This window comes from Nelumbo nucifera, chromosome 1 (genome assembly GCF_055504915.1).
Source record: "Nelumbo nucifera cultivar China Antique chromosome 1, China Antique-T2T, whole genome shotgun sequence".
Taxonomy (NCBI): domain Eukaryota; kingdom Viridiplantae; phylum Streptophyta; class Magnoliopsida; order Proteales; family Nelumbonaceae; genus Nelumbo; species Nelumbo nucifera.
Window position 1 is genome coordinate 151814223 of NC_142649.1, and position 58864 is coordinate 151873086.

The 58864-nt window shown below is 38.6% G+C and overlaps 2 protein-coding genes across 8 annotated transcripts; both read right to left on the reverse strand.

Moving 5' to 3' along the window:
- Positions 1 to 3908: 3908 nt before the first annotated feature.
- LOC104587893 (SAWADEE protein) lies at positions 3909 to 31103 on the reverse strand. 6 transcript variants are annotated; one of them, XR_016080415.1, is made up of 8 exons: positions 30341 to 31103; positions 28354 to 28632; positions 28120 to 28168; positions 27728 to 28046; positions 8120 to 8192; positions 7258 to 7336; positions 6198 to 6286; positions 3909 to 4380 (listed from the first exon to the last, which is right to left on the reverse strand). XR_016080415.1 is itself a non-coding variant. In XM_088894737.1 (7 exons), the coding sequence occupies exons 1-7, from the start codon at positions 30692 to 30694 to the stop codon at positions 6366 to 6368; spliced, it is 1170 nt and encodes a 389-aa protein (XP_088750863.1). In that variant the 5' UTR covers positions 30695 to 31102; the 3' UTR covers positions 5070 to 6365. The 6 variants fall into 6 exon arrangements, 4 of the variants coding, with proteins under 4 accessions (XP_010243960.1, XP_088750863.1, XP_010243966.1 ...); XR_016080416.1 differs by having other exon boundaries at positions 6198 to 6294; XM_088894737.1 differs by lacking the exon at positions 3909 to 4380 and having other exon boundaries at positions 5070 to 6382; positions 30341 to 31102.
- An 838-nt stretch (positions 31104 to 31941) lies between these two features.
- On the reverse strand, positions 31942 to 46409 carry LOC104587894 (indole-3-glycerol phosphate synthase, chloroplastic-like). 2 transcript variants are annotated; one of them, XM_010245665.2, is made up of 10 exons: positions 46053 to 46409; positions 40938 to 41198; positions 40667 to 40843; positions 40374 to 40448; positions 40172 to 40216; positions 39920 to 40084; positions 39336 to 39414; positions 38172 to 38254; positions 37940 to 38008; positions 31942 to 32180 (listed from the first exon to the last, which is right to left on the reverse strand). In XM_010245665.2, the coding sequence occupies exons 1-10, from the start codon at positions 46203 to 46205 to the stop codon at positions 32097 to 32099; spliced, it is 1191 nt and encodes a 396-aa protein (XP_010243967.1). In that variant the 5' UTR covers positions 46206 to 46409; the 3' UTR covers positions 31942 to 32096. The 2 variants fall into 2 exon arrangements, with proteins under 2 accessions (XP_010243967.1, XP_088750864.1); XM_088894738.1 differs by having other exon boundaries at positions 40938 to 41945; positions 46053 to 46239.
- Between the last annotated feature and the right edge of the window lie 12455 nt (positions 46410 to 58864).

A 58864-nucleotide genomic window follows, 5' to 3' on the forward strand; every position in this document is an offset into this window, starting at 1 on the left:
AGATTGATCATTGAAAATATGATTTTCTAAATAGGGAATGTGATTCCTAGTTGAAAGGGAGAGAAAATTTTTTGAAATTCGCCTCTTTATTCCATAAGTTTTGGGCGTCCATACGATGGATCTCTCATCCCTTCATGCGAAGGTCCGATACTGGTGAGGGAGAGGTATAGCGTCGGCCCCCAGCCCTTGGAGGAGAACTGTAGTGACTAGAACGCCTGTCGTCGTCCCGGTTGCTCTCTGCATGGTGGTAGTGTTCGTGGTCCGATGATTGTCATGAGACCCATTTGGATCATCTCCCCTTCAACTAGGGAGGCAACATGTCTTTGACAGGGGCTTGTTCACCCGTCAGCTACTACTGTTGGACGTTGAGGGGTCGGCCGAGGGGGCACTAGACAAGTAGAGCATGAGTGGAGCATCCACTATGTTGCCCTTTGCTCCCAACGGGGTGGCCATCTTGTGGGTAGGGGTGCAACTTGGGTGGGCACATCCTGAGCCCGAACTGGCCCTACTCGGAATTTTTGCATGGGTTGGGCTTGGGCCCAAGAAGTCGGGCTTTTTTATTTTTTGGGTTGGGCTCGGGCCCAAGAAGTTGGGCTTTTTTATTTTTTGGGTTGGGCTCGAGCCTAACCCTTAGGTAGCCCAAACTCAGCCCAATTATATACATTACACACGCGCGCACACACACACACACACACACATATATATATATATATACATACATATTTGTATATATAACCTTTGTATATATATTTGCATAAATACATTTATATATGTATAGTTTTAGAGTGGGTTCATTGACCAACCCGAGTCCGGCTCAGGCCAAAGCCCAACACGAGTGCATCAAATTACAAGGCGGGTTGGGCTCTGGTTGGGAAAATTGGGCTTTACCTCAGGCTTGGGCCTTAAGCCCAAATTTTAGGGCCGGGCCAAGGTTGACCATAAACCCGACCTAACCCGCCTGACTTGCACGCCTACTTGTGGGTGGCCTCTTGTCGGGCGCCCTACCTCGTCCAGTCTTTGAGTTATATTGTCCAATCTATCGAGGACCATTTTGAATTGGTCCATGGTGACCAAGTTCTGAGTGTTTTGATTATTGTCTTGTTTATCAACCATTTTTTGGAAGCTTAGTTGTTCGAGTTCAGTGTTCTCTTAGGAGAAGTCTTGAGAGTTCCCATAGATGGCACCAATTGTTGCTACCAAGGATGGGGCCAAGGGCAACAAGGTAAATCTGCTTCCTTAGTCGAGGCCGATGTGTCCAACCTGAGAATAAGAGAGTACGTCAGAGGCCCCGGGTATTATCCTAGGGGCGGAGACTCCGATGGTCAAGTTAGTCAAGCACTTCAAAGGGGTTGAACCAGGCTTGAGACGAGGTCACTCAAGAGTATGAGAGCTAGAGAGCAATAAGGAGAAAAGATGGCTTTACTGGAGCTGGGCACCCCTATTTATACTTGACCTTGCCTTGGAGTGGTTGGAGGTTGTTGGGATTGGATGACTAGGATTTTGTCTGGCCGATGCCATGTGGCACAATCCTTAGCCTTGCCATATGCGCCTATATCATATATCAATACCGATTTGTTCTTTACCTTTATTCACACTAACTTCAAAGCGTTTTAAGTGTGTATTGAAGAAAGATGTTCTCAATGCATGGCTTATTGTTGGTGTGAGGTATGCCCGTGAGGAATAAATTGATTTGGTTTCATATACATGAATGGAGGTATCATGCACCTGAAATATTGATGTATTCACTTTATGATTGGTTATATAGCTGATTATACACAACATCACAAGCAACAATTTCAGGTAAGATCCATAATGTACTTGGCCTATATAATAAAAAATGCATGGCCTATATATATATAGGCCATGGTCGGATATCATTGTAAAATTCTCTTTTTATAATAAAAAATATATGGCCTATATATATATATATATCAAGGTTTAAAGTATAGGAAACGCAATGTGTATCGAAGAGACAACTTTAAGAAACATATTGAGATATGCTTAAGATACGCATGGATAAGGACGGAAAATTAAGATACACATGGATACATTGAGAAAATCATATAAATCTTAAAAAACCTTTGTTAATTACAATAAATATGAGTTTTATATCACTATAAATAAGCTATTTAAACATAAAAATCCATATTTCAGTGATTTATACAAAGTGTGAAATATTGAAACTTGACTGGAAATTATTGAAAAATGATGAAATAATTAAAATGTTTGTGTATGCATACATACCCTAGTATTTAAAGAATTGATATAATTTGTATTAATATTTACCATTTTTAGAAAATAGGACCGATTGGAACATGACTAGATTGGGTTAGCAATTTGCCAAATTGCCGACCCGACTAATCAAACTCAAAAACTAGGGAATCAATCCTGGTTTTTACTTTAGGTAACTTTTCAATATAGGTGCCTTATAAAAAATTGAAATTAAAATAAAAAATATATATTATAAAAGAATACAATTATATAATTTGAATATATTAGAATCCAATATATAATTTATAATATTGTATATAGGTATAATAATATATATTATATAATATATAATGTATATTATAATATATATAATATATTATGTCATCACAATTTGACCTTGATTGAACCTCTAACCTATAAACCTCTCCCTTTTTGGGGTTGATGTCTGGCCCGATTCTCTAAATATTGATATTTATTATATATTTTAATGATGGATTTTAGCTTTTATTGGTAGTCATCTAGTGGTGGACTTGTAATTGTTACAACCAAATGACTAGGGTTCAAATCCCTTTGTCCTTTATTTGTGATTTGTAATAGGCAAGTCAGTGGCATGTTAAATTCAAATTCGAATTTGAATATTGCCTTAAATGCACTATTCAATTTGCCTTTAATAGTGTGTTATTAAATGTGATAATTAATTAAGAGTCATTAAATTTGAATTTGAAAAGTTACTAATATTAAGAGAGAAAGAGGGAAAATAAATTTGAATTAAGATCATTAAACTCGAATTTGAATTTTGAGTTGTATCGGTCGATACATACAGTGTATTAAACTGTATCGAGATTGTATCGATTGATACAGGCTCGTATCAGACCGATACTAATGAAAATACACGAAACATATAGATTTTGTATGTTTCGTGTATCGGATATATATAGCTACTCCTTTCCCATTACATCTAGGCCCTTGAATTTTGTTTTGGGACAAAGAGCCTCTGAATTTTTAGATTTTAACTTTGCTCCCTAACTAAGGGTGCTCACGGTTTGGTTAACCAAACCGTGGTCCTAATTTTGAAACCAAACTGGTATGACCAATTTCTAAAAAATTGGTAACCATAACCAAATCGAAGCCCATTGATTAACCAATTGACCTATTCGTTTAACTGTTAGTTCGGTTCGTCGGTTTTTTAGTTTTTTTATATTTACAATATATTATAAAAAATATATAAATATATAATTAAAACTATAAATATATAAAATATCATATTTTAAATAATAAATAATATATTATATATTATAAGTATATATATTTATATATTACATATTTATTAATTTATAATATATAAAAAAATAAAAAATATATTATATATAAATATACATAAAATATATAGAAATATATATATACCGATCGATTCGGTTAACCACCGAAATTTCTATATTGGTAAACCAAAACTGAATTGGTACCTTCGGTTTTACAAAAGTACCAAAACGGCTGGTTCAATTAACCAGATTTTTTGTTTGGTTTCATTTAGTTTTTCAGTTTAGTTCATTTTTCGGTTTTTCTATCTCACCCCTATCCCTAACCCACTAATGGTGTTGATGGTGAAAGTAAAATTGTCAAATTGCCCATTCAAGAATCTAGTACTGACACCAACAAATATCAAAATGATTAAAGCAACCATATTAAAGCACAAATCAAGGCAATAAAGAACCTATAATTCCCAAGGTGTTTTCAATATAAACTTAAGAAAGTTGAGAGAGGCAAATAAGAGTTGAGATTTTAGAAGCAAACGAAAAAACTAAGTGAAAAGGGCAAATGGCCTCATGAAGTTATATAAGGGTGGCTTGGGGTTTTAGAAATGTTTACAGAATGTTCCATGAAGTTGACAGACAGAATGCCATTGATGAAGGCAATGCTGGAATCCATAGGTTCAGGTTGTTACTGTTGCAAAACTGCAAAACAGAGTGCTGGTGGCTAAGAAAACTTAAAATTCTCTCTCTCTCTCTCTCATTACATATGTTGGCGTGCCACATTTTCTTTTTTGGATGCCCCTTGTTGAATCAACTCAATGCAATCATATGACCCCTTAAATTTTCATGAATCTAGAAATGCCATCCCATTACAAATTTATTTTTCACATTTGGCTGTCAGTGAATACAATATTGAGTCCTACAAAATAAAGAAACATTTTGGTGACTGGGTCATGGGTCGAATAGTTGAATAGTTGAATAATCGAATTAAATTAATGTTGGATTCATAAAATTAAAAATGTGGAGAAAATAAAAGATAAAAGAAATTACAAATAAGCTTACAACAATAAATATTGAAGGGCATGATACATATCAACACATGCAAATGAGGTGAATCTAACTTCTAAAATTGATACAATATGTTCATAATATTTTAAACCTTAGGCTGTGTTTGGAAACGATGCAAATGGAGTATAAATCCTAGTCAAGAGTAAATTTGCACTCTGGTTCACTTTCGCCATTGTTTGACAACATCACATTTATGCATTGACAAATGAAAGAAAACACATTTTTCAATGCATATTTGCATTGATAATAAGATGTAAAAGTGCATCGATAAAAAAAAAAAAAATTTGCATTCAACTGGGCTTTTGATAAAAAAAAGCATATGCTTTATTAAAATTTGTGTTTGCATCCATTACGGCTAAAAGTATATTTGGCTAGAAAGTAAATTTGTCAATGCAACATTAACATAATTTTACAATTTATATGGACCATTTTACTATATATTTGCATTATTTCCAAATGCAACCTTATAATCAAATCAATATTTTTTAATAATCATGAAAAAAGACAAACATTTTAACCGTCCATCCTAGCTTTGGTGGGTCTACTATCCTGTCTAGTCCGAATCCAAATAACATAGGATGATGAATAAGATCTCTTTTGGTGTTTTACTTTTTGGGTAATGGATGCATTAGTTACACATAGTAGGCACACCAATATTTAGTTGGTATACTGTATCTAAGGATATTATCGATTATTAGAATTTAAATTATGAGTTTGACTATGATGTCAGAAAGACATGATACTAAAAAATTTTTTTACCAATCATTTAGGTGAATTTTTCATCAAAATTCACGGGGGTTTAAGCATTTCCAGTATCATATAAAAGGTTCTTTTACCATTTGGTTAGGGGAGTTTTCTCATCACATATTTATATTTGTGTGTGAATGGTGATTTTATCTTGGGAGAGGTTAAACCTATTAGGGTAGAACCTATCACCTTACAAATCATGATCATTCGTATCAACATATCAGAACAAAACTTTGACAATCTCGTTCTCTATGCGTGACTTTGTTTCTCGTCCAGTTACCAAAATTTCAGTCCGTTTTGGTTACAAGATCTCAGACGGATTACTCCTGGACGGCCTAGACAGAATCCAGGTCCACATCCGAATTGTATTGAACTATTGGATCCACTATGTGGTTCACTTCAGACCGCCCATGCACCGTCTCAATTTTGGTCAGGCCATTTGAGCAGGATTTATCTAACGATCACCTCATATCCAATGGAGGGCAACCATACCTACCTGTTTTGTTTGGGACCCACCATCTACGTCATAAATTTAAAATTGGCTTTAATTTAACACATTTAGATTTAATTTATAATTAACAACCCATTTTGTCTAAAAAAAATTGGGACACACATCAATGTAACCTATTGAAAGCCCTTTGCGTTGGGAATTTTATGAGTTGGAAAGCAAAATCAAATTTGATTTGCTAATAAAAGCAATGGGGTGAGATTTTAATCTGAATTAAATTACTTTGTCCGTTTTTACGAGTAAGATGCTAGCCACCCGATTATTTACCACCCTGTACTTGAAAGCATGGGGCAAATAAGGTTGCATTTAGTACAATTGTCATTTTAGGCTCAAAACATTTACAGAATTCGATGGCATTTCATGTCAAAACGCCAAGCCAAAAAAAAACTTGTTTGATTGGTACTTATGCTTACCAGGTGTCGAACAAGTATTGTGTGTTGGCATTGAGTTCGGATCTGCTATTGACAGAGCGCGCCTCACACCGACTTCACAGCCCGTGCATCTGAAAGACTGAAACATCAACTAAGACCCAGGTCGGTGAACCGTTTCTTCACATAGGTGGCTGCCCCCAGTAGCATTCCCTAGTTTATATTTATTTCTAGTAGAAACATATTTGTTATTAATTCAAAACAATATCAAACAAACAGAAAATTGACAAGTAGAAATACCCACAGTACCAATCGTGACCTCAAGTAACACATCTACTGAATTGGTACTACTGTCGTTGCATCACCCCCTTGCGAATCCAATGAAACACAAACCCGCCAGTGTGAAAATAAAATCAAAACATCATGCAAGGTGGACACCATCTGGACATAAACCCAAATTTTCTAACCTTTGGCCAAAAACAAAAGAGGGTTTCTGTTAATAGGTTGAAACCTTGAACAAACGCAAGCATTGCTAGGATGGCATCATGGTAAACATGAGCAAGGTCTCAAACTCCATCTCCTACTCATATCTGGGTGAATCCTGATAAAACACCTTGGAGTTGATGCATCTAAAGGTGCAATGCAGGCTGGGTTAGGTTCGGTTAAGGGCAACCTTAGTCGAACCCAAGGTGTTGAACTTCCTATCATAACCCTAATCTAACCTAACCCAGAGATATCATTAGTTTGGTTTCAGACTGGCCCAGTATATTCACTTCTTTTTGCTTTTAAAAGATGTTCTCACAGACTAACCAAATTAAAGGTGCTTTAAAGAGCACTAAAGTTGCAACCAAAATCATAGCCTTATAACTTCAAACTATTGCTGTGTATACAATGCATACTTGTATGTACACCGCAAGTCTATCACAAGCATCCTGAATGGGGTATTGGCCTCGATGCAATCTTTGCCTAACTTTAGCATTTTATCCTTTGGTTAACAAAACTGTAAGTTATGATTGCAAGATCTTCCTTTCTTCCAATTCTAGAGTTTTGTGAAGTCCACGTAGATGATTTGTAAACACCATAAAATTATCCCTTAACTGCATACCTATTTTGTATTCTTTGGTACCATATGGTACAACCTTTATATTGCTGGCAATGTTTCCAGTAGTATTCCATGATTTGTTCTGCATAAAATTACCCAATACGTAATAAACAAATAAAATGAAGGATTAATAGTACTTATCAAAAGATAATACCATACCTCACCAACATTGTAGAAAAATAACAAGTTCAAGAAAGCAAAACATCATCAATGTAAACATAAAAGTATACTCAGACTGTACCCTATGGAGTTGAACCACCAGAATACCCCCCAAACCAAGGTGAAGGTGGGATTTGATCCCAAATCTTCACCACAACCAGCTTACACACATTACCCACAAGCTAGCTAGTACCATCAAACTTGCTAGATGATTGATCACAGAGCAAAACATTTTATGGCCAGAGCATGCATCTTTTTCAGGGTATAAGCTAGTGGCTCTGGTGGCAAAACTAGTAGCAGATTGGGTTTGGGTGCTTCCAGATTTTGATCAAGTCAGTAGATCAGTTAGGGGGAGAACTTCTGGAATGTGATTGAAATTCAGCCTTTGTAATCTGTTTCAGTTTTTGTTTCAGTCTTTGCTTTTTAGATCAGAGTTGTTTTGTTTTGTAAAACTAGGTGCCATCTTGTCACCTATCGGATTGTATCTATCTTTTTCTGTTTAATTAATTTTCTTTTTACTTTTCAAAAAAAAAAATCAGCAACAGTGTTGTGGATGCTAAGAAACATATTTTGGTGGACAAAGAGCTTTTCCATCCATAACACTATAGAGGAAATCTAGGATAATGTGGCACCATGACTGTACTACAACCTTGTAATAGCTAAAGAATATTGCAACATATATTTGTCACAATGCTTGAAAACTAACCTCGGTTTTTGGCATTGAGGCCCCAAATGTTGATCTTGAATTTCCATGCCTGCCTTCAGTAACAATCCATGGCCTGCAAAGGGAGAAAAAAAATTGTTTGTTTAAAAATAGTCACACATAATGACATTAAGAAAAAGACTGAAAAAAAAATTGGCAAATAAAATTAGTTTCCCTTGCTTACAGTTCATTCCCCCATATAGAAGATGAGTGTCAAAGGGCAATGAAGTCATGATTCATGAATGCAGGATTGAAAGTCACTGAACAATGGAGGGGGGTTATTTCTTTGTGAACTTTTTTCTATCTTGCAATATTCTCTACAGCTTACAATCCTCTGTCATGCCTTATCTTTCTTCTATGTTTTCTTTTTTCTTTTTTCAGATCCAGTTATGTCAACTGGATTCTATTTTATAGAGATCCAATGAAGAACTTAAAATCTATTAATATTTGGCATTTATCCTCAAAATTGCCAAAGTAAAAGTGCACCCTTTCCAGTTTGGGAGAAGCCATAGAGAATATATAGGACAACAACTTTGTTTATATACATAGAATCAAAACCAGATATTGTGTTCTCCTTTCTTTTATCTTCATCCAAATCTTCTGGTTTCACTGAAAAAGTTGCTTTCATTGTACATGGCCAAACCATTCACCAAATTGTTGTTGCACTTGTAGTAGCACACGCTATTGCAACCAACCATTGTTATTGACTAACTAAACTTTCTTGGTCCCATTAACTAGTTATAAAAAGTAAAAGAAGACTATTACCTAATGTTGTTCCTAGCTATTTGGGGCCTTGGGAGGAGTGGACCATTGGCATTTTTTTGCACAAAGTGGCCACTCTCAGACTCAAATCCATGTTCACACACTTGACAGCAGGAGAGTTCACCATCAGACCAATTAATGCCTCCAAACTGGTGGTAAAAAGTACAAACCCTTTTTTAAACACATACAGACACACAAACCCCTGATTGGGAGCTTTTTATTGTGAACAGAACTCAGAGCAAAGAAGAACAGATTCAGGGGTGTCTTGAATAGTCAACCCCCACCCCAAAGAGCCCCTTTTATATTAAAAGATATGTACAGTTACAAGAATGCCCTTATAGGGCTGAAAGATAAAAAAAGAACAAATAAAACAATAAGTGTTGTACAACAGAGACTATATTGATAATATACATCAAGATATATCTCCACACTCCCCCTCAAAATGATGCATAGACATCAGCATCAGTTTGCCCTTAGTCATGGCCTTGGTGAAGAAGTCAGCAATCTGCATGTCAAAGGCTACATGAGGAAGGGATATAGAGCCAGCAATGAAAAGATCTCTAATAAAGTGATAGTCCACCTCGATATGTTTAGTCCTCTCATAGAACACAAGACTAGATGCAATCTTGATAGCACTTGTGTTGTCTACATATATAGGGGTAAGAGTAAGAAGTTGAGTACCAAGATCCATGAAGAGAGACTTTAACCAAATTATCTCACTACAAGCAGAAGACATGGCTCTATACTCAGCTTCAGTAGAAGACTTAGAGACAATTTGTTGTTTCTTACACTTCCAGGAGATGAGAGAATCACCCATGAAGACGGACCACCTAGTAGTGGATCAACAAATGTCAAGACAACCAGCCCAGTCTGCATCAGCATAAACTCTCAATTGTATGGGTGATGAGGAGGAGAAAAACAGTCCTTGAGAAATTGTGTCTCTAACATAACAGATGATGCGACGAACTGCAGTCATATGAGGTTGACGAGGGGTAGAAACAAACTAACTGATAACCTAAACAACATGTGAAGTATCAAGCCAAGTCATAGTGAGATAGATCAGAGATCCAACAAGATGACGATACAAAGTAGCATCAAGAAGAACTAGGCCTTCAGATTTAGACAATTTGACGTTCAACTTCAGAGGGGTATCAACGTGTTCCCATCAATAATTCCAGTTAATTTGGTGTAGAGAACACTGATGTGGGCCCCACAGCTATGGTCCCACTGTGTTCGTAGGGTAGAATGTGTTCTAGTCATCCTAGGGTTAGCTGGTGGTCAGTCGGTTATTTCAGTTGTTATTTATTTCAGTTTTATTTTGTTCTATTTGTTATGTAAATACTAAGGGCAGATCTGTCCTTTCCATGTAATGAGCATAACCTATAAATACTAAATAGAAGTGGCGGCGGCAGAACATTTTTTTCAGATTCTGTCCCTCCTTTCAACCCTTTGTGTTCTACAGTTCTCTCTTCTCTTCCTCTTCTCTTCCTCTTCTCTTCTCTACATTTTCCTTCTCTTTCGAACCTGAAATCTATTAGGGTTCAAGGCTGATAGCAGTCTTGAACGTCTACATTTGGCAAGATCAGAGGCATATTTCTACTGACAAATGAAATACCCCCAACTGCTATGATAGACTTCCAAACCCAAGAAATAAGTAAGAGGGCCCAAGTCCTTCATGTGAAAGGAGTAATGAAGTAAGGATTTCAACTCACAAATGTCGTCATGATCATCCCCAGTTAAAAGCATGTCATCAACATACAACAGTAGAATAATAATATCCAAGGGCCTTGTCCTAACAAAGAGAGAATAATCAGAGGAACTTTGGCTATACCCAGTCGTAATAACAACATCTAGAAAACGCTCAAACCAAACCCAAGGTGCTTGCTTCGGACCATACAGGGATTTCTTTAGGCGACAGACACGTGAAGAATCACTACAATATCTAAGAGGCTTCATGTAGACTGTCTCCTTCAGTTGACCATGAAGAAAAGCATTCTTCACGTCCAATTGGTAAATAGCCTAGGAATGGACAGCAAACAAGGCTAGAAGAACGCGAACTGTGGTGATCTTAGCAATTGGGGCAAATGTTTCTTCATAATTAATCCCATATTCTTGATTGTATCCTTGGGCAACTAACCGGGCCTTATATCAATCAAGGGAACCATCTGATTTTAGTTTGATCGTGTAGACCCAACGACTCCCAATAATGGAGCATCTGGAGAAGCAGCCACAAGATCTCAAGTATCATTCTCATGGAGGGCTTGAATCTCGACATCCATGGCTTCTTTCCAATGATGACTCCTAATGGCTTGCTAATAAGAACGAGGAATATCTGATGAAAAAAGTACAATAGAAAAAGAGCTATGGCTTGAAAGAAAACTATAATGGTCAGGAGGCCAAGAAATACGAGTAGAGCGACGAAGTGGAATATGAGAACTACCATGTGAAACAAGAGGATCTCGGGGCAAAATGTCACTTACAGAAGGTGTAGGAGGAGGATGCTTTGGACCAGGTGGAAGAGGGGGTAGTAGGCACAGGATTTGAGACGTGGCTGCTTACGAGTGAAGACGAGAAAATCTTTCTCAACAGAGGATGTATGAGTGTTATCTGAATCAAAGTCTTGCAAAATAGAGATAGAAGGAGCAAACAATCTAGCAATTCCAGAAAAGAAGGAAATATGTTCAAGAAACACAACATTCAATGAAATCCGAATACGATGAATAGCAAGGTCATAACACAAGAATCCTTTGTGGTCAGGACTATATCCCACAAAGGCACACACAACAAACTGAGTAATTAATTTGGAATGTTCATGAACAGGAAGATGTAAAAAACAAAGACAATCAAAAACATGAAAGTTGGAGAAGTCTGGGGAACAACCAAAAAGTTTTTAAAAGGGAGAAGTGTTGCCAAGAACAAAAGAAGGAAGATAGTTGATCAAATACACAGCTATACTGACTGCTTCTACCCAAAACAAAGTCAAAGCATGAAATTCCTATAGTAATGTCTACACAACACAAAGGATATGTCCATTCTTACGTTCAACTACACCATTTTGTTGAGGAGTGTCTGGAAAACTGCGCTGAGATTGGATTCCATAACTCCCAAGTAGGCCAAAAAGGCTCCATCTCTATATTCTCCCCCTGAATCTGAATGGAGGATGCTCACATTACACTTGAAGCGAGCTCACACCATAGTATGGAATAATTTAAATGTCACAAAGACCTATGATTTGTGCCATAGAAAATAAATCCAAGTGTATCCAGTACAGTCATCTATAAACAATACAAAGTATTTGTATCCCAATCGTGAAGTAATAGAAGCAGACCAAACATCATTATGTATAATCTCCAAAGGTGTAGTGGCATGCTCAGAAGTGTGAAGAAAAGGTAAAATATGACTTTTACTCAAGCAACAGACCATGGTTTTTAAAATCGACTCGGTGACCAAACCGGTAAGGGGTTCGGTTACCGGGTCAAACGGTCCGCTGTTCTGATAAAAAAAAATAAAAAAATTGAAGAACGGTCAAAACCGTTCGAACGGTTTGAATGGCTAACCGGTCGGTTCAGCAGTTTGCTGACCAAAATCAATGGTTTTGGGAAAAAAGCTGTTTTGAGGAAAAACGGAACCAGTTAGGTCCGGTTTTGAAAACCGATTCCCGGTTTTTCTGATCCGACCATCCGGTCCGGTCCGGTTTTGAAAACCATTCAACAGACAGTACAAGAAACATCAAAAGTATGAACATGAGGAATTTTATTCTTAATTAAACTAGAATCAAACAAAAACTTCAATTTTTGAGAATATGGATGACCTAATCGTTTGTGCTATAAATCCCAAACATTATTTCTATGACTCAACAAAGAACTAGACATAGAGGAACTAAGATAAGCTAAGGATGCTGTCGGTTGGGATTTTTTGAACTCCAGCACAAATAGACGACCCAACCTATGCCCCTTCCCTTTCACCTTCCTAGTGTACTGGTCCTGTATCAAGCAACCATCATGAGAAAAGGTGAGAACATTTCCTTCATCAACAAGTCGGCTAGCAGAAATCAGATTAGTAGTAAGGTTGGGCACTAAGAGGGTTTTTGAAAGAGGGAAGGACATAATTGGTGACAGTTTAAGGGATAAGTCATTACTACCAATAATGTCCAACTTTTCACCATTGGCAATAACAATGTGTTTATGGTGAGTTTCAATAAATTGATTTGGTTGATTGAGATAGGCTCTTGTCATATGATTGGTGGTACCTAAATTTATAATCCAAGCATGTGAAGGAGAAGAATAATATCCAGAGAACTTGCCAGACAAGTCAATAGCAAAAAAGCATAGGAAATGGCAGAGGATACCAATTGCCAAATCTTTTCCTCATCCATAGGTCCAATAGAATCACTTTTCACGAAAGAATCGCCCTTAGTGGACACAATGTCAATTGTCTGTCCATCTGTTACCTAATAAGCCCGAGGTTGTCTTTTTCTAAGAACCCTTAGTTGGTCAGACTGGACAATTTGGAATGATGTGACCATGTTGCTTGCAATAGGTGCATACATTCTTCTTCTTACATTGAGAGGCAATATGTCCAAAACCCTTACACTCATAACACTGGTTTTGGAGAAGTCCTTGGAGATTGACTTCTTACCTCCATGAGCTACAAAGGTTGTTTCAGCCCCAATTTCAGTCATATTTCCAGCAAATCCAACTGTAGTGAGAAGCCTAGCCGCTTCTCTCAGTAACTCCCACAAAACATAATCCAAATCTAGAAGTGTTCCTCTACTAAGAATATTGGACCCGATTATCTCATATTCAGGTCTAAGCCTCATCATAAACTGATTCACTTTCCTCTTCTCAAAGTGTTTCTGGAGATATCTCACACATTTTGCTATGTCCAAGGGGCCAATATGGACAAGTTCATATTCGGTCCATAAATCAAAAAGCCTGCATAGTATTCTTGTATCCTTCTATCTCCTTAACAGTAACCAAATATCTCTGATTCTATTTGATAATGTCTAGACATATTAGACTATTGATAAACTTTCTTCAAATATAAATACATTTCATAGGCTGTTTTCATTCTCCTCATAGGTACAACAATATGAGAATCAATTGAGCTAAGAATCCGGGAAACAATCTTGTTGCTATCTAGTTTCCACTATTGCAAGGCTTTGGCCTCGGTCTCAATTGGTCTAGTGATAGTCCCATTTAGGTGTCCTTCCAAACCTTTTCCTTCAACATAAAAATCAAAGTAAAACTTTCACATTCCATAGTTCTGTCCATTCAATTTCATAGGAATAATATTCACTGTCTAAAGCCATTACAACAGAAAACAATAAATCACACACACAAAAAGCCAAAAACAGGTTCGGCAATAGTCCAAACAACAGTCCAAAAAAAGGGGTTGACAGTCCAAAAAAGGTAAGTTTCAGGACTGTCAAACCAAAGAAGGGACCAAAAAACCCTTCAGAAAGAGGATGAAAAGGAGATCCAAGAGAATGGAAGAAGAGGGGTCTAGAGCAACACTAGATCTAGAGTTAAAGGCTGATTGGATTAGCCGAAAGAGAGAAAAGTGGGAACCAACCTATCAAGTGTCTTTTTCAAAAAAATGAGGGTTTTTGTGCTGATCAAAACAGCGTCCAAGAAGATCCAAATCAGAATCTGAACAGTACCAATGGAAGCCTTGAAAAGCACTCTTCAATCTTGTACAGAAACCAGAACTCCGAAGCCGATACAGATGACCCGCTCTGATACCAAGTGAACGGAACTGAGATCAAAGAAGAGCAGATTTAGGGGTGTCTTGAATAGTCGACCCCCACCCCTATGAAGATATACCTTGATATACATTATTGGAATAGTCCTTGTTGTACAGTATCGTACTCTTATTATTTTATTTGTTCTTTTTATCTTTCAGCCTTGTAAGGGAATTCTTGTAACTGTACAACTCTTTTATCTCATTAATATAAAAGAGACTCTTTGGGGTGGGGGTCGAATATTCTTGACACCCTTAATTCTATTTTCTCTTTGCTCTCAATTCGGTTCACATGGTATCAGAGTAGGTTGCCCTTTGATCTTCTTTCTCTTTGATCCACCTTGTTTTCTTGATCCATTGAGAGCTTGCAATTTAGCCGATTGGTCATGGACTGTTTTGATCTTTCCAAGAACCATTTTTCTGCAAGAAAGAGAGATTTCATTGGATCTCTCTCGTTTGACATCCGTTTGCAGCAAGATTTAAAAAAGGAGTCGTCGCCTAGCCCTTCTCAACATTCTCTAAAAGTTTCACAGAGTTCCGTAAAGTTTTGAGAGAGATCTACACTTCTCTTCTAGGCAGTTGCGCCCAGACTTTCCTTTTCTGGACTGTGTTCAGTTTTCTTCTTCTATTGGATCTTGCACAATCTCTAGTGAAAGTAAGGGGCTTCTTTCTCAGTTTTTGACTCTCTTGGATTAGATTATAGCTTACATCACTCGTTTTGATCAGTTTTTTACTTCAATCTAGTTCCTTTAAACTTCAGTCGAACCCTATTTTGTGTTATTTTATTGCTGTAATGCCTTCAAACTGAGGGGATATCATTCCTGTGAAGATGAATGGACAAAACTATGGGATGTGGAAGTTCCATTTTGACTTTTATGTTGAAGGGAAAGGTTTAGAAGCATATCTGAAAGGAATGGTCACTAAACCAATTGAGTCCAAGGCCAAGGCTTTACAACAATGGAAGTTGGATAACAGTAAGCTTATTTCTTGGATTCTGAGTTCTATTGATTATCATATATCTGTACCTATGAGGAGAATGAAAACATATGAGATGTACCTGTATCTGGAAAAAGTTTATCAATAGTCCAACGTATCTAAATATGAGATTGTTCAGGTTTTCTTGAACATAAATATTTTCTTACAGCCAAAGAGATAGGAGGATACAGAAATATTATTCAGGTTTTCTTGATTTATGGGCTGAATATGAGATTGTTCACATTGAACCCTTGGATCTAGCAGAGTGTGTGAAATATCTCCAAAAGCACTTTGAGAAGAAAAAGGTGACTTAGTTCTTGATGAGACTTAAACCTGAATATGAGATAATCAGGTCCAATATACTGAGTAGGGGAACACTTCCAGATATGGATTCTGTTTTAGGGGAACTTCTGAGGGAAGAAACTAGACTTCTCACTGCAGCTAGGTTTGATGGGAAGATGACTAAAGTTAGGGCTGAAATAGCCTTTGTTGCTCATGGAGGTAAGAAGCCAACCTCCAAGGATTTCTCCAAAACTTAGTGCTATGAGTGCAAGGGTTTTGGACACATTGCATCTCACTGTAAGAAGAAGAATGTGTGCACCTATTGCAAGCAACATGGTCACATCATTCCAGATTGTCTAGTCCGACCAACAAAGGGTTCTCAGAAAAAGACTCAGCCCCAGGCCTATTAGGTAACAGAAGGACAAGCAACTAACATTGTATCCACCAAGGGTGATTCTTCAAGGAAAGGTGATTCAACAGGTGTAATGGATGAAGAAAAGGTTCGGCAATTGGTATCTTCTGCTATTTCCTTTGCTTTCTCTACTATTTTCTTGTCTGGTAAGTTCTCTGCATATTGTTCTTCTCCTTCACATGCTTGGATTATAGATTCAGGTGTCATCAATCATATGACAAGAGCCTACCTCAATCACCCAAATCCTTCCACTAAAACTCACCATAAACATATTATTACTGCTAATGGTGAACAGTTAGACATCATTGGTAGCAATGATTTGTCCCTTAAACTGTCACCAACTAGATCCTTCCCTCTCTCCAAAACCCTCTTAGTACCCAACCTTACACAAATCTGACTTTTGTTGGCCAACTTGTTGATGAAGAAAATGTTTTCACCGTTTCTCATGATGGTTGCATGATACAGGACCACTACACTAGGAAGTTGAAAGGGAAGGGGCATAGGCTAGGCCGTCTGTTTGCACTGGAGTTCAAGAAATCTCAATTAAGAGCATCATTAGCTTTACTTGGTTCTTCTTTGTCTGATTCTCTGTTAAGTTATAGAAATAATATTTGGGATTTATGGCATAAACGGTTTGGTCATCCATATTCCCAAAAATTAAAGTTTTTCTTTGACTCTGGTTTGATTAAGAATAAAATTCCTCCCGTTCATACTTTTGATGTTTCTCGCACTACATGCTATTTGAGTAAAAGTCATGTTTTACCATTCCTTTGTACATCTAAACATGCCACTAAACCTTTTGAGATAATACATAGTGATGTTTGGTCTGCTTCTATTACTTCACAATTGGGATACAGACATTTTATATTGTTTATAGATGATTGAACTAGATATACTTGGATTTATTTTCTACGGCACAAATCAGAAGTCTTTGGCACATATAAATTATTTCATACTATGGTGCAAAGTTGATTCAAGTGCAATGTGACTATCCTCTGCTCAGATTCAAGGGGAGAATATACAGATGGAGACTTTCAGGCCTACTTGAAGAGTTATGGAATTCAGTCTCAGCACAGCTACCCAAACACTCCACAATCAGAAAACGGAAGAACGGACATATTCTCAATGTTGTGCGGACATTGCTACAAGAATCTCATGCTCCAACTTCGTTTTGGGTAGAAGCAACTAGTACAGTCGTGTATTTGATCAATTTTCTTCCCTCCTCTATTCTAGGCAATACTTCTCCCTTTCAAAAACTTTTTAGTCATCCCCCAGATTTCTCTAGTCTTCATGTTTTTGGTTGTCTTTGTTTTGTACATCTTCTTATTTGTGAACGATCTAAACTAACTGCTTAGTCTGCTATGTGTGCCTTTGTAGGATATAGTCTTGACCACAAAGGATTTTTGTGTTATGATCCTGCTATTCATCATATTCAAATTTCTCGGAGTGTTGTGTTTCTTAAACATATCTCTTTCCTTGTTGGGATTGCTAAATTGTTTGCTCCTTCCATCTCTGTTTTGTAGGACTTTGATTCAGACAAGACTACTACTTCCTCCACACAGAGAGATTTTCTCATCTTCACCCGCAAGTGGCTATGTGTCCCGGTCCAAAGCACCCCTCCCCGGTAGCCCCTATAAGTGATACTTTGACCCAAGATCCTCCTATTTCAAATAGTAGTTCGGTTATTCCACTTTGTCATTCTTCTCGTATTTCTCGACCCCCTGACCGTTATTGTTTTCCTTCAAACCATAGTTCCTTTTCTGTTGTACTTTCTTCCACAGATATCCCTAGATGTTATCAGCAAGCCATTAGAGTTCTCAGTGGAAAGAAGCTATGGATGCTGAAATTCAAGCCCTTCATGAGAATGATACTTGGGATCTTGTGCCAGCTCCTCCAAATGCTTCTATTGTTAAAAGTCGTTGGGTCTATACGATCAAAATGAAGTCAGATGGTTCCCTTGATCGATATAAGGTCCGGTTAGTTTCCTAAGGATACAGTTAGGAATATGGGATTGATTATGAAGAAATATTTGCCCCGGTTGCTAAGATCACCATAGTTCGGACTCTTATGGCCATATCTGTTGTTCATTCCTGGATTGTTTACCAACTAGATGTGAAAGAATGTTTTTCTTCATGGTGAACTGAAGGAGACTGTCTACATGAAACCTCTGCCTGGATATTGCAGTGATCCTTCATGTGTCTATCGCCTAAAGAAGTTTCTATATGGTCTGAAGCAAGCACCTAGGGCTTGTTTTGAGCGCTTCTGGAATGTTGTTGTTGCAGCCGGGTATAATTAGAATTCCTCTAACTACTTTCTCTTTGTTAAGAGAAGACCCCAATGTATCACTATCCTCTTATTGTATGTTGATGACATACTTCTAACTAGGGATGATCATGATGGGATTTGTGAGCTGAAGTCCTTACTTCATAACTCATTTTACATGAAGGACCTAGGTCCTCTTACTTCTTGGGTTTGGAGGTCGTCGGTCAATTTGTCTCTACCCCGTGGCAACCTCATATGATTGTTATTCGCCACATCATCCGTTATGTTCGAGACACAACCTCTCAAGGGATTGTTTTTCTCTTCCTCACCATCCATACAGTTGAGGGTTTGTATTGAGTGTACCAATACTTTGAACCTTGTTTCAAGGGCAGCTATATGAACAACAAGAGAAGCTTATGAAAAGCTAGAAACTGAATGTAGACCATGTAACTCATTTTAATCAAGTTATCCAAAACTGGGAAATTTGGGCAAGGATAAATAGCAAGTAGGATGCCAAAGAGCCAGAAGGGGGGAGATTAAAACAAGAACCATATTCTCTGACTCAATTGTAATATTTGAATTAGAACCCCTGAAATTCACAATTCTAAACATGAATCTTATTGTAAATTTTAGGATTTTGACAAATATATTTTCAGTTTTGCAATTCAATTGTAAAAGCTTTATAAATCCTTATAGAAAAAGCAAAGTTTTCCAATATCAATCATTGATGTAAGGTAGTGATGTTATCCCTTAATTTCTAGACCAATGCCTAGAGCAAATAAGTGGTGCTGCAATGGTCGTATCAGTAAGTTATTTCCTTTATTTTCTATTAATGTCTTTCCTCTCTCTTTTGACTTCTCTTTGAATTCTACAAAGTTCAGTTATATTGAGTCTTTATCCACTTAGGTTGAACCCTAGAAGGATTGATTTGAGAAGCATCTTGCAATCCTATTTTCAGACCTTCAACCAATGAATGTACACATGGTTTAAATGTCCCTAATTTCCCTAATATTTCCATGACATATTTCCATTTCCATGTGTTGCAACACAAAATTTTACCGGATTCAACATATTCCATGATGAACACTACCAACATCATGTGGAGTACAAGAAAGTTTCCACGACAAATTTCCATTTCAACTTGTAACGACATGAAACTTTACTGGAATCAACATATTCCCCAGTGAACACTACCAACACTATGTGGATACAAGACAAGAGATAGTATTATAACATAAGTTGGTGACAATATGTGGAGTAACAGTGTTATTGCATGTCTAACTTACATGATTACCACTTTGAACTAGCTCAATATTCATTCCAAACATGAAGTTAAATCTTAATTTTTGTTTCTGTAATAGATTACTAGCGGGGAAGCTCCTATGAATTTAAAAATGCCATTTGGAGATACAATTTTTTATGCCTATTTGGAGAGATACCATGGTTTTTAAAAAACGACTTGGAAACGGAACCGTTCTGGCCACTGGTTTCTGGGCCGTCGGTTCCACCGTCCGGTTTGAACGAATTTTGACAAAAAAAAAATTAAAAAGACGAACAAAAACCATTGAACGGGTCGACAGTACGACCGCCCAGGCCAACGGGTCATTGACTAATTCAATGGGTTTTGGCCAGGGACCGGGTTTAGGGTAAAACGGAACCGGAACCAAACATTAATTAGTATAGGCTATCTCGAACCAAACCCGACCCGTTGACAACATTAAATATTGGGCTCAAGAGGAGAGACTAATTTGTTAGTAAATTATTTCTAAATAAATAAATAATTTAGTAAAATAAATAAATAAATGTTTATTGAAATCTATCTCTTAATGTCACATCTCTTTTATTCTACCGATTATTTTTATTAAAATGAATAATTTATTTAATTTTATTAAATAAATAAATGTTTAGATAATAATAAAACAAATAAAAGTTGAGATAGAGAATAGGAGAGAGAGAGAGAGAGTTGACAATGAAGAGGAATGGCATTTTATTTATAAGATGTCATAACCGTAAATAATTGTATGTGGCACTACTGTAATTTTCGAATGCCATTAGTCAATTATATAAGGAGATTTGTCTTATATGTGGCATTGCTATAATTTTTGAATATTATAGAGGCAATTATATAGCGAGGTTTGTCTTATATGTGGCATTCTTGTAATTTTTAAGACAAAAAGAAGTGGGAGAAAAAAAGAGAATAAAGAAAAGAAGGGAGAGAGAGACACATCAATAATTTAGAAAACAAAAACAAATAAGTGTCAACCTCACAATGTTGTCGTACACCCTCCCAACGCTTTAATTATATGGATAGATTTGGTTGATCTATTATAACCATTTACATTTCCTATGAGTTTAAATTTTGCTTAACTCATTGTATCATGAAGCTCTAAATCTTAAGGTTTACAAAGCAACTTCAAAACATATTATTTTGTCTATAACCTTAGTTTCTTAACTTTGTTTAATTGGAACAAGATAGTAATTTAAAAAGGTATACATATGCTTCTTTTATCATTTCATAAAATATCATTCTCTATTTTGCATATTTTATAATGTTTCCACCAAGTCTATAATTTTTATAATATTTTTTTGATAATTAAATTGATTGTATATTAAAGATCCAAAAGAGTAAACAATACAAGCATCCCACAAAGAGGCATGAGATGCTACCTCTCACTCATACATCAGCATACAAAAATCACAACTGAGCCCAATACAAGATGTCCCTGTTTACCCCTTGTTTAGTCGTTCTCCCAACCCATCTGCTATAGCATTAGTCGTTCTCCTAACCCAAAGTTTTTATTAAGATAAAATAAAATGAATTTTATTAAATCAAAAACACAATTACAAGAAAAGTGATAAGCAATCACCCGAGAGGAAGCAAAATCTAAAGAAACAAAGCAAATAAATCCCAATCCCCCAAAAAGAAAACCACCCCAAACAAAGAAGCCAAAACCCAGACTCTACAAACCAATATCGACACCCTCCAGAAACCCATCCCCACTGCCCTCCCACTCAAAAACTCTACTTACCAGCTTTTTGAGAACAATCTTCTAGTCGTCTTTTCTCTTATCTTCTGTGTTTTCTGACGAGTTTGATAGGCCCAATACAATATAAGCCTCCTTTTATTCGTGCAAAGACTTTTGAAACTGGAACTTGCTGCTGACTTTTTCTGTTCTTTTGAGCTCTGAATCTTCTAACTATATTAAGTTTTTAACAGCCTCTTCCAGACTTCCATCTGGCTTTTGACCCCTATCCGAAACCAACATCCTCTCAGATAAATCTTCATGCTTCTTGAAAGCATCCCCACCATCTCTTTCCATCCCGCCATCTCCAACAATCACTTCTTTTTCAGAATTGTCGGAATTGCCATCACGCACTGGAACGACACTACTCTCTTTTACCCTGTTTTTCGCCTATACCAATCTGAATGCTTCCTTGGCAAATTCCTACCCTCCTAAGAAAAAAAGCCCAGTATTTTGCTGACTTCCACTTCCTTGTCTATCACTTTCTCTAAATCACAATTCTCTACCTCATGAACCTCATCCACCAAAAATTCCTCTTCATCAGCCTAACCTAAATTTACTTCTCTACTTCCTTCTAAAGAGAAAGTTCTATACTTCTTTCTTTTGTATATTCTAACCACATCTCCAATCTTATCTCCATCCTCCTCCCTTCCCTTTTCTTCAATCCCTAATTCTTGCTCCCCCTTTTCTTCTCAATTAAGTCATTTTCCACTTCTCCTGCTCCCTTCCCCACTAATTCTTCCACAGCTCTCATTTCCTTTACTCGTATAGACCCAATCATTTCATCTCCTTGATTGATTTCCCCATCATCTTCTACTCTATTTTCATCCCTCTTCAGTAAAACCTCAATCGTCTTTTTGCCATTCTCTTTTTCAATGTCTTTTTCTCTCCCCAGTCATCCTTTTCAACTCTTTCCTGAACTCCTCCCTCAACATCAGTTACGTCCAATATGTCTTTGTCATCTCCCCTTCCTCTTGATGCATATGATTGTCTTCACAGTCCACCTGAATCCACCTGAATCTCCCCCTTCTCTTCCACTCTTCTTTTTCCATCCCCATCATCCTCCTATACCAACATTGCAACCTTATTTTTAGGGAAGAACACTGCTGTTCTCCAAACAAATCCTTCGGCATCACAATCAACCTCTTCTGTCATCACTTTTTCTATCACCTCTTTAAACTGCTCACCCTCCAACGTACTCTTGGGCCAAACCTCCACCGTATCTGGGCCCACTCTTCAACTCCAAGCTAAGTTTACCCCTTCTGGTCTCACTATTAAATTTCTGCTTTAAGTCCACCTGTTTCCAGCCCAGCTCATCACACTTTTTTAAGTCCGCACTCCCCATAAGATTACGTGTTAATCCACTAAAACCCAGCCCAGCCCGCTGTCGTTGTTTATCTTTCTATCGAAATACCTGTTTGTCTTTCCTCTTCTCCCTTTTCATTCTCCCTCTTCTCAAAATCAGCATTACAGTAGGCCTTTTTTGAAAAAGCACCAGAGTAAGTCTCGAGCTTGAAGTGCATAGCATCTCTTCGTTCTCTCCCTTCCCCCTCAAAGCTTCCAGTCTATTTGTGCCACATGTACTCCACCAAACCCTACCTGCCTCATCTTCAACCTCTCGCCTTCCATACTACAGGGACGCTTCAACTTCTGATGCCACCCAGAGTTTCCACCATCTCCCTTCGGTGAATAAGTCGATGGTGCAGGGAATCCTCTTAGGTTTAGTGCCTGCAACTGTAATCTTCACTGCGTGAAGGTCAGAAGTGCAAACATCTTCCATTACTCCACCACATGCACCTACTAGCTTATCGAAGACTTGATCCATCAACAAATTAAAAGGCAAACCAAAAATCTTCAAGATAACACTCCCTCCAGGTATTGAAATTTCATTGCAAGAAGGTGTCCAGTTCGTCACTGTCACCAAACCTTCTGAAGTTTCAACAGTCATGAGCTTTGCCTTCGAATTTCCAATATTCAGAACTGCTTTACTGTCATTGAAACAGTCGAATCCACATTTGGAATTCTAATCATACATTTTTAATAATGCTCTTCCAATCTCTAACCTTCTTTGCTGTCACCATCATCATTTTTCTCCAATCATCCTTAACTCCTCCCATGGCCAACTTTGGGACGCCATCTGCTCCTTCAATCGTCACCTCCCGAATCCCCTTACGTTCCTCTGACTCCTGAAACTTCTTCTCTACCCCCAAACCTTCTAACTTTTCCTCTTTCATCCAGCACCTTTCCTCGTTTTCCTACATCACCTCAGCAACTGCAAATCATCCCTGTCTATTTCTTCCTACTGGCAAACAGATAGTTTGTCTCCTGCCATATTCCATCTTTTCATCTATCCTCATAAAAACATCCTTTGTTATTGACTTTTTTTCTCAAACGTTGCCCCCTCGACAAATCCTTTAACCCAACCTGCAACAGCCTCGTACATGAAAACCGTGGCCCTCCCTCTTCGAACATCAAAACTTCTCCCTCCTTAGACTCCTCAACCAGAAAACCGCAAATCTTTTCCTCCAAATAATCTTTTAGTGGGGCTGATGTATTGGGTCTGGTGGATTTTCGAGATTTTGGAAAAGATTCCACCCCTTGCTAAACTGCTATAAAATGATTCGACAGCAAACTTGCCTGACTTCTCCAAGGCTCACATTCTCCTGTCCTCCCTTCCCCAAAGTATTTTCAGGTTCATGTTCCTAGTTAGCCATTTAAACATCTTCATCTCATCCCTATAACACCAAATTATCGACTCTGGATCTTTCGGCCAACCGGTCACCAATTTTGAATCCCCTTCAATCTCCAAATTTATCAAGCCCAGTTCGCTTGCAATCTGTACCCCTTTCATAACAGCAAGCACTTCTGCCCTAATAGAGTCCCCCATTCCCACAGGACCGGAGAATAAAGCCATAATGTTTCCTTCCTTGTTTCTCAACACCCCTCCTATGCCCAAGGGGCCTGGGTTGCCTTGGCTACTCCCATCACAATTAAGTTTCACGAAGTATTCAGGTGGAGGTTTCATAGAACTTTTTCTTTTGCTTTTTGTAATTTTTACAATATTTCCATACAATATTTCTGACATGTTTCTTATATTTGGGTGACTGACATTTTAAGACATAAATATACACAACTTGGCACCCATAAAACCACATAAGATACATCCTATGGTTTTTCTTTATTCCAATAGCGTTTCTTTGAAATTGCATGATCAACCTAAAATTGGATACATGCTAAAATTCAGAGGATGAAAATTTAGCTAGGCTATAAAGGCCTTAATGAGCATGGCATGAAGGACATGAAATTGTTTGTCTCAAAAGCCTATGTCCATGGAGAGAAGGGAATATCAATCCACTACCAGGAAATGGAGATGAGACAACTTTCAGACATAGCTGGACCTTGCTCACACTCTTCAAAACTCCAATGTAAATTCTAATACATATAATTGCTTATATAAACCTCTGATAACAACTTAAAATTGCATGTGAGCTCCTTGTAATCCCAAATTACACTATACCCTTAGATATATTACGTAAACACCCTTGTATCCTCCAAAAGCAGCAAAATTGTATCTTCATTCAATTATATACTTTTCTCCACTAGTTACTTTGTTTCTTATTACTTCATTGTTTATCATTTTCCTATTTAAAATTCATAAATGTTGAAGGAAGTCTTTATCCACTGTCCTATAGCAGCTTCCATCTGGTCCCGCTTCCTCAAGTCAGCTGGTGTTTTGTGGGTGACTGTCCGGGAGTTGTTGTTAGCTTGTTCAGTTTCTGGAATAAGTCCTAGAGGCAAGAATATATGGAAGAATACTAGTGCAGTTGTAATAAGATCAATTGAGCTGAAAAAAAATAGTGTTTACTAACAAGTGTAGGCAGGTTTATGAGCTTATTAGGTTTTTCATCAGGCAAGCTGGGATCCTGGATCTCAGTCTTAAAGGGGTTCTCCCAACAGAATGTATTTGTATTCTTTAACTCTAAAAGTGTGTGGAATGTAAAGTGTGGTTTCTGCTTCTTTGGGAGTGGGAGCTGAGTCTTAGCTCCATTGCTTCAAGAAAATTGTTGTAATGTCCCTGCTTGTTGATTAAAAAGTTTAGTCCTTGCATGTTACAGATCTAAACTTCTAGCCCTTCATTGTGCAAATCCATAAAAGTCTCTCCTTCCCCATCTTACATCAGTTAACTGATCTACTGTGTACATCAGAGTTGAAACAGAATACAGCATTGCACCCATTTACAGTAAATGTTTGATGACAACACATCACTTCAAGTTACCACTTATCATGCTAGGCAACACAACAAAGAAGAAAGTACAGAGTCTTCAAATGAATTCTTCATTTACTAAACAACGATTTTCCAATCAAATATTGGTCTATATGTGCACACAAATAGAAGTGACCATTACTTGGTGTAATGGTAAAATCTTAGCATGTCAAGTGTGAGAACGTGGGTTCAAGTCTGATAGCAGCTAGTTTGTGTGATAAAATGCCAAACGCTAGGACCAGATCCAGTCCACCCCTCCCAAAACCCCAGATAGCTGGGACCAACATTGGGTACTGGCCTTTCTTTTTATGTGTAGACAAATAGAGTTAGATATTAGGAGATGGGACATAGTAGGACGCTACAGGAGGCATTTGAATTTAGGGAAGTAGTGAAGTAATGTGAACATCAGTTCAACCTAAATTAGGCTCGTAACTAAAATATAAAAAAAGTAGAGAATATAAATCTACCTGTCTAACATATAATATAATATAATACAATATAATATAATATAATATATATATATATTAAAGAAAAGCCCTCAGATGAGAGTGCTTCTCTCTTTCAAACACGCAGCTTGCTACTCACTAAGAAAAGGGGTAAATAAACTTTAATTCAAAAACATTAATACATATATATATATATATATATGTGTGTGTGTGTGTGTGTAGAGTAGGGTGGGTCCCACTTAGAGGTGTAAATCGGGCCGTGCAGCCCATGGCCCGGCACGATGAGTTGTGTCGTGCCGCACGTGGCCTGTAGCATGACCCATATATATATAATTTTATTTCCAATTTTATTATGCATTGCATTTTATTATTACATATGTAAACAATTGTATACATCAAAGTTCATATAAAATAAAATTTTAAAACTTTTTTTAAATTTTGTCTATTTTGTTAATTTACTTTAAATTTTTATTATCTTTTCAATTTAAAAAAAAAAATACCTCTCATGGCTTAGTCTAGTCCACGGCCCAGCACAGCCCAATTTACACCTCTAGTCCCACTCTAGTTCTCAAATCATGTTATTCACGCTAGTTAGATCACATCCTTTAAACAAAAAATAAATCATACATTTAGTTTCTTAACTCAAATAAAATTCCAGCATAAATGTTTTCAGGTTGTCACATTGGAATGGTGGGTCCTAGACATAATTGGTTACTCAATTAGAAATCAAATCTAATATTTCAAGTCCTAAATCAAATAGAAAAAAAAGAGCCTGAATGTTTCAAGATTGATCTCTAATATTTTGGGGCTCAAATAAATAAAATACAAGCATTTAAGTTTCTCTTTATTGAGTGGTCATTCACTGATAAACAAAATAAAGAAAAATGTAAGACTTGGATTATAACTACTTACATTCAAATCATAACTAAAACATTATGAAAACAAAATTCAAACAACTCTAAGACTTTAACATTAAACTCCTATGATGATCAAAACCAACAATAAACAAATAATCTTTCTAATTTTTTGTTTGACATGAAAGAGATCCTGAACAAACTAATCATATTAAAAAGCCAATTTTAATACTCAAAGAAGGTACCCAGATTGAGTAGGTTTCACTCTATAATGAAATGCCTTTCTTAAAGCAACAAAAGCAAGGCGAATGGAATTTACATTAAAAAAGAAAAAAGGGTGAGCAAGAGTAGGTTGAAAAACTGCTAAAATCTCTTCTTGACAAGAAATTCGATGATTGTCACACATGATGATCCCAAATCAACAATAAGTATGAAATGAATTATGAAAGTACAAAACAAGGAATGGATAGAAATCTAGAAATGGTAGACAAAAAGAAATGATGAAAAGGATAACGAAAGAGAAGTTTCTCTTACTAAATGATCTAAATTTGTAATTCAATAGAAAAAATGCTAAAGATAGAATAGACACCTTCCTCTTGAAGACATGACCATTTGAGCAGGATCACAAAGAAAATCATATATCTTTCCAAGCTTCTCTTGGTTATCCACAATAATGATCCCCCTTGTGTACAACTCTGATGACAAGCTTGGGAAAATGAATGCTTGAGCCAAGATAGAAGTTTGTCTATATATGAAATCCACAACAGTTGATGATAGTAAATCCTTTTCCAAATTTTCAATCAATATGGAATAATAACCATTAGTTTTTGCAATATCATTTGTAAGGGAACTTTTTCCACCCAAGTCCATATCTTCTATGATCCTTTCCTGGTAATTGCTGATCCTCCCTGCCTTAACAAAAAGCTAGAAATTACCACATGTACTAGAATTTCAATAATGGTATTTAGAGAAGAAAGAAACCTTTAAATGTCTGTGTTTCACAACCAGATAACTTGGAATTCCCAGCCTCCTGCAAAGCATACAAGCATCAAATATCATTACTACAACCATAGGATACTCAACACAAAGCAGCCTTATTCCAGAACCACCTGGACTGCAGAATATGTGATTTTATTCTGCATTTTTCTCACAAATGACAATAGTGAAGTAGCTATATGCCTATATCTTTCTTTCTACATATTGTGATCAACTTACCTGAGAATAATTATATGGTGGTTTACCACCAGATCTGCTTGACTTGCTTTTAATAGTTGAGAAATGAACTTCACTATGTGCACCCTCTTCAAGTTTCTCTTTTGAAATCTTCACAAAAGAGTCCAGTGTTGGATGCAATGTATCTCCATTTGGAATTAGACAGATATCTTCAATACCAATCGATTTCTTTTGCCCAGAATTTGGACCGTGTAGCCAAAGAACCACAAATGTGCACAAGCACTCCTCTTCCCCTTTGGAGTAATTATGTGCTTTGGATATCTGTGACAACAAACTCTTAGAACAGCTTCAAGTAAAGAAACAAAAATGACAATAGCTTGAGAAAGTATTACATGTAAGCATATGAAATGTAAAAGAATCTGTACTGGGAAATTCAGTTTTAGGTAATAAATTATTGCATCACTGGATCTGACTTTCAAGTAGAAAAGGACCAAAACATGACTTTCATATAGAAAATTATTGCACCTGTACTCAGGTAATATAGGCTCAGCATTGTAACTTACATGGCTTGCAATATGGTTTGTTTTGTTCATAATCCGCTACAGTTCTTTTGAATAATAGAAATCACACTTTTCATCTTATGAGCCAAGGAGAAGCATCTGGTCTAAGTACTAAACTTATAAGTACTCAAGAACCAATTATGTACTCAAGTGCAGCTTTAGGCATTTCCACTAAGTTTGATTTCCAAGATTTAAAATCAAAGTTAAAGGGGTATTGATGGGAGAGTCAAAAACTGAAATGTATCGAGTTGGACTGCATTAGCTAAATAAGCATGGATTGAGAAACATGGAATATCTCACAGTTAGCATCACATGCGCACATAAAACTGTTACGCATACCTATTTACAATGGAAAAAATAAGTGAAAAAAAAAACTATTTTTCCACACAAAACTTTCAATTCTTTGGGGAGGGAGGGAGAGAGAGAGAGAGAGAGAGCTCGTAATACATACTTTACTTTATGTAAGACAGCATGTAAACCAACCATTCACCCCCTACCAAACAACAAACAAAAGAAAAAGACAGAAAAAGAGTAAATGTAAAGTCTCCAACTAGCGTCTAAACTCCTATTCTCTAACTACTTGTAACAAAAAGTTAACACCCTATTACATAGAATGTCTCATTCCCTAAAAAGTTATGAAATTATAAATAAATAGATATATAGCTAAATAAATAAATAGTTGGATACAAGTCTTGGTTAATGAAGTTCATATGTAGGGTCAGCCATTGCCCATTGGTAGTGATCTTACTACATACAGGAGAGCTTTTGGACTTATTATGCCCCTAATGAGTTCAAAGATGGCTTAGATGAACGGCCGGGTTTAAGCGAAGTACTTAATTTGTAATCTCTGTTTTTTCGTGGCCATTAGCATTTGCCTTATTTCTCTGTAACTAAAAGAAATGTCCGGATCCAAGACATGTCTGGATTCATAGACGTTCTCCCTCTGTAGTAAAAAGAAAAAAAAAACGGAGAGACAATTTAATGTTTGTCATTTTGATCATCACACCACCATTGACAATGAAATAACATATGGAATATGGATTGTGTTTCATACTTTCCTGGCGAAGTAGAGGTAAGATTAATGAATCGTTTCTCACAGAATTGGAGTCGCCAAGACATAGTACGGATTATGAGGAGCATTAGGACTATTGATGATAATGCATGCCGCCTTATAAAACATGAAAAGAGATGCAATATGTCTAAAGAAAAAATAATAAAACAAGCACAAATGCATTTACACTCAGACCAAATAAGTAGAACCAGAGCCCTCATGATCATGAAGACATGAATGTTATAAAAACTACAAAAAACTCTAAAACTTAAGCAAAGAAAAGGTAAAGATTCATTCTAGCAGGAGGAATTCAATAAGAAAATGCAATCAAAAGTGAAATCCAAGATATCCAATCCATGTAAGAGAAACATCAATTTCGTGTTTCCTTGGGAGCTGGGAGGGAGAGTAGTCTTCACACCTTTTCCTCGATAACGGCATCGTAGAAGCGCATCTCATTGTCACCATAAGGATGTGAAGCGCAAACACACATCTCTTCGATCACTTTAGTGCATTCATGATCCTGCAACTGAAGCGAAGTTGGTCGAAACCTACCCTTGAAGCTTTCAACTTCTTCGAGACTCTTGAAGTCCCACGCGTTGAACCAGTCGTCAAACTCCTCGGGAAAATCGAGATACTTGACGACGAGGGTGTTGTTATAGAGTACGAGTCGAACACCGTACCAGGCGTCATCCGACGCCTTGAAATCTAACAATGGAAACGGAACGTCAGCCTGAGTGTTGCCGGATTTTGGCTTCGACTTCTTTGGTGCCATTACTTAGACCGAAAGAAACTCCAATCAAGAAGTAGTTTTCACTTTTTCTGCCTTTTAAAAAGTATGCAATATGCAATTGCAGTAGTTGTTGCATAGAGCCACCATAGATTGTTGAATGCTTTTTTGCCGCCACAAAGTACATTGATAATAGATTTTTGGCGTTTAAAGCGACATTGATTGACGGTTGGGAATTGGGATATATGCAGTGGGGCGCAGATGTGATCTCCCATTGCTGACGCTAACACTCGAAACCGTCGGAGTAGGAGTAGCCCTGCGCTAAACAAACCATCAATCACGGCGACGTAGGATTTGGCTACAGTAATGCATCGAAGGCCATTTTTATTATTTCATCACCATTCCATTCTAGCCTCACGCTACAACGAACGGCAGTAGCTGGTTTTTACGATACTCCTCGACGCTAAATACTGAAATATACCTTTTTAATATTGACATCAATTTTGAGTGTATCCAAAAACTGGATGCAAATTTTGTTCTCATTTAGAATGAAGGCAATAGCATGTCTTGAGTTGAGATCTATTTTAAGACATGTAAATTAAGTTAAATGAAATCTGACCAGACAATAGCAAAAAAATTGAACTACAATATAATGCACTAAACTGACATTTGCACGTGGTATCTATCCTTTCACCTCGCCCTCACGCCTTCACCGACTCATGGCATTCACTGTTCTCGTTTTTCGTTTTTTTCCCAAGTCCCAAGGCATGAGCTATTTGATAATGATTTATTTTCATATAAATGGCTTTCTTAATTTTTGTCAGCTAAGCTAAGAATCAGGATACGTCAAAAAAAAGAATGAAGATATGTCCAAACTCCAAACACAAAACCTAAGAAGAGTTGCTTTCAGAATTCAGCCTGTGTGTGTGTGTGTGAAGTAGGAGTGATAATGGGCCAGGCCTCGGTCGGGCTTAACCCACTATAACTCTGGGCCTCTGAACCAGTAATATAGGCCCAGACCTGTTAGACCTTTACCCTTTGGCTTTTCTTTGTGTGTGAAACACACACACAAGCGCGCTTCTAAAAGAGGTGAAATCGACTTGTGTCCATAGCCATCGGGCTCATTGGATGTATCATGGAAACCCACCTTAACGTCAATACATCAAGGGTTGGGAATTGGGATTCACGGCTTTAGCCCCAGGGTGGTAGGTATTTTCATATTTCTACCTTGTAACAGCTGGAGCAGAAGGAACCCATTGTTACATCTAAAAAGTAGAAACTAAAAAGTACAATTGAGCTCTCCACATAATGGTGGCTAAATTACTTTTGTTTATTCAATAGATATTACAGTTTATTCTTCCAGTTTATACTTCCACAAAAGTCAAAACCAAAGCCAAGAGAAGGCGAAGAATAAGAAAATCAAAATGGTGGAGGCGGCTGAAGGTACTCATGAAGATATATCTTTGCCAAATAGTCCAGTTATTCCTACACCTGGATCTTTTTGTTTTACAATGGACTCCCCAACCAATACCTACAAAGACAATATTGAAAATTCAATTAGAACTACTAAAATGCATCTCTTTGTCTCCAATATAGAAACCCAGCCACAAGTATTTATATCAATACAAGCATGAACCTGCATCGGAAATTGTAACATTTGTATACAGGTAGTGAGACATCAGAGTGTCGATAGATCAAATCAAACATTTGAATGGTTTCTTTACTAGGAAAAAAAGAGGAGACATTTACACGATCCACCGTGAAGGCAGAGCCATATTTGCCCCACTGTAGTTGGTCTAGTTAGCTAGTAATCTGGATATGTTTCCTCTCTCAAGAGAAAATTAGGTCCACATAATTATCTTTTGAATAGGCATGAATGATCAAATTAAACAAAGCAGCTCATTACTCATTAGGACCCCATACCTAAAGCTAGCATCATACAACCCATTTGATTTTAGGATCTGGACCAATTATTCATTTAATGGAAACTATTGTTTGTATTCTCCAAAACCCAAAACATGGTTCTTATGGGTGTCTTCACAAGATACATGCCAATTACAAGAAGGTCCTTATGTTATTCCACCTCTTGCTTGTTTTGGTCAAAACTCAAAAGACAATTCTTAATCACAGTTCACCGATTTTCACGATAATAGCTTATTCTGCAGCAGAATTATCTGCATTTGATAGGTTTTAGATATATTTACTTACTTTTGAAGGGCATTAAATGTATTTCAAAATTACAGTGGCAAAAAGAAAATCTCCTATTTTTATTAGAAGGCAAAGTAACATGCAAAATGTGGGGCATCTTGAAAAAAAGCCACATCAATGTTTTGGATCCTCAGTAAGGGTCACGACTAGTACTCAGTAGTTATGAAAACTGGACCATGCTTGATGATTCAATAGTTGCATCATCACACAGGTCCTTGAAGGCTGAAACAGTGGGTCAGTCCTCAAATTTTCCTTAGAAACTACCTGAAAACTGTAGAAGTAGTTATTGACAATTCAGTGATTTTTACTTGGGATAACTACACTGCACTCCACGTCAGAACTCTGAACTCCACTGCAGACCTACAACAATTCAAAATTTCAAACACCTCCCCCTATAACACCAATACCCGCCCATGCATTAGCATCCTGGCACCTACCCCAACTGTACGGTGGAGCTAAGATTTGTTGGGATGGACTGCACAGTAAAAACCCCTTTTTACTTCAATTTTCTATGCCATTTTCTTCTTTCAATCTCTTCTTTAATCGCAGTTTTATATACTAACAGTCAAACCACTGAAGTCTGAGCTGCCAGTCTCAATAGTTTGATGTCCAGATCAGATTTTCACAAAATTTTAGCAGAAAAACAGGGATTGCCATTTAGAGCTATGAACATAGTTTTCAAGGCACCGAGGCTAGGCGATAGGGGGCACTTAGTTGCCTAGTCACCTAGAAGAGCACCTAGGTGATGAGATTTTCTTTTTTTTTTTTTTTTTGAACAAAACCCATGAATCCTAGGGTAATTCCCTATGTTCAATTGCAAGTGAAAACCATCTTTCACTATTAATTGTCTATAATCTTCATAAAAAAAGGATGTATAAGCTTCGCTTAAAACAAAAGAAAAATCAACATATTTATGAAAAAAAATGGAAAGAAAAGAAATTTTAGAAAATAAGGGGCTGAACCTCTATTTTTTTCCTAAGGCTCAGTTTGGAGGGAGTACAAATACAAATATGTAGAGTGTAAAACCTTATATTTTCTATGCATTTGTACTGTACATATTTGTATTTGTACTCTTTCCAAACTGAGCCTAAGAGAAGAAAAAGAAAGGATGAAAGAAGAAGAAGAAGAAGAATCAATATGTGTTGATTGAACAAAATTTTGAGCTCTTCTGTGCTTATTAGTTCAGGTTTTGAAGTCTTTGAGGGTTCAAGACAGTATACATCTTGATTGAACCCTAACAAATAAGAAAAATAATAAAAAGAAACTAACATTTTAACTCAAAATGAATAATTTAGTTTAATAACTAGCGGGGACCTGTGCGATGCACGGGATTTGTTAAGCAAAAGTTAAACGATATTTAAATAAATAATAATTATTTATATTTTATATACTACTTTTAATAATTTTTTTACAATACAAAAATAACAATAATTAATTTCAGCTAGGGTTGTTCATCAAATTGATGAAACCGACCAACTCGACCCGAGTTGGTCAATTTTATAGTATTTCCGGTTGGCTTTGGTTCAGCAATTTCCCAACCTGGCCTGGTTGTTTAACCAAAATTGAACAACCTGATCATAGATATATATTAATATTTTATATTTTTAATATAATTTTTCTATATGGGAAAGTGGGAAATTTTCCATATTTCTTAGTCTAAAATATTTTATATCATAAATTTAATTTTTTAATAATATCACTATAATTTTTAAATTTAAATTTATTTTTTTGTTTAAAATCTTTTGAACCGACCAACCAAACCAAAAACCAACCCAAACCGATACAGCCCAAGTTGGCCGATTTTCACTAATGGTCAGTCGGTTTTAGGTGACCAACTCCCCAACCTGACCAGGTCGATTTGGTTGGCCAAACAGCCTACAACCAAGCCAAACCAACCCGTGAACACTCCTAATTTCAGCTAAATTAATAGTCTAATCTCTAACAAATAACAATAGTATAATCTACAATAATTATTGAAAATTTATAGCAAAAATACAATAAATACTTAAAACTATATTAGATTAGTCAATAAATAGTTTAGTCTTAAATAATAGTTTAATATCTAATATAGTTTAATATCCAAAAACTATATTAGATTAGTCATTGAAATATTTAAATAATATTTTTTTTTAATTTTAAATCTTTATTGTTTGAATACCATTTACATTGAATAATCCGAAAAATCATAATTTATATATTTTTTTTGATAGGAAACGGTAACTTTCATTAGAAAATTAAAAAGATTACAGGCTTACCACCCACAAAAAGGATGGAAAAAGAAAATTAAAAACTTACAAAGAGGCCCAACTCCTTGCTTAGTACATAATTTCGTGATGAAATTTGTAAAAATGTAAAATTATTAATAATATGAATATTATTAAATCTATTATAATTATTTTTTGTGTTTTTTAATAAATATTTTAAAGTTATTGTAAATTTTGTTAGAATATTTAAATAATTTTAAATTTTCTTTAGATAAATATAGATAAAAGGTGGGGGAGAAGATAAATAGGAATTAGAGATAATTTAGAAGATAAATAGGAATTAGAGATAATTCAAGAGATAAATAGGAATTAGAAATAATTTAGGAGAAAGTGGAGGAGGTAGTTTAGGAGAAATTTTAGGAGAGGATATTATTTATGTTGTTGAGAATGTATGGGAGGGAGGGAGGGAGGGAGGGAGGGAAAGAGAGAGAGAGAGAGAGAGAGAGAGATTTTAGGTAATTTTTTATGGGGAAGGAGAGCATCTCATTGGTTGTTTCAAAAATGACATGGAATAAAAAAATAAAAAATTCAAAAAAGGAGAAATTTTCTAGATTGTTGTGTTTTAGTGTGTGTGTGTGTGTGTGTGTGTGTGTGTGTGTGTGTGTGCGTATCTTGGCGATTTAAGTGATGCAATCATAACAGTATCTCAAAAAATTAAGAACATAAAAGTATCCAACTGCACCATATAAAAATATCTTGGCGATTTAAGCAAGGCAATCATCCATGAGCACCTTATTAACTAAGCATCACTCTACATGTTTGGCTACCTTGGTATTACCTGATAGTTAAGTAATATATGACTATATCCCAAGAGTAGTTTCTACTTTATATGGTAGTGGGTTGTTCTTGTATCATTTGGTGTGGCAATAGCAAACATGCTTTTGCTTGATTAGTTGTTTTTCATTTGATTGATAGCAAGCATGTTTGTGTTTTATTGGATGATCACAAGAAATTGTTGTGACTATGAACTTATGAAAACAAATCACCAAGTCCAGTGACTAGGTGATTTGGTTTATCCTTTAACTTATAGCATGCCTAGGTTTTTTATAAAGGCCACAAGAAAATGAGATATTGAGATGATTATGTGAACTCATCACTCCATTTGATTAGTCTCCGTTTTATCATATGATAAGGAGTAATTCATGTATTAGTGTATCACTTGGAGTAGCAACAAGAAGCATGCAATTGGGTAATTTCGTCTTTCTTTTGATTGATAAAATGTCTATGTTTTATTGGAGGGTTGCAAAAAAAAGTGTTGTAACCCTGTGGACTAATCGAAACCAAATCACCTAGGCATGCACTCACAAGTTGATTTGGTTCTAAATTTGATTATTAGCATGTTTGTGACTTATTGGAGGGTCATGAGAAAGTGTTGTAACCACGTGAATTCATCAAAATCAAATCACCCAAGCATGCACTCATTGGATGATTTGGTTTTTCTTTTGATTGATTAGCATGTTAGTGTTTTATTGAAAGGCCACAAGTATTGTGATTATGTGAACACATCACAATACAGGTTAGGATACCTTTTCTTGATTGTCATAGTAAGGTAATAGACCTTAGAGGTAGTCTCTATTTTTTCATATGTTTAGTGGGTTATTTTGGTATCATTTAGGGTAGGAAAAAGGCATGCATTCATTGGGTGATTTGATTTTTAATTTAATTATTAGCACGTTTGTGTTTTATTGTAGGGTTGCAAGAAAGTGTTGTGACCATGTGAACTCATTGAAACCAAATCACCGACATGCACCCATTCAGTGATTTCGTTTTTCATTTGATTGATAGCATGCTTGCGTTTCATTGGAGGGTTGCATGAAAGTGTTGCGGTCATGTGAACTCATCATTCAACATGTTAGGTATTTCTAAATTGTCATAGTAAGGTAGTAGACCCTAGAGGTAATCTCTATTTTTTTCATATTTAAGTGGGTTGTTACTTAGTGTATGTCATTTGGGGTAGTAGGATGCACTCACTGGATAATTTAGTTTTTTGTTTGATTAATAGCGTGTTTGTGTTTTATTAGAGGATCATAAGTGTTGTGACAATGTGTACACATAGAACCAAATCACCCAAGCAAACAATCCCTAGTGATTTGATTTTTCATTTGGCATTTTGGCTGATAGTATGTTGTGTTTTATTGGAGGGTTAAAAGAAAGTGTTATGGCCATGTAAACTCATTGCTCCACATTAGTTTAATAATGTCTTTTATTATTATAATCTCAAAAAAGTTAAGAGTATAAAAGTATTCAAGAGCCTCGTGTAAAAAATATCTTGGTGATTAAGCGAGGCAACCCACCATGAGCACCTTATCACTTGGGCATTGCCATGAGTAGAGGTGTCAATGGACCAGGTTTGGATTGGACCCATCTGAATCAAAACCAATTTGAATGGGTTGGACAGTCTAATAAGACATTGAATTGGGCTAGTTCAGATTTAATGGTCCAAAGTATTTATTGGATTGGATTGGACCTGGTCCATCTGTAATAGATTTATATTGGACTGGGTCGGGTTGAACCAATATCTGGTCCATTGACCAGGTTTGTGTTGGACACAATTTGAATTAAAATCAATTTGAACAGGTTGGATCTTGGGTGATCCAATAAGACATTGAATTGGACCAGACCAGTCCAAAGTATTTATTGGATTGGACTTGGTCCATCAGTAATGAACTCATGTTGGACCAGATTGGGTTGGACCAATATCCAGTCCATTGACAGCCCTAGCCTTGACAATGACAACTATGACTCTGAAATACACAGGACTCGCAAAATATGGAATCAAAGATTCCCTATGCATAAATATACAGCTTCATGGTCTTACCGCTTTAACCCCAGCTTCTTGTACATAAGCTATGTCATCTGGAGTAAACAGCCCAGATTCCCCAACCACCTGAAGAGTCAAGAATAACAGACATCAAATCCCATGAGAACACAAAACATAACACCACCTACAACCTTAACCCATCCAAAATGGGGGAAAACTTACGGAAAATAAGGGAGATAAATTTACTATGGCTTAAGATAATGATAATACTGGTGAAAGGATTACTTACAATTATGTCTTTTTGCCGGATCATTTTTCCACGCTCTCCCTCAAGAAGTTTCTTTGTGTTGCTAATATCAACCTCAAATGTTTCTGTGGATTAGCCAAATGAAAAGTTAAATTGTCAAAAAAGTCAAATTCGCTTTTTTTTTTGGTGATGGCATTGGGGGCTTCATCGAGATACACAAAGGGAGGGGGGGGGTAACCCTTTAACTTTTCCCCATACCCATAACACCCCAACCCTGAAGGCGGGAAGGGAACCCAAAGTATATGTTATGTAGCTGATGATTTGCAAGTACATGGTATTTGTTCCCTCATGATACCTAAAAGAGCAGTGGAATGTGTGGCAAATCCAGCTATATGTATTTCCAAAATAAGGTGAAACAAGGAGTTAAGAAAGTATGATAATGAAAATTAAGTTTTACACAACTAAAAGGCTTAAATTGTTTGGACAGAACCATCATAAAAGAAGGTGACTAGACAAAATTCCACAAGACACTTTAGCTAAGCAAGGAGTTACTAGGGAGGCTTTGTTTTGGGCCTATTTGTAAGTTTTTGTTTTTCTTTTTCCATCCATTTTGTGGGTGGTAAACCTGTAATCTTTTCATTTCTCTAATGAAAGTTGCCGTTTCCTATCAAAAAAAAAAATCCACAAGACAATAAATCATAGATATCATTGTTAAAGAAAACAAGTTGGATTGGAAAAGGAAAAATCATACAGTCAAGCACAAGGTTTGGGTAAGTAGAATTCTCCAAGGAAATATCTTGGGTATATAGAATCAGGACACATAGGTCGATCTTTGGGCCCCATAAGGTCATAACTTCTCACCGATCTCATGTTTTAAGAATCAGGACCACCATTAAACAGGTCCCAAATAAAAGATTGGGCATTATTTGTAAGGCCTTCTTTTTAACTTGAAAGAAACTTTTCTTCTCCATCCAATTAAAAGCAGTAGAACCAGAGATTGTTATAACCTTCTGTGCATAATTATTTTTGGTCTAGCTCATTTACTAGGGAGGACCAATCTGATAGTGGGCTCAATGCTAAAAAAAAATAGGAGACTTGGCAAGTTATAGGAGCCTCAGACCTATCTATGGATTCTGTGTTCCTGGACCCAAGATTTAGCCACTTCATAGAGTCACAAAGAGAGAGAGAGAGAGAGAGAGAGATTACCAAGGTCACGGTTGTTGATGCCAATGAGTTCCACTCCATCAATTCCTAAAACACGATCCATTTCCCTTTCATTGTGCACCTTAATAGGGTAATGAAAAGGAAAAGACAAAGAAAACCATGCAAACAATTTCAATTAATCAGTGCAACAGCAATACCTTTTTCTTCTTTAATAAAGGAATGCAAATAGAAAATAACAGACATAGACCTGAATGCAGATAGATGAACCAAAGAAAATAAGGTAATGTCTCTCAATGAAGTTAAATAGATAGAAGCCCAGCAAGAAATTCATTTATATCTGTCAACCTTCTCTTTTTAAATAAAAAACGGGCAAGTAATTACTTAAAAGCATAAAAAATAAGCAAAAATTTCAGTCTAGTTGGACTAAAGAGTAGCTGTCTAAGTTCGGCCTCAATTCACTAGAACTTGATATTAGTAACAAACTAACTATGTTAAATAAACAGAATATTGAATCTTTCTTTCCTTTTTTTTTTGGGAGAAATGGTGTGCATGAAAAGAAGAATCATAAGCAAAACAATGCAGTTGCTCAAATAATAAAGTATGTAGCAGGAAAGCAATCAACAGACCTCCACCAACGCAGCCAAGCCAAGTATTTTGCATATCTTAGTCATGTAGCGTATGTCAAGATCAGGCAATACAGCAGCAATCAAAAGAACTGCATCTGCCCCTTTTGACCGAGCATAATAAATTTGCCAGGCATCAATGATAAATTCTTTGCAGAGAAGAGGACACTGCATTACTTTCTGAAGTGAGAAGCTTGTATTCAAAAGATAATGTGTTCATAAGAAAGCATAGAAGACATATTTTTCAGAGCAGACCTTTACTCCAGCATTCCGTATTGCCTCTAAATTTTCAAAGCTTCCCTTTGTTTAGTTAAAAAAAAAAAGAAAAACAAACGAGAGAGTCAATTAGTAGAAAAAACTTTCCTTAATTGATGCTAGTAGTAAAAATTTACTACATCTTTCCATCCCATAAATTTATGACATCAGGCAATAACTAAGCAAGAGAGATCAAATTTACCTTAAAGTACTTCTCATCTGTCAAAACACTAAGACATGCAGCTCCTCCTTTCTCATAAGCTTCAGCTATTTGAACCTGTTTCAGTTCATGAATGCAAAAAATTAAGGAAAAGTAGAAACATAAATCAGGACAAGTTTGTAGAAACTGCAAGACAGAGAAATATGTCTGGGAATCTAACTCAGCAAAACAGAAAAAACAGACTTGTTGACATGTCCCTAAGAATCTATGAAGTGTCAGAATCCAATTTGTGCCTGACACAGACATTGTCAGAGTCACATACACAAAAAATTTACCGGATCAAAATCCTCTCTCAATATGCCTCTGCTTGGAGAAGCCTTCTTTACTTCAGCTATCAGAGCTGGTAAACCAGTTCGCATATAAGATGCCTTCAAAGCACCAACAAAATCTCTAACGGGAGGAGCATTCTCAAGAGATTTCTTCAGAAGAGACAATGACTTTCTTTCTTTTAACTGAAAAAAAAAAAAGGTTTCAAGAATATTAGCAGTCAATCCATCACATTATAATGGAAAAAGAAAAGACGTACAAAATGGAGCATAAACATACTTGTGATACTTCCATGTCCTTGTTCCATACTATTTCCTCTAGAATGTTACGAGGAGTATTGCCCTCATTCTGTAACCTGAACTCAAAGGGACCCACATAATGCAAAGGGGGTCCAGTGGATGGCCGTCTTCTAATTCTGATACCATGACTAGCAGCTATTTCATCTTGAAATCTTCCTACTTCCCATTCCTTGATCTCGAGTGCATTACCTTTGGAATCATCCATTGGAGGAAGTGTAGAATATCCATCCTTGGAATTTGACTATTAACACCGATGAAATATAAAATATAATTTTAGAGCCACTTATATGATTTATCAAGAATTAATTTATTGATTTGGGCATAATCCCTTTCTTACAAACAAGGATTATCCCTACTAACTCATAATTACAATCAAAGTATTATTTTCTTTCTGTTTACAAGGAATTCCTTTTTCTAATTTCTATAAGAAATTGAATGGATCCAAACAAGCACCTTTTAACTTTTTCGTGTATTTGTAACCCAATTTACTATCTAATCTGAACATAAAATGTTTAAAAGTTGGTAGACTCTAAGTTGAACATTGGATTAATTTGTTTTTATCAGTTTTCTTACTTAATTTGAATTTGCACATATTTTGAAAATTTTCAGCAATATTTTTTGAAAATCATGTCTACAAGGTTTCATTCTTTTTTTAAGAAAAGCTAAGGTAATATTGTATTAATTGATCAAAAGAGGAAACAACCCCTATACAGTGAGATGTACAAATATAGGTATTCAAAAACAGCAAAAAAGAAGTGTTTTAAGAACAAAAAGTCATATAGCGTAAGAAGTGGCAGTGTTTGTCCAAGAAAAGACATTTGCAGAGATGTTCCGGCAGACTCCTCCAGCTGAGAAGCTTTTCCATTGAAGACCCTGTCGTATCTCTCCATCCAGATGCACCAGAGAGTGGCTGCAGGAAGTAGATAACAAGATGCCTTATATTGGGGAGACAGATTCTGCACCTACCAGCTTTGAAGCGCCTACAAAACTGAGCTTGGAAAGACCCAGATTACATTGAAGCTTTTGGGAAGCTGTCTTGGCAACAGAGAACTCAAAGTTACAGAAAACACAGATGGAAGAAGGAACATTTATGCCTTTTCTGAGAAGTTTTTCCTTATTAAGGGATTTCCCAAGGGCTGCAATCCAAGAATGAAAAGCAATCTTGGAGGGGATTCTGCTATCCCAAATGATTTTGTGGGGAAAGTCGGGGGATGTGGAGAACTGATGATGAATCATGGATTTTACTGTAATGCTACCAAAGCTACAATGTTTAATTCTTTCAACTTAACATTATTAAAAACAGGAACCATAAATTTTCACAGCTCTAGTTTTTATCTGACTTGTATATTGAGCTTTCACTAAAGAAGAGTTTAGAGGGGTTTCCAATGATTCCATCATCATATGTTGGCAAACAATGGCTAACCACGCTATTAATGTGTCCCCAGTGTTAAAGAAATGGAAGTCCGCACTTCAAGAATATCCAAGTTTTATTTAAATGGATATTCCTTGGGTAATTAAGGGCCATCAGGTATTATAGGGAATTTAGAGATGGTACTAGTTTTGATCTGACTTGTATATTGAGCTTTCACTAAAGAAGAGTTTAGAGGGGTTTCCAATGATTCCATCATCATATGTTGGCAAACAATGGCTAACCATGCTATTAATGTGTCCCCAGTGTTAAAGAAATGGAAGTCCGCACTTCAAGAATATCCAAGTTTTATTTAAATGGCTATTCCTTGGGTAATTCAGGGCCATCAGGTATTATAGGGAATTTAGAGATGGTACTAGTGATGCTCCCATGTTATTTTCAGGGCAAAAGGACGTGGGGACTCAACTTGAGAAGAAAGGGGCAAAGAGCTTTAGTACATGGTTCCAAGGCTCTACTAGGGCCATTTTCTTTTGGGCAGCATTTAAGAACGGATTACTTTCCAGGTTACAGCACTCTATTTTGGGTGCCTGTTCAAACATCTTGTATTACCCTTTCATAATTTAATGAAAGTTACCATTTCTGATTAAAAAAAGGTAGGTAATGACTCAGTTTTGCACAGAATTAAGGGGCAGAGGGACCTCTCAAACAGGATGGATACTAGTATGGTTCAAATGTCCATCAGTCCATGGATTCAAAGAATCTCCTAAAAGAGGGAGCATTTTTGACAACCGGGTTAAACCACTTGTTCAGGTGGATACTAAAAACAGATAATAGCTTTGCAGATAGCCTAGCCAGAAAAGGAGTGAATATTAATAACAAAATATTTACCTGGATGCTCCTAACTTGGGGTAACATTATATGATACTGTTTTGTAGTGCTGTCTGGTCGGTTCTATGATAGTGGTCACCTTTCCTTTTTTTTATCAATATGGTCACCTTTCCTTTTCCTTGTAAAGGGAAAGGGAGCAAGGAGTTGTACTACTTTGTCTTTCTTTCAAATCAATAGAACTCAAAGATTTTGTTAAAAAAATATCAAGGAATATAAATAAGAAGAATAAGAAAAATTAATACCAATTATACCATTCAGTACAACATTCATTGTTAAACTATGGGCTCTTAAATCACTACCTCAATCCATGTCCTCAGTCTGCCCCTAGCTCTTCTGGCCCCTTCAACTTGTAATAAATCATTTCTTACCAGTATTGTAGATTCTTCTCTGCATGTGACCAAACCACCTTAGTCAATTTTCCCTCATTTCATCACCTACTGGAGCTACTCCTAAGTTGCTTAAAATAAGTTCATTTCTAATCCTACCCTTTCTAGTTTTCCCACTCATCCATCTAGTTATTTGCATTTCTGCTAAACCTGTTTTTGACACATTTCTTTACTGCCCAACACTCCACTCCATAAAACATTGCTGACCTTATGACCACTTTATAAAATTTTCCTTTTAGCCTAACTGGATTTCTCCTATCATATAAGACCTTTTTTATCAGCAACTCTCAAATGATTTCATTAAATAGAAAAATTATGGATCTCCTCTCATATAAGACTCCAGATGTGCCTTTCCATTTTGCCCATCTTTCTCTAATTCTATGGGTTACATCCTCCCCAACATCTTCCTTGTGGATTACCAAACCAATGTTATAGAAGAGGTCACATTGAAATATCTCTTAGTCTCCAATTTTAAGTGTACCCTGATTTCCACTCCTACTATTATTAAATTTACAGAGAAATTTTTTGTTTTACTCCTTATTTTAAACCTGTGATTTCTAAGGTATTTATCCGTAAATCTAATTTTGCATTTAATCCTTCTTTAGTTCCATCAATTAATTGCCATCAGCAAACAACATGCATCATGAGACCTCCTCTTAAATATGTTAAGCCAATTCATCCATGACTACAGCAATTGAATAAGGGATAAGTTCCAAGCCTTGGTGAAATTAGTATATGCATATGCATACATGTATACGTACAGAATTTACTGAGCTTCCCTAAATGACAGAAATCTTTAACAAACCCTCTTGGGCATCTATTAGATTATATAAATAAAAAAGTTGGAGAGATATTATCAGTTGGGCAAAACCCCAATACAAAGGTCACCATAAGGCCAGCATGGACTGCATAATTGAACAGATGGTCTATGATGTGGACGCTTTTATTGGGAAGACATATCACCGCCGGAAGCAACAGTAAAGGGAGCAAGATTTGCTGATTCTCGTCTTATCTAATTCTAGCTAGATACAGTCTTATCTTATCTTATCAGTTCGGTAGGATAGATAAAGGGAGTCTTATCTTATCTTATCAGTTCAGTCTTATCTTATCTTATTAGTTCAGTAGGATAGATTAGTAGGGAGTCTTCCTAATTAGCAAGGAGTCTTCCTAAAAGTATGACTCTTATCTCTTGTAATATCCTATTTAAGGAGCTGATATTATTCAATAAAGGCATCGAAAATTTCAGTCAAGAAAGGAGTGAGGAGAGTTGGTGATCTCTTGAACAAATCACCATTAAGGCGCCAAAATAGGTTCCTCAAGAAAAGGGAGGAACAAGGGAAAACAGGAGGTTTTCCCCGTGGACCGACCCGTGATGAGATCCTATTCGCGGGCCCATAACAGTCTATCCAATGGGCTTCAATCTGGTGAACAGTATTAATCAACCATGGGACCCTTCCGTGGCAGAAAAATAGGTATAGAGAGGCAAACAATATAACTGCTTAAATGATGGGCGTATGAGAACCACACTCTTTTGCTATGTAGGCTGAACTTTAGCGGTTTAGCCATATAAATAAATTTTAAACCATTTGGTTAGTTGGATTAAGTGGTTTATAGGGTTGAGCACCTCCAAATAATATCAGCTTTATTGATCAAAAAAAAAAAAAAAAACATCACCTTTATTTTAAAATGGAGGGCCATTCTTGACTTAAGAGTCCCCCTCTCACAATATAGCAATGTTGTGTGTTATTCATATACAGTGTTTTTCTAACAGCGTTATTTATATGCTCTATCCATCTAACAGAATACTGCAATCTTCAAGGATAAATTTAGGTTAGCTTTTGTACAGCGCGTAGAAGGGAGTCTACTCATTAGTAATAATCAGTAAGACCCAGAAAATTTGGTAATTTATTATTCTAATTGCTTCTATCTAAGTTTTATATATCTACTCTGGTTCTTCGTAAACAGACGATCATAAAACAGATTACTTGTACTAATTATATTTTCAGGGTTTTTTTTTGTTTACTGTTATATAATAATTTGAAGTACAATTAAGTCATTTTATGAAATTTAAAATTTAGGTGCATGTCCGCGAACACCCATTTTGTTGCCCCTGCTGATCACAGAAACATTCTTTAGTTATACAAAGAGCAATATCTGCAACGGCTGATTAAATCTCTATATGTAAGAACTTCATAGTTTCCATCAGAGTTTCATCCAAAAGGTCTTTTTATTTTCTGATCAATCAAAAGAACGTCTAAATAACTTAGTATAAAAAGCCAATCCATGCACCTCAGAAATAAGAAAATAAAAAATAAAACCCATAAAATAAATTTAAGTTCGAACAAGAATCAACAGTTTTAATTCAAGACTTGCCAGCCGAAACCATGACTATACATCAAAAAGGATCAAAACCCAGTTGGACTTCGGGGGAGTTTGAAAGGGCATTGCGCACCTGCTGTGCTCGAATGGTTACTGAGGACCTAAGAGCTAAGCGTCCATTGTCCATTAGAATCGACCTCTCAGTTGTGAAATTCCGTCGGGGTTTAACAGTAGGAACCCGCGGAGACGAAACCCTATGTGATGCTGCGATGACCGTTCCTTCCATTTAGAACTGAAAACAAAACCTCAGACGATCTTGTAAGGAGATAAGCCCAAGGTAAGAGAAATAATAAGACGCCAGGGGAGTAATTCTCTGTAGTTGGTTCGTCCCTTTTATACTCAATTGCGCGCTTAGACGTGCAAATAATCTTGGGAAGATCGCAGCGGGCTGATAGGGGGGAGATGTCGGAAGTGAGTATGTGTTTGGTAACGTTTATGTTTCTTCAATAAACGTTTCTATTTTATTTGCTGGTAAAATCGAAAAATGCAATAATTGCAACCGTTTATGACAACTGGGCACCACTTCAATGTAACGGTGAATAAATGTCTCCCGTTTGTGGAAATTTCAAAAAATAACTTTTACAAACCGCTGATATGCATATAAACCAAAATTTACTTTTAAATTTTCGATCTACGCAGAATAACAAGAGAGAGAAAATGCTGAGATGGCGCATATGTAACACCATTAATAAAAGTTTACTGAATAAACTTAAATGGTACCAAACATCATGAGCTTCTCTTCTATCTTGTTTTTTGGGAAAATTATATGTAGATACCCTATACTTTGGGGTGGTGACAATTGAGTTCCTATTCAATTGAGATTGCCACAATTTAGCATCTTAAACTTTCAGAAATATGCATTTAAGTCCAATTCAAATCTTGCAATATAAGATAAGAATAAAATTATTAAAATGCTCAATGTTTAAATTTACTTTATCATCTTCTTTTATCTTCAAACACTTACAATGTTCATGTTCTCAGGTACATCCCACCGTGCATTAGGAACATTTCCCCTAAATAATAACACATAAATACGGGAAATGTTCCCAATACATGGTAGGATGTATTTGTATGAAATCAGTGTGAGACACTATGTATTAGGAGCAATCCAGTCTCATGCACTTATACCCTTATATGTTGTACGAGTACAAAAACCAACATTAAGCATTTCTCAGTGTTCATCCATTCTCGTCATCTTTTTTACATGCAGACTTTAGTTGTTTTGTTATTACGTGGATTGGTGTGGTTTTTTTACCGTAACAAATTGTGTCCTAAAAGTTCAAAAAAAAAAAGAAAATAAAACAGTAAAAAAGACTTAAAAGAGGAGAATTTCGACATGGGCATTTTAGAAATTTTAACACAATCCCGAAAGTTCAAATGGTTAAATGTCATTACCCCAAAGTTTAAACTTTTCCATTATTTTGTCATCTTCAAAAACCCCCTTTAGGTTTCTAATAACATTTAAATATACCCATTCCATTATGATATAGATGTTAAAAGTACAATTATGCCCTTATTATTATTTTTTATAAAAAAATGAAAGTGCTACACAAGCAGAAGATTAAGTGCAACAAAAGCAGAAAACAGTGAAAGCGCCTTATTGGCAATCCAATCTGTCACTTGATTTAATTCCCTAAACGCATGCCTGCAGTTTACTCCACTGATCGGATTCTCCTTCAAATGCAAGCAATCCGTGTAATTCCATGGCGAGGTGGTTTGGCCTTTGAGAGAGGAGAACTACGCCCTTATTATGAATGTGCAGGGAGGAGGTTTAACTGTTTAAGATTAACCCCAAGTTTTGCCCATGTTGTCCACTTGCTGAAACGGAGAATTAAATCCATTTTAAATAAAGTGCCTTTTGGGGGTAATTTATTAATTTTTATATTCTAATAAAAATCTTCATGAGCCAAAGATAAAAGTCAAAAAAATGGATTTTAGAAATTTCAAAGAATTACATTATTTACTAGGAGGCTTAAATGAAATGGGTGAGGAGTGAGCTTGTACATTTAAAATATGAAGGGAGGTTTTTGCAAAGGTGAAAGTGCAATTAAGTTTAAGTACTCGCCATAAAACAAAGATGTCTAGAAATTCGAGGTTGATGTTGAGCAAACGTGGCCCATGTGTAAAATGTTAGTGTGTTTGGAATCTATGTTTTGTACTTAATTTGTTTGAAAAACCAAGAAAAATAATAATGAATCCGTTTATTAACACTTAGGTGCCATTAAGCATCACATCAGCAAAATAGTAAATAAACTCCAACCTGTTGGGAGAAGTGTTAAAATGAAATTTCTCTTCTATCAGGGCAGAGTCTATGTGCACACTGTTCGCGTATCATGAGGATGTGCCACGCATTCTTTCTCTATACATGTGCTTGAAACATGCAAAATAGATTAAATGCCCGTTAGCTTCTATTTGTTCCATTCCACTTCATGCTCCTCTCTCGTCAGACACACTGAACCGAACCAGGCCTGTTTACTTTCACTCTCTCCCCCTCCAATTGGCAACGACCAACAGCCATCATTGGCAACGGGAGAAAAACCCAAGTAGAACAATGATTTTTGTATCTTGTATCTTGTATCTTGTATCTTGCACCTTGAGTTAATCTCGAGTATTCATTGATCTAACGCTACCCGCACTCTTAGCTCTTTTATACATTCCTCACGTGTTCTAACTTGAGCATCGGAGTATTCCCACCGGGCAAGTCCCCCAGGAATTCTTCACCGTCTTCTTCTTACGTACAATCCGTCACCAGCTAGGAGCCAGTCAGTTGCCAGCTAGGAGTGCCTGGATCATGCAACATCATTTGACGTCGTCTGTGGGAATACGCTTCAAAAAGCCTTCCTCTAATTTCTACAATTCTCTCTGAAAACTCAGCACTCATGGCTTCCTCTAGTAATGCCGGACACGGTACCGACCAGAACACTCCAGGGGAACAACCCCAGCTCCCAACTGTCTGCATTGGACAATTCACCGTCCCCCTTTCTGTGGACGGAATTCCCAGCTTGAACGTGCCTCACACAGTGGCACCTATGAATGTTGCACTTCCTTTCGTGGTCAGAGCAACCTTTATTGAACCTTTCGTTGTTCCCCCAGTGAGCAACCAAAACCAGCTTGAAGACCTAGTGCAGTGCATGCGAGCCATGTAGGCTCAAATGCAACAGTTCCAACAGTTTCAACTCTACCAACAGCAAGTGTTGCATCAAGTTTCTCAGTACCAGTACCAACAGCAGTTCCCTTCACTGCCTCAAGCCCAGCAACTGCTTCCCTCTCGGCATCCGACCTCAAAGCAGGCCAAGCCCTCCTGCCGGAGTGAATGTCCTCGCCGGGGAGAGACCTCTCAAACCTAGAATCCTTCCAAAAGCCAAGCCTCGTCTCGCGGCAGGAAGGAGAGACCAGTCACCCCCGCCTCGTAGCCCGCGGGCAGGTCGGGGGCCTCCCAGCCGGTCAGGCCCACATCACCTCAACACTCTCAGTTCGAGCTCCCGCTCGCAGAAAACCAGTTCGAGGTCCTAGCCGCCGATTACAAGCAGGGCCCTTTGATTCACAGTTCTCATCAATAGTTCGAGCCCATCGAGCTCGGTAACACTGAATCCAGTAGCACCAACGCCGAGCTGACGAAGCAGCAACGGAGGCGCTGACGAGCTCGCCGAACCGCCACTCGCGTCCTGCCCGAGCTCAAGGGTAAGGAGGAGGTAAGCTCAAATGAAGTGAAAGCTACTCCTCTCCTGTCAGTCCCTTCCCCTCTGTCATCAGAACTTCTTGTGGTCCCTATGCTGAAAGATTTCAAGCTCCCTCCCCTAGATAAGTATGACGGGTCCTTCAATCCGAACGACCATGTGGACGCCTTCCAGTCCTAGATGCACCTGGCAAGGGCCAGTGAATCCTGTATGTGCGTGGCTTTCTCCACCACCTTTAAAGGGGTGGCCCGCACATGATACCGAAACCTTGCGCCCGGATCGATAAGAAGCTGGGCACATGATACCGAAACTTTGTCACCAACAAGAGGTGCCCAATAACTCAAGAGAGCCTCCTTGGCATAGTCCAGAAGGAAGGGGAGTCCATCCGGAGTTATATCAAGCAGTTCAATGACACTTGTTTGTAAATACCCAATCTGGACCCCGTAGTTCGTCTCACCGCGGCCAAGCGAGGCATTACTCATAAAGAATTCAAGTGGCATGTGGTAGTTAACCAGCCCAAGACTGTGATCGAGTTCCTCAAGCTCGCGGATCAGTTTATAAGGACCGAGGAGGAAATCAACCAGAAGAGCGCAAGCGTGCCCGAAAAGAGAAAGAGGGAAGGCGAGTCCTCAATTCAAGGGGACGGTAAAAAGAAAAAATACCCAGCTCGGGGGCAAGGCCAAGATAGCCCTTCCGAGCTCCAACAGCAGAAAGAACGGACTATACGCCCCTGAACGCGAAGCGGGCCGAGATCCTTATGGCGATCGAGGATGCCCCCGTATGTGAAGTGGCCACCTCGGTTGAAAGTCGATCCTAGTGTAAGGAATAAAAATGTATATTGTAGTTTCCATAAAGATCACGGTCATAGCACCAAAAATTGTAAAAACCTCTGCGACGAGATAGAAGAGCTCATCCGTCACGGATACTTGAAAAATTTTGTACACAATAATAATAATAAAGCAGGTCGGCAGGGAGAGCAGAGTACAGATGCTCCCGAATCCAGCAGGCAAGCGGAACAACTGCAGAAGCAGCCCCCTAAAGAGAGACCAGTTCGGGGGACCATCCACATGATTGTCGGAGGTTCGATTGTAGCGGACTGCACCTCAGCCACAGCTCGAACATCTACTCGCGAGGCCGCCAGGGAAGAACAGAACCCCCCGAAGCGGCCAAGGGTGGAAGACCCGATCTTCTTCACGGAGGATGACGCGCGCGGAATCCACTACCCCCATGATGACGCACTCGTCATTAAGGTAAAGATCAATGACTTTGAGGTTAGGCGTGTCCTCATTTACTCGGGCAGCTCAGCAGATATTCTCTTCAAAGCAGCCTTCGACCAACTTCAGCTCCAAGAGAGCGACCTGAAGCCCGCGAACACTCCCTTGGTAGGCTTCAGCGGAGAGGAAGTTAGGCCCCTGGGAAGGATTACAGTACCTGTGGAAGTCGGCACTTGGCCTAGCATAGTGAGGCTCAACCACGACTTCTTACTAGTCGCAACCCCCTCCCCGTACAATGCCATAGTAGGTCGGCCGATCACCCATGCCCTATGAGCTGTGGTCTCCACTTACTACTTGGCCATGAAGTTCCCCATGGACTTCGGAATCGGGATAGCGCGAGGTGACCAGCTTGAGTCTCACAAATGCTACGTCGCCACCCTCAAAGGGAAAGCCAAGGTGGCCGATGACCTCGAGCTGGAGCGACCTACGAAGCAGTGCGAGGAGCGGATTGTGCGCATGGAAGAGACCGTCTCCATCCCGGCATCAACGGAGGACCCGATCCGGACACTTCAGATCGGCGCTTCCATTGAGGAGCCTCTACGATCTAAACTGTTAGGCCCTTTAGACAGAAGAAACGCAACCTAGCCCCAGAGCGATGGAGGGCAGTCGATGAGGAGGTTGGGAAGCTCCTCGCAGCCGATTTTATCAGGGAAGTCCACTACCCGAGCTGGGTGGTCAACCCCGTTCTGGTAAAAAAGGCTAACAGTAAATGGCGCATGTGCGTCGAGTACACTTACCTGAACCGAGCTTGCCCAAAGGACTGCTTCCCACTCCCCAAAATTGACCGTCTAGTGGACGCGACCTCAGGGCAAGAGTTGCTGAGTTTTCTAGACGCCTATTCGAGCTACAACCAGATCAGGATGGACCCAACCGATGAAGAAAAGACCGCCTTCATAACCGAGCTTGACCTGTACTGCTACAAGGCCATGCCCTTTGGGCTAAAAAATGCTGGGGCAACCTTTCAAAGACTTGTAAATAAATTGTTTGAGCCATTGATTGGCCGAAAATAGAATGTTATGAAGACGACATGGTCGTCAAAACCCAGTTTTCACATGATTTAATACAAGACTTGCATTTAGTTTTTGAAATTCTGCATAGATTTAACATGAAATTAAACCCGAATAAGTGTGTCTTAGGTGCCACCTCGGGTAAATTCCTGAGATACATCGTTAACCGGCCCGGCATTGAGGCTAACCCGGATAAAATACAAGCCATCCTAAACATGAGACCACCCCGAAAAATGAAAGAGATTTAGAGGCTGAATGGCCGAATAGCTGCTCTGAGCCGCTTCATGTCCAAGTCGGCAGACCGCTGCCTACCTTTCTTCAAAGCAATTAAAAGCAAAGGGTTTGAGTGGACCGAAGAATGCCAGCTCGCATTTGATGAGCTCAAAAAGTACCTTGCCAGTATACCGGTCTTAACCCAACCCGAGGAGGGCGATGTTTTAGAGTTGTACCTCTTGGCAAGCGACGAAGGGGTCAGCTCGGTACTGATAAAAGAGGTAGATCGGGTCCAATGACCTATTTGCTATGTTAGTAAAGTGTTGCAGGGAGCAGAGGCGAGATATCCAAAGATAGAAAAGTTGGCCTATGCACTGGTCATTGCAGCCCGGAATCTCCATCCATACTTCCAAGCTCACACTGTCATCGTCCTCACCAACAAACCTCTGAGGCAAATTCTACTCAAGCTCGAGGTCTCCGGTAGACTGACGAAGTGGGTCGTTGAGCCCAGCGAGTATGACCTCCAATACAAGCTGCGAACTGCCATTAAGGCCCAAGCCTTAGCAGACTTCATCACGGAATGCACTCAGCTCTGAAGTCCCCAGGCCGGTTGAGCACGAGACCCCTAGTTCGGGCTAGCCCGAAGCTCCCGGGCCGGTTGAGTTCGAGCACCATGAGGTAGCAACCAGCGCAGCATCTCTCCCAGTCAGGCCAAGCGCGAACTAGGATGAGGAGCCTTGGATCCTTCATGTAGATGGCTCCTCAAACCACCAGGGCAGCGGAGCCGAAATCGTTCTGTATGGCCCAAGCGGCACAAAATTGGAGTATTTACTACGCTTCGAGTTCGCGACATCCAACAATGAAGCGGAGTATGAGGCATTAATAGCCGGGCTAGTTCTAGCCAAAGAAGTGAAAGCCAAGCATATCGTCATCTGCAGTGATTCCCAGCTCGTGGTCAATCAAGTCATAGGCGAATACGAAGCTCGCGAACCAACTATGATTGCCTACTTAGCCAAAAGAGAGGCTCTGCTCAACTTCCAGTCACACTTCATCAAGCAAATCCCGAGGTCGAAGAACACTGAGGCCGACGCTCTATCCTGGTTAGCCAGCACCAGCGATAATACCATGAGAATCGTGTACATAGAGAACCTGCCTCGGCCTAGCATTCTCGGGGGGCAGAGGAGATCGCTCCTATCGTTCAAGCAGAGCCAAGCTGGATTGATCCGCTCACGAGCTTCCTGCTACACGGGACCCTTCCTACAGACCGCAATGCTTTCAGAAGGGTAGAGCGTCAGGCAGCCAAATACGTCATGATAGACGAACGGCTGTACCAAAAATCTTACACACTCCCCTATATGTGCTGCTTGCGACCTTCCAAAGCCAAGCTCGTGCTCCGCGTCACTCATGAGGGTCTGTGCAGCGGACACTTGCAGGGCAGGGCCCTCGCCCAAAAAGCACTAGGATAGGGGTACTACTGGCCAACAATGAAAACATATGCTATTGAGCTCGTCAGAAATTGTGACAAGTGTCAGAAGTATGCCAATATCCACCATCAGCCCACTGCCGACCTCAAGTATTTCACCAGCCCATGGCCTTTCGCACATTGGGGCATCGAAATACTCAGACCATTTCCACCAGCGACAGGCCAGAGGAAGTTCTTAGTGGTAGCAGTTGATTATTTCACCAAGTGGGTATAAGTTGAACCTCTCGTAACAATCATGGCTCGAAACGTACAGAACTTCTTTTGGAAAAATATAGTATGCTGCTTCGGGTTACCTTGAGTGCTGATTTCCGATAATGGTAAGCAGTTCGAAGACATTAAATTCTAGAACTAGTGCCAAGACATGGGAATTCGACAGAACTTCACGTCGATCACACACCCTCAAGCAAATGGTCAAGCAGAAATCACAAACAGAGCTATCCTCCGTGGACTAAAGGCACGGTTAGACCGAGCTAAAGGACTATGGGTAGACGAGCTACCCAGCCGAGATCGAACCACAGTGAAGACCGCCACAGGAGAGACCCCCTTCAACCTCACCTACGACACTAAAGCAGTCATCCCAGCCGAGATCGAAGTTCCCTCGTTACGACTAGAAGCGTACGATGACAAGACAAATGAAGACGAGCTACGCACCAACTTCGACCTCTTTGACAAAATACGGGACCTCGCATATATTAGGACCGCAACCTACCAGCAGAGAGTAGCTCGGCACTATAATGCCAGGGTCAAGAAGCAGAACCTCCGCGTCGGCGACCTAGTCCTTCGTAAAGTTATGGTACCTGAGCCCGGTGTTGGCAAGCTTGGGCCTAATTGGGAAGGACCCTACCTAGTAAAATGGGTGCTCGGGGAAGGAACATACGAGCTCGAAACCCTAGAAGGGAAACAAGTACCTCGGGCATGAAATATTGTCAACTTAAGGCAATATTACCTATAACTACTGAGTAGACCACAAGTCACTCTCAGAGCCTAAGGGCCAAAATGCCGAGCTAACGTAGACCTCGGCACGATAAGACCCAGTCGCCTCTATGGCATGGGCGAACTACTGAGTAGACCACGAGTCACTCACCTAGCCTAAGGGCTAGAACGCCGAGCTAACGAAGACCTCGGCACTGTATAAGATATAATCGTTTCATCGACAAAGGCCAAGTATTAGTACCGGAGGCGCAGGCAGCTCGGGTGTGAACCCTATGAAGCGCAGCTCGTCTCGGTACACTACTTAAACCCGACAAGGGGAGTACAGTTCGGGCATACGTGGTAACTACTTCAGGGTATACTATGAAACTACCTCAAGCACCAAGGAGCAGCTCGGGGTAACAACTACCGAAAAACCCTACTTCAGGTATGTAGCTCTAACAGCTCGAGTGATAAAATCGCTTCGACATAAAGTAAAGAGCACACCATACTTAGCAGAAAAAGGTAAAACATTTCATTACTAATTTATATAAACAAAAACCAGGCTTAACAGCCTAGGGAGAGTTCAATAGAAAACAAATAAAAAGTAGGGCCCAACCGCCCAAGAGAGTTCATCAAAAAAAAAAAAGAAAGAAGGAGACAGATATTTAAAACCGGGTTCTAATACCCAGGAACCACCAGAATCCATTCAGAGAAGAAAACAGAAGAGCAGCAACCAACCTCAGGGATCCACCGCCTCCACATCCTCATCATCCTCTGGAGAGTCAGGCTCCTCCTCCTCCACTAGGTCCACCGTCTCAGGATCCAGACCCTTCATTGTTATGTCGTCGAGGTTGAGCCCGGAGAACTTCTTCCGAACCAGCCAGCGGCAGAGTTTAAATCTGGAGCGGTAGGAGCTCGAGCCATACTCCACCTGGAGGTCGTGGTACTCCTGAGAGTCCTTGAAGTCCCACACCGCCTTAACCCGCTCGGCCTCCACCATGGTGTTGAAGTTCCAAGTTCGGTCCTGAAGCGTGGACTCCAAGTCTCGAACCTGCTGACAAAGAAGCTCCCTCTCCGCTGCCACCCTTGACTCCTCCCGGTAGCAAGCACTCTCCTTAGATAGCCGGGCGATCTGTGCCTCCTGGTCCCGGACGAGCAATTACTGGGCTTCGCTCCCATTTCGAGCCTAAAGGGCTTCACCTTGGGCCCGGTCGAGCTCGCTCTGGAGCTTCTGCACGGTTGACCTCTGAGCGAGAGCATCACCAGAGTGAATGTTGATCCGGAGGGCCATGGCGTGGATGGCGGAGTTCACCTGCCAACAAAAGGTTAAGGTCAGAAAAGAAAAAAGAAGAAGAAGAAGGGAAAAGAAGAAAAAGTAGTCACTTACCACCATGCAGAGGAAGATGGAGGCCAGCGACGAACTGTTCCTGGAAGATCACTAACTCATCAGGACCGTGCTCTCAGGGATAGTCATCGGAAGGGAGACTATAGACAAGGTCTCTAGGGAGGTTAAATTGAAGAACCAAGGCCCTAAGTCTCTCCATCGACATGGAGGAAGGACCAAAGCTATCTGGATCCCTGCCCCGGGAGGTAGAAGCCGTCTCACTAGAGGCCTCCTAAGCTTCCGGAGCCTGCCCCCAAGCTTCTCCTGAGCTCGAGGGAGCACCGTCTTGATTACCGCCCCGGGGAAAGACATGGTACGGATACCCAGACATACTGACAAAATGATAAGATTCATCAGGGAAGAGGTGAACCGAAGAGACGGTGTGAAGAGAAGAAGAGCTCGGGCAGCTAGATGAAGACGCGACCTCAGAATCCGAAAGCAAGGCAAGTTAGCATAAAAGAAATGAGGCCTGGGGCCCTCCTATTTATAGCCATGTGCCCTCAAATCAACGGCTCGGATTAAGATGGATCTAACGGTTCGTAGTCAAGCTGATCGCATGTCTTCTGAAACTGAAACATGACAGGCTGCATGTCTCCCATGATTAAGGTAATGACGGCTGCACGACTTCCGGAATTGAGAGCCGCTTCGACACGTTTTTTCGCATTCAAAAAGTCTAGAAATCCCCTGACTTCCGCGCGCATATTTAATGCGATCAGTCAATCAAGTTTGAATTTCGGGTCAAATCCACCCGTCACACTCCATGAACTCCTCATGCCAGAGGAGAACCCTTGGCCCGAGGAGTGGGGGGCAATTGATGGAGGGCGATTTGACCCGACCCCTTGAGAAGGTGATGCATGGACATGACTCAGCACAAGCGACAGCTCAGCATAACAGCCTGGCTGCGACTAAGTAACGAGCTCGCAGGACAGCTCGCTACATTACAGCTCGCCACAGGATGAGCTCGAGACAGTGCGAGCTCGAGGACCCCCGATGTACTAAAAGGGAATACTCCAAGACAAGTCTATCCCAGCTTGCTCCAATACTTAAACAAGAAGACTACCCTAAAGGCAACCTCAGGCGGAATCACCTCGGGGCATATTTAAGGGCTCCCTACAAGGCAGCTCGCTATGAGATAGCTCGCTACAAAGCAACTCGCTATTAAGTGATGCGACGTTTTCAGGAAACTTCTATTTGGCAAGACCGTACCCGTCATACTACGTCATGTTTCCTGACTGATGGCGCAGCCCCTGCCAGTCCAGTAGGTTGCACCCACGTCTCTCGACAGGTGGTAGCGTGTCTGTCTTTTCTGGGACGTGTCACTCATCCGATTGGGTAGTACTCTGCAATGGTTACCTGCACAGCCCTGGCAAATAACGGTTGTGACAGAGGTCCAGTGGCAGTTACACCCGATTTGACAAGAATGCCCATATTTAAAAACCCCATGATCGAAGGAGAAAGGTATCTTCTATCTTGTATCTTGTATCTTGCATCTTGCACCTTGAGTTAATCTCGAGTATTAATTGATCTAGCGCTACCCACACTCTTATCTCTTTTCTACATTTCTTAGGTGTTCTAACTTGAGCATCGGAGTATTCCCACCGGGAAAGTCCCCCGGGAATCCTTCACCGTCTTCTTCTCAAGTACAGTCCGTCGCCAGCTAGGAGCCAGTTAGCTGCCAGCTAGGAGTGCTCGGATCGCGCAGCATCAATTCCCTTATTGTTAAACACCTCCCACTCTTCTTCGATTGCCGGTGATGGCTACTGGTCGTCGTCGGTTAGAGAGGGAGAGTGAGAGTGACAGTGAACATGTCTGGTTCGGTTTGGTGTATTCAGTGAGAGAGGGGCGGGAAGTGGAATGGAACAAGTAAAACCTAACGATGTGTAATCCTTGTCACACGTGCGTGCATGGACTCTGCCTTGAGAAAAGCCAGACTCCCCCAATGATAGGTGCGCACATAAACCGAAGCTTACTTTTGCAAGTCTCTACGCGTACGGGTTCACATAATGGGGGAAATGCTAAAGTGACGCCTATGTGGTAGTGCTTATTTAATAAATGCCCACGATTCCAAACACCCTCATTTGTTCATACCCCATTGTGGTTTAGAAACCAATTAATGAGTCCATAGTCATTACATACATGCATATTTTTTTCTTTTTTCTAAATGGACAAATTAAGATTTGATTGGTTTCAAATTAATTAGGAAATGACTTTTGTCTCTAACAATCCTTGAACTTTGTGAAAGGGTCCATTTTAATCATAAAAATGGTTATCACATATTAATGACTATTCATATAGGTACCCTGTATTTTGGGGTAGTGGCAGACAGGTACCTTGAACTTTTAATTGCCAAACTTGATTATCCTAAACTCTCAAAAATAGACACTTGGGTCCACTCATTAGTATTCCATCAATTAAATTTTACATAATGTCAAAAATATTATTCTCATGTATTTTTCAAATGATTCTATGGAATAAAATCGTTACTAGAGTATGCCATCATTGAAAATTTTGAATATGTTATTTGTTGTCCATGCGAGAATGTCATTGTGGGTTCAGTTACCTAAGAATGATCTCATAAATACATTAAAGGCTATTGTTAGCATTATGTAATGTTTAACTAACGAAATACTAATGGATGGACCTAAGTGTCTATTTTAGAGAGTTCGGGGTACTCAAGTGTTGCAGGGTACCTATGTATCACTACCCCAAAGTATAGAGTACCTATTTGTAATTTACCCATAAAATAATAGAAGCATGCTTATGTGGCACTATTAAAGTTTGAAAAGGCCAATTTAGACCATAAATTTTGAAAATGGGTTAGTTTAATAAAGATAATTAAGTGAATTACTTCAAGCTCTACGATGGTATAAAGTTAAGTGAACTAAATAAATTACACAAATTAAGACAAATAATAAAACTAAGCAATTAAATGAGT

What these genes read in the sequence shown, in the direction of transcription:
- LOC104587893 (XM_010245658.3), bottom strand. Translation starts at nt 30,694, where the DNA reads ATGGCACCAAAGAAGTCGAAGCCAAAATCCGGCAACACTCAGGCTGAC. An exon ending in ATGCCGTTATCGAGGAAAAG is followed by an intron (nt 28,633 to 30,340) that starts GTGTGAAGACTA and finishes TTGTTGTCACAG; the next exon opens with ATATCCAAAGCACATAATTA. An exon ending in CCTCAATGCCAAAAACCGAG is followed by an intron (nt 7,337 to 8,119) that starts GTTAGTTTTCAA and finishes AATTTTATGCAG; the next exon opens with AACAAATCATGGAATACTAC.
- LOC104587894 (XM_010245665.2), bottom strand. Translation starts at nt 46,205, where the DNA reads ATGGAAGGAACGGTCATCGCAGCATCACATAGGGTTTCGTCTCCGCGG. An exon ending in AGGACATGGAAGTATCACAA is followed by an intron (nt 40,844 to 40,937) that starts GTATGTTTATGC and finishes TTTTTTTTTCAG; the next exon opens with TTAAAAGAAAGAAAGTCATT. An exon ending in CATCAACAACCGTGACCTTG is followed by an intron (nt 38,255 to 39,335) that starts GTAATCTCTCTC and finishes GCTAATCCACAG; the next exon opens with AAACATTTGAGGTTGATATT.